The 72,089-nt window shown below is 44.7% G+C and overlaps 1 protein-coding gene across 4 annotated transcripts; it reads left to right on the top strand.

The window, feature by feature from the left end:
- The first annotated feature begins 34,325 nt into the window (after window positions 1–34,325).
- On the top strand, window positions 34,326–71,223 carry znf710a (zinc finger protein 710a). Of its 4 annotated transcripts, XM_070858280.1 has the most exons (7): window positions 34,326–34,862; window positions 42,448–42,605; window positions 43,228–43,309; window positions 47,870–49,334; window positions 55,513–55,704; window positions 67,401–67,575; window positions 70,960–71,223. In XM_070858280.1, the coding sequence occupies exons 4-7, from the start codon at window positions 47,910–47,912 to the stop codon at window positions 71,172–71,174; spliced, it is 2,007 nt and encodes a 668-aa protein (XP_070714381.1). In that variant the 5' UTR covers window positions 34,326–34,862; window positions 42,448–42,605; window positions 43,228–43,309; window positions 47,870–47,909; the 3' UTR covers window positions 71,175–71,223. The 4 variants fall into 4 exon arrangements, with proteins under 4 accessions (XP_070714381.1, XP_070714380.1, XP_070714382.1 ...); XM_070858279.1 differs by lacking the exons at window positions 42,448–42,605; window positions 43,228–43,309; XM_070858281.1 differs by lacking the exons at window positions 42,448–42,605; window positions 43,228–43,309 and having other exon boundaries at window positions 55,513–55,699; window positions 70,960–71,101.
- Window positions 71,224–72,089: the final 866 nt, after the last annotated feature.

Below are 72,089 nucleotides of genomic sequence, written 5' to 3'. Positions count from 1 at the left end.
TCTGCGCTTGCGATCTATTAGTTTTTGGATCTCCTGATCATTCTCATCAAACCAGTCCTGGTGTTTTCTGGTTGAGTGACCAGGTGTCTCTTCACAGGCACTGGTTATAGAGGCCTGGAGGGCAGACCAAGCGCTGTGGGCACTCAGCATCTCAGGGTCATCAAGGCACGCCAGGTTAGCTGTGAAGCGCTGGCTGTATAGGGCTCTCTGAGCTGGGTCTTTAAGTGCCCCGGCATTGACTTTTTTGCGATACTGCTTCTGCTGTCCCCTCCGATGATGGATCGGATTAGGCAGTGGTCCGTCCAGCAGTCATCAGCTCCTGTCATGGTGCGGGTGATGCGCACATCCTTGCGATCCCTGGCTTGGACGATGACATAGTCGAGCAGGTGCCAGTGTTTGGAGCGAGGGTGTTGCCACGATGCCTTGTATTTGTCCCTCTGGTGGAACAGGGTGTTGGTGATGAGAAGTTCATGTTCTAGACGTTTTGTCAGGAGTAGGGTACCGCTGGAGTTGGCTTTCCCTACCCCCTCTCTGCCAATCACGCCTCCCCAGAGGACTGTATCTTTGCTGACCCTGGCATTGAAATCACCTAGGAAGGTCAGTTTATCGCCCGCAGAGATGCAGAACAGGGATCTTTCGAGGTTGGAATAAAAACCCTCTTTGGTCTCATCCGTTGCATCGAGTGTTGGGGCGTACGCACTGATGACTGTGACGCATTGGTTCCGGGATAGGGTGAGTCGAAACGTCATGAGGCGTTCGTTAACCCCGCAGGGTGTCTTTCAGGCAGTCGACCAGGTCATTTTTGATGGCAGGGCCGACTCCATGAAGTCGGCGTTCTTCCTCTGTTTTTCCTTTCCAGAAAAAGATGTAACCTCCACCTTGTTCCTTGAGCTGGCCTTCCCCTGCCCACTGGGTCTCGCTTAGTGCGGAGATGTCGATGTCAAAGCATCTAAGTTGACGGGCAACTATGGCAGTGCGGCGTTCCGGCCTGTTGCTGTTGGAGTTGCCCATGAGGGTCCTGACGTTCCACGTCCTGAACTTCATGTTCACGGAGTGGAAGATGCCTGTGCGTGAGTTCTTTTAGTGTGGGGTGGTCGTTGCACACCGGCTAAGCTGAGCAAGGTCTTGGTCCAGTGGCAAAGGAGTCCAAGACGACTGGAGACCAGGCACTGCTGTATGAGCCTAATTGCCTACGGCGAGATGTTAGCCGCCGTCTCAGCCACTGGACATCTCAAAGTGCTTTGCAGGCAATGAAATACTTTTGAAGTGTAGTCACTGTTGTAATTGGGAAACGCAGCAGCCAATTTGTGCACAGCAAACTCCCACAAACAGCATTGTGATAATGACCAGATAATCTGTTTTTGTTTTGTCGATTGAGGGATAAATATTGGCCATAACACTGGGGATAACTCCGCTGCTCTTCTTCGAAATAGTGCCATGGGATCTTTTACGTCCACCTGAGAGGGCAGATAAGGTCCTCAGTTTAACGTCTCATCCGAAAGGCGGCACCTCCAACAATGCAGCGTTCCCTCAGCACTGCACTGGAGTGTCAGCCTAGATTTTGTGCTCAAGGCCCCGGAATGGGATTTGAACCCACAACCTTCTGACTCAGAGGTGAGTGTACTACCCACAGCAGACAGATGGGACACAATGGGTTTCCCATTGGGAATTCCCCCGTGTCTTTATTTGATGAAAGGAGGGGAGGAGCAATTGATGGATGCCTTACAACGAGGTCTCATCATGGAGGCCCCAAAAGGAGGAAGACCCTGTCAGATAGTCAAGCAATCAACAAGAGCAACAGCAGCGGCCTGAAGAGATTGCAAAGAGCAATCCATTTCCAGCTGAAGGAGAGATTCGGCCAATTTCATCCAGGAGATTGTCTCTCGTCTTCCAAATCTGTTCATTACATTCCAGTGAAAAAGAAGGGAAGAAGGGCAGTAAGAGAAGGGATAACCAGCCGTGGATAACCAAGGAAATAAAGGAGAGTATCAAATTAAAAACCAATGCGTATCAGGTGGCCAAGGTTAGTGCGAAACTAGAAGATTGAGAACATTTTAAACGACAGAAAAGAATGACTAAGAAAGCAATAAAGAAAGGAAGATTGATTATGAAAGTAAACTTGCGCAAAACATAAAAACAGATAGTAAAAGCTTTTACCGATATATAAAACGGAAAAGAGTGACTAAAGTAAATGTTGGTCCCTTAGAAGATGAGAAGGGGGATTTAATAATGGGAAATGTGGAAATGGCTGAGACCTTAAACAATTATTTTGCTTCGGTCTTCACAGTGGAAGACACAAAAACCATGTCAAAAATTGCTGGTCTCGGGAATGTGGGAAGGGAGGACCTTGAGACAATCACTATCACTAGGGGTGTAGTGCTGGACAGGCTAATGGGACTCAAGGTAGACAAGTCCCCTGGTCCTGATGAAATGCATCCCAGGGTATTAAAAGAGATGGCAGAAGTTATAGCAGATGCATTCGTTATAATCTACCAAAATTCTCTGGACTCTGGGGAGGTACCAGCGGATTGGAAACTAGCTAATGTAACGCCTCTGTTTAAAAAAGGGGGCAGACAAAAGACAGGAAACTATAGGCCGGTTAGTTTAACATCTGTAGTGGGGAAAATGCTTGAAGCTATCATTAAGGAAGAAATAGCGGGACATCTGGATAGGAATAGTGCAATCAAGCAGACGCAACATGGATTCATGAAGGGGAAATCATGTTTAACTAGTTTACTGGAATTCTTTGAGGATATAACGAGCATGGTGGATAGAGGTGTAGCGATGGATGTGGTGTATTTAGATTTCCAAAAGGCATTCGATAAGGTGCCACACAAAAGGTTACTGCAGAAGATAAAGGTATGCGGAGTCAGAGGAAATGTATTAGCATGGATAGAGAATTGGCTGGCTAACAGAAAGCAGAGAGTCGGGATAAATGGGTCCTTTTCGGGTTGGAAATCGGTGGTTAGTGGTGTGCCACAGGGATCGGTGCTGGGACCACAACTATTTACAATATACATAGATGATCTGGAAGAGGGGACAGAGTGCAGTGTAACAAAATTTGCAGATGACACAAAGATTAGTGGGAAAGTGGGTTGTGTAGAGGACACAGAAAGGCTGCAAAGAGATTTAGATAGGTTAAGCGAATGGGCTAAGGTTTGGCAGATGGAATACAATGTCGGAAAATGTGAGGTCATCCACCTTGGGAAAAAAAACAGTAAAGGGAATATTATTTGAATGGGGAGAAATTACAACATGCTGCGGTGCAGAGGGACCTGGGGGTCCTTGTGCATGAATCCCAAAAAGTTAGTTTGCAGGTGCAGCAAGTAATCAGGAAGGCGAATGGAATGTTGGCCTTCATTGCGAGAGAGATGGAGTACAAAAGCAGGGAGGTCCTGCTGCAACTGGACAGGGTATTGGTGAGGCCGCACCTGGAGTACTGCGTGCAGTTTTGGTCACCTTACTTAAGGAAGGATATACTAGCTTTGGAGGGGGTACAGAGACGATTCACTTGGCTGATTCCGGAGATGAGGTGGTTACCTTATGATGATAGATTGAGTAGACTGGGTCTTTACTCGTTGGAGTTCAGAAGGATGAGGGGTGATCTTATAGAAACATTTAAAATAATGAAAGGGATAGACAAGATAGAGGCAGAGAGGTTGTTTCCACTGGTCGGGGAGACTAGAACTAGGGGGCACAGCCTCAAAATACGGGGGAGCCAATTTAAAACCGAGTTGAGAAGGAATTTCTTCTCCCAGAGGGTTGTGAATCTGTGGAATTCTCTGCCCAAGGAAGCAGTTGAGGCTAGCTCATTGAATGTATTCAAATCACAGATAGATAGATTTTTAACCAATAAGGGAATTAAGGGTTATGGGGAGCGGGCGGGTAAGTGGAGCTGAGTCCACGGACAGATCAGCCATGATCTTGTTGAATGGCGGAGCAGGCTCGAGGGACTGGATGGCCTACTCCTGTTCCTAATTCTTATGTTCTTATGTTCAATCTTGTCCTCATCTTCCCCTCCCTCCATAAATATCCCATCATCTACAGACCTGTAACAGCTCATCAAGATCCCATTCATGCCTCCTGATGAAAGTTTGCAAGAACACTGGTCCCACATTTACATGGGCTATAATCCCAGCCGTTATGTTGCTGATTATGTCCCCCAGCATATGTGGGATCAATGGGAGGGCACTTCCTATGCACAGGGCAGGCGGGCACATCATGGGCACCAGGGATATCACAGAGGAGGAGACATCCTTACCCTTTCACGAAGGTGCATAGACCCTGAGTTACTCTGAGGAGTAGGGCATAAGGAGGCTGCGCTTCACCGGGGGGGGGGGGTTTCCAAGACCTGTAGCCCACTGCCCCAGTTGGTATTGCATTGCCTGTTGCAACCAAGGTTACTACAGCATTCACCTTCTTTGCCTCTGGCTCCTTTCAGGCTGCAAAAGGGAATATCATCACGTCAATTAGTCTGCAGTTCATTCTTGCATCAAGCAGGTGTCTGATGACACATTTGGTAAAGGAAAGGTTTTCATCATGTTCCCAATCACAATCGGAAAAGCAGGATACTGTTTTGGTGTTTGTGCAGATTGCAGGATTCCCCAAGTCCATGATCTCATTGAATGCGCACACAATGTTTTGCAAGCTTCTGCAGAGGAGACCGCTGCCTTCATGAATCGCAGGGGTTTCAATTGCATTAACATGTAACTATGTGTGATCACCAGCTGTACATCATGCAGGTCATGCAGTTCCTCATTCCCATCAGCTGCCATGATGCTTTTATCTTGCAAAATTCATTAATTGCCCCCATTTCCAAACTCTTTGCCCTTGTACAGCGGCCTGGAGGCAAGAGTTATCCCCTGCACACTTGGCTTAAGACTGCCCCCCCACACCCACCGTCCCACAACTAGATTAATTCATCAAGGAAATAACACTTCCACTGCCTGACAGTGCTCTTGGCTTGCACCAATAAAGCTCACCGAGAGACTATCCTGTATCATTGTGGGTTGCTGTATGATGCATAACTTTTCCCTGCAAAGGACTTAACATATTGAGCCGCCACTGGATGATGAAGGCAACACTGATGACATCAAGGATGGTGAAGAGCTGGGACGGCACCAACATCAGCCTGCAGCCAGAGGTCTTTGGCAGGCAGCTCATTGAAGAGCGCTTCAGCTGAACAACCCCTGACCCTGCCTCCTGCATTAACAGTCATGCCTAACAACTGTCCCAGTCCTTCCGCCCCCAATAAACGACATGGGCTGGATTTATGGGCTTCTGCCGTCCCTGTTAGCGCCCCGGAGAGGTGGCAATGGTGGCGGTAAGCACTTCCGGGCAGGCAGCCAGCTTCCAGTGCTCCGCTGGGACTTTCGCTAGTAGTTTTGGCGGGGCACGGAGCATTACCGCCTGGAAGTGGCGAGCCGGTGTGCAACGCCCCTGGCTTGATTTTTGGCTGCCGCCCGATCCGTCGCGCTCTATAGAGCGCCGTGCTGGGACCGCCTGTGAAAGTGGGGGGTCCGACCTATAACGGCTGCAGTGAGGCAAGTGATTTCGACCTCAGGTAAGTGTGATTATTTTATTTTTTTGGTGATTTATGTTGTGGTGACGTGAGTTATTTATTGGTAATGTTTTTGGTGGGTTTTTTTCAGGTTTTTTTCGCCCCAGGCCTCTCTGGGAGCGCGCCGAGGCCGGCTGTTTAGCTCGAGATTTTCGCATGCTCAGCCGGCCTAGCGCCCTAAGAGAGAGGTGTAACGCCTCCCTTAGCGCTCCGCCCCACACTCAGGGCCCAGCTGATGAATTTTGCTGACTGAGGCGCAGACTTTACCGCCCCGCCGCCATTACCACCCCAAAATGAGCAGAACCGAAAATCCAGTCCAAAGACCAACTTTGATAGACTTGTCACCTGACATTGCAGCGTCACCAGCTATTTCAACAACGTTCAATCTATAAAGATTTCAACACAGTTTATAATTTTGCTGACTGTAATGTCTGTAGCTCTGTAATGTCTGTAGCTCCACACTGTGTTACTGCTGTTTATAATAAAGAGACAGGTCACCTGACAAGGAGACTTCTGGAAACTTCTGCCATCTTAAAACCTCTCTGTGTGCTCTCTGGAAATATCACAATGGTGATGACGATGGGATTAAGTGGATAAAACAAAGCTGAAATTTTTGTTGCCGGAGGATTCAGTCAGCCGACAGAGAGATTTTGAGAGCATCTCTGTTTTGATTAACAGCTATAAATCCGAGGTAAATTACAAGCACACTTGTTTGAACTGCCAGAGTCCAGATGGCCGTGCCTATGGGGGTAATAGGACATTTGGGGGAGTTTCAATGCGACTGTGAATGTTTCAGAGCGTATGTGGATCGGCTAGAAATGTTTTTCACCACAAATAATATCATCGAAGTCCCGGATAATGAAAACAATAACCCGGTGGTGTTGGAACGAAAAAGGTCTATTTTCTTAACTGAAGCAGGGCCCGAGGTGTATGAAGCCCTGGTAAATTTACTTGTGCCTGAAAAGCCAAAGGACACAACTCTGAAGAAGATTAGTTAGAACAGCACTACAGCCCTGTGCCCTTGGAAATTGCTGAAAATTATCGTACGGAATATGAAATCAGAAGACTGAAGCAAATATCAATGAGTACATTGTAGCATTAAAAAAGCTATCTATTCACTGTAATTTCGGAGACTTTCAGGACCGAGCATTGCGTGACCGCTTTGTTTGTGGGATGAAAAATGATGCGATCAGAAGAAAGTTATTGACAATGCCTAACTTGATTTTTGATTTAGTTTGTCAGACAGCTACATCAGTGAACATGGCCGACCAATATTCCCAAGAATTTCATGCTATTTTCAGTCGTCAGACAACAGCGGTGAATTGCCTGCAGGTTCAAAGTAAAAGGTGGTAAGGCCCCAAAGTCTCAGAAACTGCAAGGGTAACAGAGCATTGAAGTCCTGCTATCGGTGCCTGGGACAACATATTGCTCAAAGTTATCCATATGTGAAGGTAGAGTGTTTCTTCTGCAGGAAAACTGGACATCTTGCGAAGGCAGGCCGACTGAAGGTTAAACCAGTTTTCAAAGTTATGAGTAGAAATCCCCAGAGACTACATAGCATGGAAGAAAAACAACAGGACGAGGAGATGTTAGAGCTAAACATCACCAGGAGCATGCGGTAAACGGACAGCGATTGGTAAAGTATCATAACTCACATAGAAGTTGCAGGAATCAAGTTGCACATGGAAATCAACACTGGTGCATCCGTGAGTATAGTACCGGAGTCGTTATACTTCGACAAATTGCGTGATTTCCCATTGGAGAAATCCAAGATAGAGTTGTGAGGCTACTCGGGAGAGAACATTCCTGTGGAAGGTCGTATCACCGTACCGGTGAAATACAAGGATCAATTTCAGAGCTTGCCTCTAATAGTAGTGGCAGGAGACAAGCCTGCCTTACTAGGAAGAAATTGGTTGGGATCACTGAAGCTGGATTGGAATGAGATTTTTCGCGTTGAAACGAGATTTGCATCAAAGGATGAAGTCATCAAGAATTATCCGAAAGTGTTCTGCAAAACGGGCAGTCTGATCCAAGGCTTCAAGGCGAGTGTCAGGGTACAGAAGGATGCTAGATCGGTTTACTGCAAGTCACGTTCCGTACCATATGCACTCAAGGAGAAAGTTGAGCAAGAACTCAAAAGACCAGAGATTGAGAACATTATCTCTAAGATAGATGTATGTAATTGGGCTACACCCATTGTTGTTGTACCTAAGTCCGATGGTAAGGTAAGATTGTGTGGTGATTATAAAGTAACCGTAAACCAGGTTCTAGCGGGTAATGTCCCCAATACACTGCCAAATATAGAAGATTTGTTTACAACACTGACAGGTGGTCAGATCTTCTCAAAGTTGTATCTTACAAATACCTACTTACAACTGGAATTAGATGAGGAGTCCAAGTCATGCTTGACTATAAATACTCATCTAGGCCTATATCAATTTAATAAGCTACCATTTAGAGTGTCTTCCACCCCTGCCATATTCCAAGGGGTGATGAACCAGATTTTGCAAGGTATTGAAGGGGTAGTATGTGACATACTAATTTCAGCACCAAATAGGCAAATTCATAATAACATATTGAATAAAGTCCTCAAATGGCTAGAGAAGCACAGAGTACGAGTGTCTGCTCACAATTGTGAGTTATTTCAAAACTCAGTGGGGTACTTAGGGTACAGAGTAGACAAAGATGGTTTACATCCAACCATGGGAAAGCTGGATGCAATCAGAAATGCACCCACTCCCAAGAATATCACTGAACTTCGATCATTTTTGGGTCTTTTGAACTATTATGGGAAGTTCCTACCAAATTTTGCTACAATATTACATCCACTGGATGAACTATTGAAAAAACAGGTCCATTGGAAGTGGTCAGAAGAATACGATACAGCATTCAAGGAGTGTAAAAGCAAATTGGTAGAGAGCACCATGTTAGTTCACTATGACCTATCTAAGGAGATCAAGCTAGCATGTGATGCCTCTCCGTATGGAGTTGGGGCAGTGATCTCTCATGTATTATGGGGAGGAGAGACCAATTGCTTTTGCTTCATGCACTCTCAGTGCCAGTGAGTGTAATTATGCGTAAATCGAAAGGGAAGCTTTGGCATTAATTTTTGGGGTCAAGACGTTCCACAAATATTTGTATGGTTGTAAGTTTACCATCGTTACGGACCATAAGCCCCTGACAGCAATCCTCCATCCAAAGTCCCCAGTTCCAACGTTAGCTGCAGCCCGAATGCAGAGATGGGCTTTGATTTTGTCAGCATATCCATATCATATTGAATACAGACGATCAGCTGATCACAGTAATGCTGATGCTTTGTCTAGATTGCCTTCCCCATCACAAGTTACACTCGATAGGGAAGAAGTTTTCTATTTTTCATACATTGATGAACTGCCAGTCACAGCTAAAGAGATTGTTAGAGCAATCAAACGTGACCCAATAATGTCAAAGGTGTATGAGTATATTGCAAATAACTGGCCAAACCAGGTAATAGACAAAGATATTCATCCAATCTTCACTTGTAGGAATGAATTATCAGTCGATAAAGATTGTATCATGTGGGGTGCAAAAGTGGTTATATCAAATAAACTCAGGTCCAAATTATTAGGAGACCTCCATGACCAGCACCTGGGAATGTGCTTGACCAAGAGTTTTGCATGCAATTACTTATGGTGGCCATGTCTTGATAAAGATATAGAGTACATTGTGAGTCAGTGTGCGACGTGTCAATCGGTAAGCAAACAACCACCACCAGTACTATTACAGGCATGGAAATGGCCTCCCAGGGTGTGGCAAAGGCTACATGTTGATTTTGCTGAGCTAGAAAGACAACAATTGTTCATTGTGATTGATAACCATTCGAAGTGGGTCGAGGTGTTTCCAATGTGGAAAATAACAACAAGCAAATATTAGACATTTTGCAAAGTTTATTTTCTTCATTTGACCTCCTAGAAGAAATTGTTTCTGATAATGGACTACAATTTCATTCAGAAGAATTTGCACAGTTCACGAGCAAAAATGGTGTGAAACATCAAGGTTCCACCATACCATCCTGCTTCGAATGATGCAGCAGAGCGCACTGTACAAATTGTAAAACGTGCCCTCATCAAACAGATGTTGGATCCAAATCCAAAGAAACGACAGTTGTCATTGGACCACAAATTGGCTAATTTCCGAATTACGTATCGTAATACTCCTCACACAACTACTGGTAGAACACCAGCCGAGTTGTTTCCCAAACGACAGCCACGAACCAGATTCTCGTTGTTAAAACCAAACTTGGCACAGTCCGTAGAAGAGACACAATTAAGACAGAAAGAGAATCATGATAGAGGTAGAGTAAAAGAGAGAAGTGTGAAATTAAACCAGAAGGTGAGAGTGAAGTACCATCACCTATAAATGGTTAAAGTGGTTACTAGGAAGAATGGTGAAGATATGTGGTCCTCGCACATATTTGGTCAAGGTGTTTGATCATGGACAGGTTAGGTTTGTTCACATTGATCATATTTTACCTACAGATGGGGAAGTAGTTGAAGATGGGAATGATTCAATTATGTCTGGCTCATCAGATAGTGTTGATACACCAGTAGCATATCCTACATCAAATGTACTGGAAACAAATCCAAGAGAAAGTCAGAATTCAAGTCTGAGTCCAAGTTAGGCAGACAAACAGTTTGAAGTTAGAGAGAGTTCAAATGGAAATCAAGGGCATCCCTTGGAGGCAAACTTTCCTCAGGATCAGCCTCGAATGAGTTTAAATTCGACACCATGGTTGGAAGGTTCTGTTCAAGAGCGAAGGTATCCTCTTTGAAACAGAAAACAAGTGGTTAAGCTTGATTTGTAAATATGGCAAAATAAGTCCATATCTTTTGTTATGTATAACCATGCAAGTTATGTATGATGATTGTTTGTTATAATTACTTCTTCTTTAAGGAGGGAGAAGTGTAATGTCTGTAGCTCTACACTGTGGACTCCTGTGTTACTGCAGCCAGTGCTGTTTATAATAGAGACAGGTCACCTGACAAGGAGACTTCTGGAAGCTTCTGCCATCTTAAAAGCTGTGTGTGCTGTGTGCTCTCTGGAAATATCACACTGACTTACAAAATTCCGACAGACTAATTATCACCCAGGTGTAAGTCCATAGTGCCTCTTACATAGTAATCTCTTGCATACTCCACTATGCTTATGAGGTGTTCCCATGGTGGCATCAGCATGGGAGGTGGGAGGCTGCTGTGGCTCAGATGAGGCCTCTTGAGATGCTCATTTTCTATGACTTCTAAGAGCTTGGACCTAAGAAGACCTGGCTGCCGACTGCAATATCTTGGTGACTACCTGGGCATCCTGGCTCAGCTGGCTTTCTGGCATGAGGGTAGGCACTGGTTCAGGGGGTGGCGAGGGTGCAGGCATGCCTTCAACCTGAGAGACAGCGACTTGTTGTACTCCCAGTGCATAACTGCCCTTGCTATGGGACTGCGACTCAGCACTCCCACTGATCTTCAGGAGAGCAGACTGTAGGAGATGCAACTGAAGCCCCTATCCATTCGATCCCCAGCCTGTCCGAGGGGGAGGAGATGGTTGAGCCCAGAGCATGCATGGCCCCAGCATCCTGGACTGGTACCACATATTTCTGCAAAGAGGGCTCAGATACGGCATCCATTGAGGTGACCACATCTTCTGAGCTAGTCCCCTGGAGTCGAGGATGACTTGCTTCCACACTAATAAGAGTTCTAAGGTGACTAATGAGCCCAATGTGGGATCCACAGACTCTGTTACCGGTGGGGCAGGTGGTGGTTGGAGGGACGGGTGGGTGGGGGGCTTGGGTTGCCGTACGCTCCTTCCGCTGTTTGTACTTGGCTTCCGCGTGCTCCCGACGGAGAGATTCGACGTGTTCGGCGCCTTCTTGAATGCTTCTCCTCCACCTTGAGCGGTCTTGGGTCAGGGATTCCCAAAAGTCGGTGGGAAACTTACATTTTTTCAAGAAGGTTTTGAGGGCGTCCTTGAAGCGTTTTCTCTGCCCTCCTGGGACTCGCTTGCTGTGACGGAGCTCGGAGTAGAGTGCTTGTTTCAGGACTCTAATGTCGGGCATGCGGACAATGCGGCCCGTCCATTGGAGCTGATTGAATGTGATCAACGCCTTGATGCTGGGGATGTTGACCTGAGAGAGAACACTGACGTTGGTACGCCTATCCTGCCAATGGAGGCAGGGTTTTGCGGGGGGAGGGGTGGGGGGGGGCGTTGGTGGTACTTCTGCAGTGCTTTGGGGTGCCTACTGTACATAGTCTATATGTCTGAAGCATATAGGAGGGCAGGTATCACTACTGCTCTGTAGACCATGAGCTTGATGCCGGGTTTGAGATCTTGATCTTCAAACACTCTTTTCCTCAGACTGCAGAGTTTTAATCACATGTACCAGAACTTCCCACAGGTTGGTAGAGGACTCCTCCACACTGTCACATAGAACCACGTCGAATTTACAGCACAGAAACAGGCCCTTCGATCCAACTGGTCTATGCCGGTGTTTATGCTGCACACAAGCCAATGTTCCACCATCATATTAGATCATGTCAGATCTGTATCTCAATACCTGTTACTCGCCGTTTCTCCACAGAGCAGCCTTTGTAGTAGCCCGTGAGAAGGTTATTTACCCAGACTCTTGGTCATAGACTGACACAGGGATATTCAGTTCAGTCTTCTAATCCTGTGCCCATTCTTCCTCCTTCCCTCGTTCCAAAAATGCAGAAACCAATCCTGCTCACAGTCCACACTTGCACAAGCGTGTGGTGGATTTTGAAGTCAGTCACCCGTCCTTTTAATATTTAAATATGAGTAGCTATCGGCAGTGGCAGCTCGCCCCTCATCTTTAAATGAGGACCCGAGAATGAAAATCAATTAGATCTGCCAAAGTCATCGGGTGAGCAAAGCGGATGCCCCTCCCACCATCTGCCCAATCTGGACGCAAAACAAAACATGATCTCACCATTCAGCTTTTCTCCTTGCTAGATTAGGTGCCAGCTGTGGTTCAATGGTAGCACTCGTACCTATGTGTTAGAAGGTCGTGTGTTTAAGTCCCACTGCAGGGTCTTGATCATATAATCCAGGCTGACACTCCAGTGCATTACTGAGGGAGCCACCGCTACACTGTCTATCCTCTTGGGTGGATGTAAAAGATCCCATGGCACCAGAGTTCTCCCCGGTGTCCTGGCCAATATTTATCCCTCAACCAACATCACTAAAAGACAGATTATCTGGCCACATCACATTGTTGTTTGAGAGCTAGCTGTGCACAGTTTGGGTGTTTAGTTTCCTACATTACAACATTTCAAAAATAATTCATCGTCTGTAAAGTGCTTTGGGATGTCCTGAGGTTGTGAAAGGCGCTAAATAAATGCACATCTTTCATTCTTTTAGATTGTCTGTTCCACTTATTATTTGATGAATGATATGTTAAAATGTTGAGATTAATGGTGAGCTGCAGATCAGAAACCGATGATGCTGTTCCACCCTTTCAGCATTCCTGAACGTTATTCTAGAGATTTGTTGTTTTTTTGAACACACTTCAGGCATGTTTTATTATGTTTACTTCATTGTCCCTCGGTAGTATTTTGATCCGACTCGTGGAATCCATTAAAGCGCAGGGACGTTGGGGAAAAAAAGATGAAAGAAGCAATGAGGGAATTTAATTTAAATAAGAATGGAAGATGAGGGGGAACAGAAAAGAAAGAGATGAGAGATGATGCAAAGATAAAAGAGTTGAGACGAGACCTGACTGAAAAAGAGAGAGACGGGAAAGACTGAGAGAATAAAGCGCCATATGGGAGCAAACCAGCATTGCACTAAAGACAGAACCAATCCTTTCAGTCTCAATTATTTATCCTACAGTTTCAACAAAAATAAACTCACATTCTATTGGCATCATATTTACTAAGTAGGAAAAGGAAAATAAAAATATTAAAGATTTTTTACAACAACATTCACAAGAACATAAGGAATGTACAGGGTGTTAGTGAGACCACACGGAGTACTGCGTACAGTTTCGATCTCCTTATTTAAGGAAGGAAATACTTGCATTGGAGGCAGTTCAGAGAAGGTTCATAAGGTTGATTCCTGAGATGAAGGGGTCGTCTTATGAAGAAAGGTTGAACAGGTTGGGCCTGCACTTATTGGAGTTTAGAAGAATGAGAGGTGATCTTATTGAAACGTCTAAGATTCTGAGGGGGCTTGACAGGGTAGATGCAGAGAGAATGTTTCCCCTCGTGGGGGAATCTAGAACTAGAGGGCATAGTTTCAGAATAAATGGTCACCCATTTAAAACAGAAATGAGGAGGAATTTCTTCTCTCAGAGGGTAGTGAATCTTTGGAATTCTCTACCCCAAGAGCTGTGAAGGTTGGATCATTGAGTATATTTAAAACGGAGATAGACAGATTTTTGAACGATAAGGGAGTCAAGGGTTATGAGGAGCGGGCAGGAAAGTAGAGTTGAGGCCAGGATCAGATCAGCCATGATCTTATTGAATGCCGGAGCAGGCTCAAGGGGCCAAATGGCCTACTCCTGCTCCTATTTCTTATGTTCATATGTTCTTCTGTTCTTAAATAGGAGCAGGAGTAGGCCATATTGCTCCTCAAGCCTGCTCTGCCATTCAGTAAGATCATAGCTGATCTTCTACATCAACTCCACCTCCCTGTTCTATCCCCATATTCCTTGGTTCCCTTAATGTCCAAAAATCTAACAGCCCATCGCTGTATGCGAGCTGATGCGTTGGCATTGACAGCCTTGCTGTCTGACAACAGTGGCTTGTGGTCCATCTCTAATTCAAACTTCCTACCGAAGAGGTACTGATGCATTTTTTTACAATATAGACACATGCAAGCGCTCCCTTCTCGACCATCCCATATCGCCGTTCTGCATGAGAGAGCAACCTGGAGGCATAAGCCACAGGTTGTAGCTGACCCTCAGCATTACCCTGCTGCAAAACGCACCCAACCCCATAGGATGATGCATCACATGTCAGAACTAAACATTTACAGGGGTCGTACAGGGTCAACAACTTGTTTGAACAAAGTAGGTTTTGCGCCCGATCAAAAGCCCGTTCCTGACAGTCCCCCCAAAACCAATCGCAACCCTTACGAAGGAGCACATGTAGCGGCTCCAATAACATGCTCAAGTTCGGCAGAAAGTTCCCGAAATAGTTCAACAGTCCCAGGAATGAACGCAGCTCCGATGTGTTGCAGGGCCTGTGCTCGTCGAATCGCCTCTGTTTTGGATTCGATGGGCCGAATCCCATCTGCAGCAACCCTCCTGCCCAGAAACTCAACCTCAGAAGCTAAGAACATGCATTTAGACTTCTTGAGTCGCAGGCCTACCCGGTCCAGTCAGCGTAGCACCTCCTCCAGGTTGTGGAGGTGTTCCTCGGTGTCTCGACCCGTGATGAGGATGTCGTCCTGGAATACGATCGTTCCCTGAATGGATTTAAGTAGGCTTACCATGTTACGTTGAAAAATCACGGCCGCTAATCGAATGCCAAACGGGTACCTGTTATACGCAAACAGTCCTTTGTGCGTGGTGATGGTGGTCAGTAGTTTGGATTCATCGGCCAGTTCCTGGGTCATATAGGCTGAAGTGAGGTCCAACTTGGTGAACAGCTTGCCGCCTGCCAGCGTGGCGAAGAAGTCCTCCACTCTCGGGAGCGGGTATTGGTCTTGTAGGGACACCCGATTGATGGTGGCCTTGTCGTCGTCACAGATCCTGACAGAGCCATGCGCTTTTAGAATGGGAATGATGTGGCTCGCCCAGTCGCAGAATTCAACAGGCGAGATAATGCCCTCTCGCAACAGCCGGTCTAATTCGCTCTCGATTTTTTCCCGCATCACATACGGTACCACTCTGACTTTGTGGTGCACTGGCCTGGCGTCCGGAGTGATGTGTATCACTACTTTAGTGCCTTTGAAAGTCCCAATTCCTGGTTGGAATAGTGACTCGAATTGTTGTAGGACTTATGAGCACGAACTTCACTCCACCGAGGACATTGCGTGAACATCCCCCCATTTCCAGTTCATCTCGGCTAACCAGCTCCTCCCCAATAGTGCGGGACCATTGCCCATGACAATCCAGAGTGGCAGCCGGTTCACTAACCCATTGTGTGTGACAGCCATCATTGCACTGCCTAGCACCGGAATGATTTCTTTGGTGTAAGTCCGTAATTGTGTCTCAATACGTTTTAATTTGGGTCTACTGGCTTTGAGTGGCCATAGCTTCTCAAATTGCTGAACACCCATGAGTGACTGGCTGGCCCCGGTGTCTAGCTCCATGCGTACTGGAATACCGTTCCTCCTTACCTGATCACACAGGTATATAAAGGGAGGTCCCATGCAGGGTTATCCCATCTTTGTCGCCAATGTAAAGTCCTGACACTACAGCATGAAACCACACGAGGCACATTCCAGGGACAAGGCCACTCTGTGACCTTAACTCTTTATTACAGGACTCCAGAAGTGATGACCCTGTGTGGGACCTCCCTTTATATACCTGTGTGATCAGGTAAGGAGTGTCTCCCACAAGTTCACCCCCTGTGGTCAAGGTGTGCATCTGAGTTGAGTGTATACAGTAATGCAGTGGTGTTACATTGTAGTTCCAAACATGACATCTCTCAGTGACATCTCCTCATCTCAGTCCTAAATGGTTGACCCCTTTTCCTGGGACTATAGCCACTAGTTCTAGACTCCCCAGCCAGGGGAAACAACCTCTCAGCATCTACCCTGTCAAGTCCTCTGAGAATTTTATACGTTTCAATGAAATCACCTCTCCTTCTTCTAAACTCCAGCGAATGTAGGCCCATTCTACTCAATCTCTCCTCAGAACAGCCCTCTCAACCCAGGAATCAAATAGTGAGCTTTCGCTGCACCCCCTCTAAGTCAAATATATCCTTCCTTAGGTAAGGAGATCAAAACTGTACACAGTACCCCAGGTGGCATCACCAATGCCTTATATTATTGCAGCAAGACTTCCTTACTCATATTCTCCAACCCCCTTGCAATAAAGGGTAACATATCATTTGTCTTACTAATTGCTTGCTGTACCTGTATGTTAAGGACGCATTTATTTGTACTGCCAAAATGGCCAACATGCTCCACCCTTTGTTTCTGATTGGTCCCCTTGGAGGATAAGCCACACCCTGAAGTTTCACTGGAATGTGTAACTGGAACCGCCCATCCCAAGGTCTCACTGAAGTTGCAAATTGTAACTCGATCCAGTTTGACTTCCTGAAGCAACAGAGGACAGAGGTCCCTAGAAGATAGCAAGGGCCAGCCAAAGTGCTTCATCCCAGTCCAAGTACATCCCTCCCCCAGTCAAAGTGCCTTACCCCGGCGCAAGTGCATCCTCACCCCGCCGCCCCGCCCGCTCCACCATAAATGGGGCAGGCATTGTGTAAGGATTGTTAACAGGTTTATTGGTATGAAGTGATGAGTGACAGTGTTGTGACTGCTGGCTATCATCCACTCCAACAATGTCCCTTGTAGGGGGTTGGAAGAAACGTCTTCCCTGAGTTCCCTCTCTCCGCTCCGATCACCCACCCATGTCTCTCTCTCTCTCCCCCCCGCCTCTCTCCCTCACAACCAGCCTTTCTCTCTCCGCAGCCTCCCAGCCTCTCTCTCTCTCCCCCCTCAGCCTCTCTCTCGCCATCGGACCCCCCCCACCGCCTGCCGCCATCGGGCCCAGGACCGCTGCCATGAGGCCCACACCAGCTGGGGGGCAGAGAATCAGAGCCTCAGGCCCTGCTTCTTGGCACCACGTGCATGGAATGATTCGGCCAGGAGGGGGGGGCGGAGCTTGATAGGTGCGGGGCTTGTCGCCTGTCCATCAAAAAAGTGCAGCACGTGTTGTGTTCCTAACACAGACAAGGCTGCACACAGGGAGGTTAAAGTAACAGTGACCTCAGTCTTTATTAAGACACTCCAGGGTGAGGAACAGGCCTTAGGGGCCGGCTTATATACAGTGCTCCCAAGGGAGGCTGGGATCCCTTGGGACTTCAGGGGATTCACTCCCTGGTGGCAGAACATGGGAGTGCATGCTTTACAGATACACAACATCGCTCCCCCCGCAAAGTCAAAGTGAAAACTATTTACAAGGTGAGGCGGTCGGGAGCCTTTCTTTCCCTGGTGGAACGCCTCGGTACAAATGTCTGTTCTGGTGTGTTGGCTGTGCCCTCGCTGGGCTGGCATGTTGTTGGCCCTGCAGGGCTGCTGGGTGAACCTGGCCTTGCTGGGCTGTTGGGCGTGATGGGTTCGATTTCCTGATCCAGGGTGGTGTTGTTGATCCTTTGGGTGTGTGTTGTGGGCTCGAAAAAGGTGGTGTCTGCTGTGGGTTGTTCAGGGCAGTCTGTGAACCGCAGCCTCGTTTGGTCCAGGTGCTTTCTGCAAATTTGTCCATTGTCTAGTTTGACTACAAACACCCTATTCCCTTCTTTAGCTATCACCGTGCCCGCGATGCACTTGGGACCATGTCCATAGTTTAGCACATACACAAGGTCATTCAGATCAATTTCCCGTGACACAGTGGCGCGACCATCGTTTACATTTTGTTGCTGCCGCCTGCTCTCTACCTGATCATGCAGGTTGGGGTGAACCAGCGAGAGTCTGGTTTTAAGTGTCCTTTTCATGAGTAGCTCAGCCGGGGGCACCCCTATGAGCGAGTGGGGTCTCGTGCGGTAGCTGAACAGTACTCGGGACAGGCAGGTTTGGAGTGAGCCTTCTGTTTAAGGCTCTGTTTGATGGTTTGCACTGCCCGCTCTGCCTGCCCATTGGAGGCTGGTTTAAACGGGGCCGAGGTGACATGTTTGATCCCATTGCGGATCATGAATTCTTTAAATTCGGCACTGGTGAAACATGGCCCGTTGTCACTGGCCAGTATGTCAGGCAGGCCGTGGGTGGCAAACATGGCCCTCAGGCTTTCAATGGTGGCGGTGGCAGTGCTTCCCGACATTATTTCACATTCAATCCATTTTGAAAAAGCATCCACCACCACCAGGAACATTTTACCAAGAAACGGGCCCGCATAGTCTACATGGATCCTCGACCATGGTCTGGAGGGCCAGGACCACAAACTTAGTGGTGCCTCTCTGGGCGCGTTGCTCAACTGAGCACATACGCTGCATTGCTGTACACAGGACTCTAAGTCAGAGTCAATACCGGGCCACCACACGTGGGATCTGGCTATCGCTTTCATCATTACTATACCCAGGTGTGCGCTGTGGAGATCCGAGATGAACGTCTCCCTGCCCCTTTTTGGTAGCACTACGCAGTTACCTCACAACAGGCAGTCTGCCTGAATGGAGAGCTCGTCCTTTCGCCGCTGGAACGGCTTGATTGGCTCTTGCATTTCAACGGGGATGTTGGCCCAGCTCCCATGCAGTACACAGTTTTTTACTAGGGACAGCAGAGGATCTTGGCTGGTCCAAGTCCTAATCTGGCGGACCGTGACAGGTGAATTATCATTTTCAAACGCTTCCATGACCATCAACAAGTCTGCGGGCTGCGTCACTATCAACAAGTTTGCATGCTGCGCCATTTCCACCCCCGTGGTGGGCAATGGTAGCCGACTGAGAGCATCCGCACAGTTCTCGGTGCCTGGCCTGTGGCGGATGGTATAGTTATACGCTGATAGCGCAAGTGCCCACCTTTGTGTGCGGGTTGAGGCATTAGTATTTATCCCCTTGTTTTCAGCGAACAGGGATGTGAGGGGCTTGTGATCGGTTTCCAGCTCAAATTTGAGGTCAAACAGGTACTAATGCATTTTCTTTACCCCGAACACACACGCTAATGCCTTTTTCTCAATCATGCTGTAGGCCCTCTCGGCCTTAGACAAGCTCCTGGAAGCATAGGCGACAGGTTGCAACTTCCCCACAATGTTAGCTTGTTGTAATACACACCCGACTCCATACGACAACGCGTCACATGCTAGCACAAGTCTTTTACACGGATTATACAATACAAGCAGATTGTTGGAGCATAAAATGTTTCTGGCTTTCTCAAAAGCAATTACGTGGTTTTTTTTCCCCATACCCAGTTCTCACCTTTGCGCAATGACACATGTTGGGGCTCTAAAAGGGTGCTTAACCCCGGTAAAAAGTTACCAAAATAGTTGAGGAGTCCCAGGAACGACCACAGCTCCGTGACGTTCTGTGGCCTGGGCGCGTTCCTGATAGCCTCTGTCTTGGCGTCTGTGGGCCGAATGCCGTCCGCTGCGATCTTTCCCCCCAAAAACTCCACTTCTGTTGCCATGAAGATGCATTTCGACCTCTTCAGCCGCATCCCTACACGATCCAGTCGCTGGAGGACCTCCTCCAGATTTTGTAGGTGCTCGGCGGTGTCCCGACCCGTGACCAATATTTCATCCTGAAAAACCACCATGCGTGGTACCGACTTGAGTAGGCTCTCCATGTTTCTCTGGAAGATCGCTGCAGCCGACCAAATTCCAAACGGGCATCTGTTGTAGACGAACAGTCCCTTGTGCGTGTTGATGCAGGTGAGGCCCTTCAAAGACTTCTCCAGCTCCTGCGTCATGTAGGCCGAAGTCAGGTCGAGCTTGGTGAACATCTTGCCTCCTGCCAGCATCGCAAATAAATCGTCTGCCTTAGGTAGCGGGTATTGGTCCTGTAGCGAGAAACAATTAATAGTTACTTTATAATTGTCGCAAATCCTGACCGTGCCATCACTTTTGAGTACTGGAACAATCAAGTTGGCCCACTCGCTGAATTCCACTGGGGAGATGATGCCCTCGCATTGCAGCCTGTCCAGCTCGATTTCCACTCTCTCCCTCATCATGTGAGGTACCGCTCGCGCCTTGTGGTGAATGGGTCATGCCCCTGGGACCAAGTGAATCCGCACCTTCGCCCCGGAAATGTTTCCAATGTCTGGCTCAAAAAAGGAAGGAAATTTATTAAGAACCTGGGTACATGAGGCCTCATCGACATATGATAGCGCTCGGACCTTCAGATCGCTGGCACATGTAGAACCGATACCTCGCCATCAGCATGCTCTCCCTCGGATTAAGATGCTCCCGAACCAGTGTACACAGCTCCTCATACGACTTATCTGTGGGTTTCACCGGAGCCAGAAGATTCTTCATGAGGCTGGAGGTCGGTGCTCCGCAGACTGTGAGGAGGACCGCTCTCCTTTTTGCAGCGCTTACTTCTCCGTCCAACTCGTTGGCTACAATGTACTGGTCTAGCTGTTTGACATAGGCTTCCCAGTCCTCACCCTCCGAGAACTTCTCCAGGATGCCCACAGTTTGCTGCATCTTTGTGTTGGATTCATCTTCTCGTCGCCAGTTATTGTGTTCCTAACACAGATGAGGCTGCACACAGGGAGGTTAAAGTAGCAGTGACCTCAGTCTTTAATAAGACACTCCAGAGTGAGGAACAGGCCTTATATACAGTGCTCCCAAGGGATGCTGGGATCCCTTGGGACTTCAGGGGATGAGCTCCCTGGTGGCGGAACATGGGAGTGCATGCTTTACAGATACACAACAGTACGGGCAGCGGGGTGGGGAGGCGTGGGGCTGTCAAAAAAAGTGCAGTACAAAAAGTTACTTTCAGTGAGTTGTGTACAGGGATAACCAAATCCGTCTGAACAACAACATTTACTATTCTCTCACATTTAAAAAAAATATTCTGCATTTCCACTCTTCTTACCAAAGTGGATAATTTCACACTTCCCCACATTATACTCCAGCTGCCACCTTCTTGCCTAATCACTTAACCGGTCTATATCCCTTTGCAGCCTCTTTCCATCCTCCTCACAGCTTACTTTCCTATCTAGCTTTGTATCGTCAGAACTAGCATTCGGGTGCTACAGGCTCACAAACATTGTATTTTTTAAATAATTCAATAAAGAAAGCTACTTTAGCATAACCAAAAGCATTCTGGAGACTGTAATGTATACATCTATCTATACAAAAGTTTCTGATGTCACACTTTGAAGTACCAAAAGTGTAAAAAAAAGCAACCATTTTATCCAACTTAATGTAAAGAATGAAGGAGGAGGTCAACTAGTTTGTTTTATTTCACAGAGTATTTAGTTGAAACTTGATATCTGACTGCCTTTGTAGCTAGTGGCCACATGTGTAAGACATTCTTAGATCTCCTCCTCATCATCATCATAGGCGGTCCCTCAAAACGAGGATGACTTGCTTCCACGCCAAAAAGGGATGAGTTCACAGGTATTTCAATGAAGGACCTACTATTCCAGGTCCTGAACTACAGCCTGAAGGGTGGAAGATGCCTGTGCTTGGATTTTTTTAACGTGGGGTGGCCGTTGCACACCAGCCACCACACTGACCTTGGTCCAGTGGCAAGGATTACCCAAAACGACTGGAGACCTGCTCTGCTGCACGGACCTAGTGCACACACAGACGCAGTGTGGGCTGGACCCATGCTGCCCCTGGGCCCCTGGCCCCGAACTCACGCCTCTCCAGGGCCCCGATCACACCCCTCCACAGTCTCTCGCCGCTCCTGCTGTATCTGCCCACGCTCCAATCACCGACCTGGACCTTGATGACGTCACTCTTCGCTGCCATCGCCCTCCTGAACCGGCTCGTGCTGTTCCCTGGAGTGGCCTCCACTCTGCTCCCGAGCCGCCGCCCCTCCGCTCCTTTTATGGCCCTGACCTGCCGCTGGTGTTCTCTCGCAGGTCGGGGCCTCCACTCTGCTCCCGAGCCGCCGCCCCTCCGCTCCTTTTATGGCCCTGACCTGCCGCTGGTGTTCTCTCGCAGGTCGGGGCCTCCACTCTGCTCCCAAGCCGCCGCCCCTCCACTCCTTTCTTTTTGCAGCGTGTGAGATCTCCTATGGCGCTGCTCACAGTACATTAGATGATACACTGCTTTATAATACATAACATACGATTGCTGCATGTATTATATTGCTGCTCAGGTGGCTCTGTATTTAAGTGGTCTGTCCCTTTAAGGCTAAAAGCCTAATGGCTCTAAGTAAACCCAGCCTGAAGTCAATCAGAGTTTAACTGCTGCTTTATAAGGGATTTGGCCAATTGGAATGTGTTTGTACTATATGTTTATTCAGAGTGCATCCAGCATGTGTGTGGTATGTGACATACAACAACAACATGCATTTATATAGCACCTTTAACATAGAAAAACTCTGCATTTGACTCATGGGGCCGAATTTTCGAGAGGTTTGCGACCGGGTTATCGCGGTGATTTGACCCTCTGCGGCGAAAACCCGGTCGCAAAGCCCAGGCGGGATCCTCGGGTACCTGTTTGCGGCGGCGCTTCCAAGTATCGCTGGGGAGAGGTGCGCTAATGTGCAATGACTCCGATTGCGTTTGCGATCAACATTCGGAACTCCCTCGACCCGTACGCCACACCCAGAATAGGGAGACGTCAACGGTGTTGGTGCAGCCCTGCCAGTAGCGATAAGTATGAAAACCTGCAAAAAAGATAAGTTAAAGATTTATTTTTTTATTTTTTTGCAGCGATTCGATAGTTAAGGGTCTTGTAAGTGTTTTTGGAATGTTTTGTGGAATTTTGTTTTCCCCTCCCAAGGCCTCTCTCACAGTGCAAACGACCCTGGTCTAAAGTTGCCAAAACTCGCGTTTTTTGCCTTGAATGCTTGTGCAACCCCTCCCTTACCGATGACATGAACCGAAAAAGGTAGCGCAGTGAAAACGGTAAGTTTCCCATATCAGTACCGTTTTCACCGAAAAACCCCGAAGGCCGAAAATCCGGCCCATGTTGTTTCCCACATTATAACAGTGACTGCACTTCAAAAGTTCTTCATTGGCTACAAAGCGCTTTGGGACATCCTAAGGTCGTGAAATACGCTTTAGAAATGCAAGTTATTTATTTCTTTACCTGGAAATGCTTTTGCTGGGTGCCTGAAATGAAAAGGACAGAAAGGGCCAACAAACAGTAGATGAAGGAGTGACAAGATAATCTGTTTAGCCCAAACACTGTTATGGAACAGACCATAAAAGGTGTCCATTTGCCTTTATATTTTAAACAACAGCGTCCACATGTAGTTATGTATAGAGAGCTCGAATGATCTGACCTCGATCATCTATCAGCTGTTGCCACAAAATGTAAACAGAACACCAGAATTCTTGGATTGAACCATTCTTGTCTTATGACTTTATCCAGCACACAAATCTTAACTACCTCCAAAGAATGATTTGAATGTTTTAAAGGACTCAATCCCATTCTATATTTTCACTAGTCACAATTTGATAAGAGAAAGAAAATAATAATGGAATAAATAACATCAAAAATTGAAATGAAGCAGAGAAACCATCTAGGTCTTTCTTTGCACTGTCTGGTATAAATGTCGTGTTGTAAATATATTGGCCGTGTTTATTGTGAAGCTGTATACAGGGCCAGAAACTTTGGGCCCAAGTTTCCACAAGAAAAAAAATGGGCACCCCTCCGAGCTGGGCGCCCGTTTTTCGCGCCTAAAACAGCGCCTAAAAAAATCCTAGGTATTCTCCACCTACTTACAGGTCCTCTGGCCCTCGGCGCAGCCAGTACGAGCTGTGGGGGGGCGGAGCCAGGTCCCTGCGCTGAAAACAGTGCCGGGACCTCTGCACATGCGCGCTACAGTCGGCACGCAAGTGCAGTAGCTCCAGGCGCCCAAAACTGTGTGGGAGGGGCCCGAAGCACGCAGCCCCTAGCCCTGGCCCAATGGCCTCACTGGGGCTGCGTGAATGAGGCTCCCCCCCCCCGACCAGACCCGACACTCGCTCCCCCCACCCCCCCCGCCGACCAGACCCGACCCGACACCCGCTCCCCCCACCCCCCCCGCCGACCAGACCCGACCCGACACCCGCTCCCCCCCCGCCGACCAGACCCGACCCGACACCCGCTCCCCCCCCGCCGACCAGACCCGACCCGACACCCGCTCCCCCCCCGCCGACCAGACCCGACCCGACACCCGCACTCCCACACCCCCCCCGCACCGACCAGACACCTGCTCCCCCCCGAGACCCGACACCCGCTCCCCCCCCCACCCCGCCCCGACCCGAGACCCGCTCCCCACCCCCCGGCCCCGACCCGACACCGCCCCCCCCCCCCCCCGCTCTCTCTCCCCATCCCCGCTCTCTCTCTCCCCCCCACTCTCTCTCTTCCCCCCCGCTCTCTCTCTCCCCCCCCCCGCTCTCTCTCCCCCCCTGCTCTCTCTCTCCCTCCCTCTCCCTCTCCCTCTCTCCCTCCCCCTCCCTCCCCTCTCTCTCTCTCCCCCCCTCCCCCCCATCTCTCTCTCCCTCCCCCCCTCTCTCTCGCCCTCCGCCCTCCCCCCTCTCTCTCTCCCTCCCTCCCTCTCTCTCTCTCCCTCCCTCTCTCTCTCTCTCTCCCCCTTCTGCTCAGCGGCACGAACGGCTGCAGAATTCTCCCTGCCTGATTCTTTGATACCAACTCTGTTCTGCCCTCACAGCTCCCTTTTTAGTGTTTTTTTTCCTGTCCAGTACTTTCCACATTCAAAATGATAGTGTGATGGCACCCTTCTATATGTCTCAGACATTTCGCCTGAATCTAGAGTACACATAGGTTCCTGTATCCAAAAGAATGTTGAGTATATCAAAGACTTTTGGTTACACAGAGATCTTTAGAAAATAATTAGAATAGATCACAGGGGTGCCGGAGGAGGCAGTGTGATAGCAAATGACAGTAGCACAATTCATATTGGGACCATTTTTGTATAAAAAGTGTTTCTAAAATACATGATCACATTTGCTGTACATATTTATTTCTTCATGATATAATCCGTGGCATGAAAAAAGCTGGTTTCTGTATGTGTATAGCAGTATCCAAGAGGTAGATAAAGGACACGTAGAAAGCTATTCTACTTCTGAATGTTGAATTCACAAGTAAAGGAGATTCTATAACTGCCGAATGGCCCTGATATTAGTTTTATTATTTTCTCATTACGAATCTGCAAACACATCAGTCTTGAAATTAGGCCGTAGGATACTAGCGTACAAATGTTCAAGGTCATTTATGAAATTCCCTCCTCCACTGTTTTGACAGAAACATTAAACCTCCTCTGTTAAAATAGTGCAGGAAGGAATTTCGTACGAGGCCATCGAGTGCTCCTATTCGAGTATCTTACTGCATCATTTCAAGGCTGCTATTTGTAAATGCAGTTCCGGATTTGTTACAGCTAGTGAAAAGTGGGAATTATAAAGCTATGATATCGATGCCACTATGATTTGTCACATTGTTATGGCTTAATCTGAAGACCAATAGTGCAGAGCGAATAGCAGTTCTTTGAATGTTCTTTTCAATTGAAGAAAGCTTGCAGAAATTAATTCTAGTGAGGTTTTTAATCACTGTATGTGATATAGGTTCTGCGTTCCATGAGTCATATGGTCATATGGTAATACTGACCATGGATTTTCTTTCAACTTTTTCCACTATAAATTCTTATGTCCTTATTTTTAATGGAAACTGCCAATGTAAGCTATAATTACAGTTCCCCCTACCCCCCACTAATGGAGGCTCGGGGAGAGGGTATAATTGCAAGTTAGGCAGTTCCCATTATAAAAAAGAACATAGGAATTTATAATTGAAATATAAAAATGAAGACAAAATGATGGGTTATAAATAGGAGTTGAATTGTGTCTGCACGTATTGGTCCAAATGACCTCTAACCCCACTTCACTTGAAGACCACACTTGGCTTCAACTCTCCCTCTGCAACACCAGATGAGACTGACTGGTATATTACACAAATATTTCTGGAGAGACAGTAAAAAAATAATCTATCACCATGCTCTGAAGGAATTTCTTCGATTGTGAGAAAAAATCTGTACAATGTTACAGAATTTCCTTGCACAGAAATTCCCCTATGCTCTAGAGAATGGTGATAGAATATGTTTTATTGTCTTTCTGTCTGTCTCCCTTTGTCTCTGATACAGAATTTTCTCACAAAGAAATTCCTTTATGCTCTAGAGAATGATTATTTTTTATTCTCTCTTTGTCTGTCCCTCTCTGTGTCTGTCTCTCTCTGATACAGCATTTACTCACAAAGAAGTTCCCGTATACTCTAGAGAATGATTTTTTTTATTATCTCTGTTTGTCTCTCTGTCGGTCTGTCTCTATCTGATGGAGTATTTTGTCACAAAGAAATTCCCTCATGCTTTAGAGATTGGTAATTGAATCTTTTTAATTCTCTCTGTATTTCTCTCTGAGTGACTCAGTCTCTCTGTCTCTTCCCCACTCTCTCTGTATCTCTTCTCTGTCTCTCCTCTTCTATGTCTCTGTCTCTCAGTCTCTCCCTTTCTCTGCCTGTGTCGTTTCTCTGTCTCAGTCTCTCCCTCTCTCTTTGACTCTTTGTCTCTAGTCTCTCTCATCTCTCTGTGTCTCTTTGTCCCACAGTCTCTCAGTATCTCCCCTTCCCTGTCTGTGTCTCTCCTCTGTCTCTCAGTCTCTCCCTCCCTCTGTCTGTGTCTCTTTGTTTCTCAGTCACTCTTCCTCTCTCTGTGTCTCTCAGTCTCTCCCTCTCTCTGTGTCTGTTTCTCAGTCACTTTCCCTCTCTGTGTCTCTCAGTCTCTCCCTCTCTCTGTCTGTGTCTGTTTCACAGTCACTCTCCCTCTCTGTTTCTCTCAGTCTCTCTCCCTCCCTCTCTGTGTGTCTCTTCCCTGTCTCACAATCTCTCCCTCCCTCTGTCTGTGTCTCTTTGTTTCTCAGTCACTCTCCCTCTCTCTATGTCTCTTAGTCACTCTCCCTCTCTCTGTGTCTCTCAGTCTCTCAATCTCTGTCTCTGTCTCTCAGTCTCTCCTTCTCTCTGTGTCTCTTCACTGTTACTCAGTCTTCCCCTCTCTCTGTCTCTTAGTCTCTCCCTCCCTCCATACATTGTGTACGAATTTAACCTTTGGACCAGCACCTGAGTGCTAAGCACCGGAATGGAGACCTTACGAATGCCAGCCAGGTAAATGGAGCAGCTTGTGTGCATGGCTGAGACACGACATGACCCAGGACTGTGTGTGCTGGCTTTGATAATGCACTGCCGGCACAATGAAACGAGCCGAGGCTCCCAGCCGCCAGTCGGACCCATGAGTTTAAGAGATAAGGTATATTTTGAAACGCTTCACAGTAGAATTAGAGATCAAAGTGAAGACAGTTTACTCAAATAGAAAGAAATTGCCAAGCACAGAACAGCAAAAAAAACCTTGATAGCTATGTAAAAAGTCAGCGGAGTAGTTTAAAAGAAAAACATGGGGAGAGGATCAACAAGAACAGTTCAAGGTCAGTGCAGACAGCTGGCAGTGAGAGAAGTAAAATAAGTCAAAAGTTAAGACCGGAAATAATGGGAATGGGAAAATAGTTGTCGGGGAAGTTTTGATATCTCGGTATTTGGAGCAGGGGGCAGAGAACTGAAGCGGAGGTTGGCAGTGACGAGCAAAAAAGAGGGGGTGTGGATGAATGGGGAACATGTGAGAGAAAAGGGGAAGGGGATGGAGAGGAGGGGGAGGGCAGAGAGAGCCAGAGCCTCGGGCAGGGCTCCAAGGCAAATAGGGAAGGAAGCTACATAGACAATCCTTGGGGCAATTTAGTGCTTTGGGATAGAAGTTGTATTTATATTAAACACTGTAAAACAATTTAAATCAAGCTCATTGTTTTATTCCAAAGTACCAAGCAATGTGATAGGAAAATATATTGCAGCATTATTGTGGTTTGATCTTTTATTTAGTTGCAGTAGTATCACACATGAACGGTGCCAGAATTATTTTATGTTTAAATGTGAAATATGGACATTGATCAATGATTATTGCAGAATTCGCGTCATTTGGGTCCATTTGTAGTGTACTTCAGAAGAGAACGGCGAATAGGAGGGTAACAAATTGCACTCATTGTAGCATAGCCCAAAGTTAGTTGCTACCAATACCTTAAATATGTTGGCAACCTCAGCGGGGCAGGCAGCATCTGTGGAGAGAAACAAAGTTAACGTTTCAAGCCGACGACCTTCGGTCACAGACCTGAAACATTAACTCTCTTTAGACTAAAGTACCAGCTCTCCACAATTCACACTAAAGAGGTGAAAAGTTTGCGTTTCATTGGATGCAATTTCCTCAGGGGGTCACTGAATCCGCGTGTGCTGAAGTTACATAATGAAGGGAACCACATTCAAGGGTGCCAATATATATGTGTATATTTAATAATGTTTATGTTATTTGTTCAATATATATATATTATGGTGTCCCTCAGCGGTCGGTGTTGGCACCACGGCTTTTTTTGATATATATTAATGACCTGGACTTGGATATACAGGGCATAATTTCAAAGTTTGCAGCTGACACAAAGCTTGGAAATGTAGTAAACCATGAGGAGGCTAGTACCAGACTTCAGGAGGACGTAGACAGACTGGGGAAATGGGCAGACACTTCGCAGATGACATTCAATCCAGAGACGTGTGAAGTGATTAATTTTGGAAGGATAAATGAAGAAAAGCAGTTTCAATGTGATGGTACAATTTTAAAGTGGGCACAGGAACAGAGACACCAGGGGGTACACAGACACAAATCTTCGGAGGTGGCAGAACAAGTTAATGAAGCTGTTAAAATAGAAAATGGTGCAGTTGTACAGGGCCTTGGTGAGGCCACACCTGGAATATTGTGTACAGTTTTGGTCTCCTAATCTGAGGAACGACATTCTTGCTATTGAGGGAGTGCAGCGAAGGTTCACCAGACTGATTCCCGGGATGGCAGGACGGACATATGAAGAAAGACTGGATCGACTAGGCTTATATTCATTGGAATTTAGAAGAATGAGAGGGGATCTCATAGAAACATATACAATTCTGATGGGATTGGACAAGTTAGATGCAGGAAGAATGTTCCCGATGTTGGGGAAGTCCAGAACCAGGGTTCACAGTCTAAGGATAAGGGATAAGCCATTTAAGACCGAGATGAGGAGAAACTTCTTCACTCAGAGAATTGTGAACCTGTGGAATTCTCTACCTCTATCTATTGAGGCCAGTTTGTTAGATATATTCAAAAGGGAGTTAGATGTGGCCCTTACGGCTAAAGGGATCAAGGGGTATGGAGAGAAAGCAGGAATGGGGTACTGAAGTTGCATGATCAGCCATGATCATATTGAATGGTGGTGCAGGCTCGAAGGGCTGAATGGCCTACTCCTGCACCTATTTTCTATGTTTCTATGTTTGTCTTTATAGAGGCATAGAGTACAAAAGCAAAGAAGTGATGGTAAACCTTCATAAATCACTGGTTAGATCTCTGTATTGTAAGTGTCTTTATGTGGAGAGGGCATTGTACGGAATAACACAAACTGTCAGCTGAATTAAGGTGTATGTGGTCCCTTGTTGTTTTCAGGCTTTTGAGCTATTCCGGGCACCGCACTTTAGAAAGGATGTCAAGGCCTTGGAGAGGGTGCAGAGGAGATTTACCGGAATGGTACTGGGGATGAGCGAATTCAGTTATGGCGAGAGATTAGAGAAACTGAGATTGTTCTCCTCAGAGCAAAGAAGGTTATGAGGAGATTTAATAGCGATGTTCAAAATTATGAGGAGTTTGAAAGGATAGATAGGGATAAACTCCATAAGAACTTGAGGAATAGGAGCAGCAGTAGGCCATTTGGCCCCTCGAGCCTGCTCCGCCATTTAATAAGATCATCGCTGATCTGATCATGGACTCAGCTCCACTTCTCTGCCCATTCCCCACTCCACTGGCACAAGGGTCAGTAACTAGAGGACACAGATTTAAGATAATTGACAAAGAAGCCAGATCGGGGTGGTGGTTGGGGGGTGGGGTGGGGGGGTGGGGGGCGATGAGGAGAAATGTTTTTACGCAGCGAGTTGTTGTGATTTGGAACACGCTGCCTGAAAGAGTGGCAGAAGCAAATTCAGTAATAACTTTCAAAGGGGAATTGGATGAATACTGAAAAAGGGGAAAAATGCAGGGCTATGGGGAAAGAGCAGGAGGAGTGGGATTAATGGGATAGCTCTTTCAAAGACCCAGCACAGGCACAATGGGACGAATGGCCTCCACTTGTGTTGTACGAATAGAACAATTTGCATTTCACGACCACCAGATATCTCAAAGCGTTTTACAGCCAATGAAGTACTTTTGGAATGTAGTCATTGTTGTAATGTGGGAAATGTCCGCATGCCCGACATGAGACTCCCTAAGCAAGTGCTCTACTCGGAACTCCTACACGGCAAGTGATCCCCAGGTGGACAGAGGAAACGTTTCAAGGACACCCTCAAAGCCTCCTTGATAAAGTGCAACATCCCCACCGGCACCTGGGAATCCCTGGCCAAAGATTGCCCTAAGTGAAGGAAGAGCATCCGGGAAGGCGCTGAGCACCTCGAGTCTCATCACCGGATGCATGCTGAGACCAAGCGCAGACAGCGGAAGGAGCGTGCAGCAAACCAGGCTCCCCATCCACCCTTTCCTTCAACCACTGTCTGTCCCACCTGTGACAGAGATTGTAATTCCCGCATTGAACTGTTCAGTCACCTGAGAACTCACTTTTAGAGTGGAAGCAAGTCTTCCTCCTTGTCGAGGGACTGCCTATGATGATGATGATGACTGCATTTGTCGCTGTCTGGTCTGGAAAGACTTGCATTTATATAGCGACTTTCACAACCACTAGATGTCTCAAAGTGCTTTTACAGCCAATTAAGTACTTTTGAAATGTAGTCACTGTTGTAATGTGGGAAATGTGTATGATTCTCTCTCTCTATATATATATAGAAACATAGAAACATAGAAAATAGGTGCAGGAGTAGCCATTCGGCCCTTCGAGACTGCACCACCATTCAATATGATCATGGCTGATCATTCCCTCAGTATCCCTTTCCTGCTTTCTCTCCATACCCCTTGATCCCCTTAGCCGTAAGGGCCATATCTAACTCCCTCTTGAATATATCCAATGAACTGGCATCAACAACTCTCTGCGGCAGGGAATTCCATAGGTTAACATCTCTGAGTGAAGAAGTTTCTCCTCACCTCAGTCGTAACTGGCTTACCCCTTATCCTTCGACTGTGTCCCCTGGTTCTGGACTTCCCCAACATCGGGAACATTCTTCCTGCATCTAACCTGTCCAGTCCCGTCGGAATCTTATACGTTTCTATGAAATCACCTCTCATCCTTCTAAACTCCAGTGAATAAAGGCCCAGTTGATCCAGTCTCTCCTCATATGACAGCCCAGCCATCCCTGGAATTAATCTGGTAAACCTTCGCTGCACTCCCTCAATAGCAAGAACGTCCTTCCTCAGATTAGGAGACCAAAACTGAACACAATATTCCAGGTGAGGCCTCACTAAGGCCCTGTACAACTGCAGTAAGACCTCCCTGCTCCTATACTCAAATCCCCTAGCTATGAAAGCCAACATACCATTTGCCTTCTTCACCGCCTGCTGTACCTGCATGCCCACTTTCAGTGACTGATGAACCATGACACCCAGATCTCATTGCACCTCCCCTTTTCCTAATCTGCCACCATCCAGATAATATTCTGCCTTCGTGTTTGCCCCCAAAATGGATAACCTCACATTTATCCACATTATACTGCATCTGCCATGCATTTTCCCACTCACCTAACCTGTCCAAGTCACCCTGCAGCCTCTTAGCATCCTCCTCACAGCTCACACTGCCACCTAGTTTAGTGTCATCCGCAAACTTCGAGATATTACACTCAATTCCTTCATCTAAATCGTTAATGTATATTGTAAAGAGCTGAGGTCCCAGCACTGAGCTCTGCGGCACTCCACCAGTCACTGCCTGCCATTCTGAAAAGGACCCATTTATCCCGACTCTCTGCTTCCTGTCTGCCAATCAGTTCTCTATCCACTTCAGTACATTACCCCCAGTACCATGTGGTTTGATTTTGCACACCAATCTCTTATGTGGGACCTTGTCAAAAGCCTTTTGAAAGTCCAAATACACCACATCCACTGGTTCTTCCTTGTCCACTCTGCTGGTTACATCCTCAAAAAATTCCAGAAGATTCGTCAAGCATGATTTCCCTTTCATAAATCCATGCTGACTTGGACCGATCCTGTCACTGCTGTCCAAATGCGCTGCTATTTCATCCTTAATGATTGATTCCAACATTTTCCCCACTACTGATGTCAGGCTAACCGGTCTATAATTACCCGTTTTCTCTCTCCCTCCTTTTTTAAAAAGTGGTGTTACATTAGCTACCCTCCAGTCCATAGGAACTGATCCTGAGTCAATAGACTGTTGGAAAATGATCACCAATGCATCCACTATTTCTAGGGCCACTTTCTTAAGTACTCTGGAATGCAGACTATCAGGCCCCGGGGATTTATCGGCCTTCAATCCCATCAATTTCCCTAACACAATTTCATGCCTGATAAGGATATCCTTCAGTTCCTCCTTCTCACTAGACCTACTGTCCCCTAGTACATTCGGTAGGTTATCTGTGTCTTCCTTCGTAAAGACAGAACCAAAGTATTTGTTCAATTGGTCTGCCATTTCTTTGTTGCCCATTATAAATTCACCTGAATCCGACAGCAAGGGACCTACATTTGCCTTCACTAATCTTTTTCTCTTCACATATTTATAGAAGTTTTTGCAGTCAGTTTTTATGTTCCCTGCAAGTTTTCTTTCGTACTCTATTTTCCCCCTCTTAATTAAACCCTTAGTCTTCCTCTGTTGAATTCTAAATTTCTCCCAGTCCTCAGGTTTGTTGCTTTTTCTAGCCAAATTATATGCCTCTTCCTTGGCTTTAATACTATCCTTGATTTCCCTTGTTAGCCATGGTTGAGCCACCTTCCCCGTTTTATTTTTACTCCAAACAGGGATGTACAATTGCTGAAGTTCATCCATGTGATCTTTAAATGTTTGCCATTGCCTATCCACCGTCAACCCTTTAAGTATCCTTTGCCAGTCTATTCTAGCCAATTCACGCCTCATACCGTCAAAGTTACCTTTCCTTAAGTTCAGGATCCTAGTTACCGAATTAACTGTGTCACTCTCCATCTTAATAAAGAATTCTACCATATTATGGTCACTCTTCCCCAAGGGACCTCACACAACAAGATTGCTAATTAGTCCCTTCTCATTACACATCACCCAGTCTAGGATGGCCAGCTCTCTAGTTGGTTCCTCGACATATTGGTCTAGAAAACCATCTCTAATACACTCCAGGAAATCCTCCTCCACCGCATTGTTACCAGTTTGGTTCGCCCAATCAATATGTAGATTAAAGTCGCCCATGATAACTGCTGTACCTTTATTGCATGCATCCCTAATTTCTTGTTTGATGCTGTCCCCAACCTCACTACTACTGTTTGGTGGTCTGTACGCAACTCCCACTAGCGTTTTCTGCCCTTTGGTATTCCGTAGTTCCACCCATACCGATTCCACATCATCCAAGCTAATGTCCCTCCTACTATATATAATATATATAAACTTTTATGCTATTTGTCAAATAAATAAATAAATATAAATATATATATAATATATAAACTTTTATCAAATAAATAAATATATATATATATAATATAGAAATTTTTATCAAATAAATAAATATAAATAACTAACTATATAGATGACTATGTCCATGCACTGGGCACTGGGCACTGTGCTGTTTGTGGGCACTGTCTGGAGCTGGATCACTGAGCAGACAGAGACATCCGCAGTGCCAGCCTGCCGTGCAATCGAACTTGGGCTCTCCTCGAGCTCCCGCCCTCGGCGCTGGATGATTGGTCGGTGACGTCAGCGCCGGCGAGCTGGCGCCCAGCCGATTGGCCGAGGTGGCTATCAGTCAGCGCCCAGCGGGCCGCCGCCAGGTTAGGTTGCGGGTGGCTGTGACTGAGGGAACGGACGGGAGCGGAGCGAGCGAGAGAGAGAGAGAGAGAGCCGGCCGCCATGTCAGCGCCTCAGGGCAATCCGGCCGCCGCCCCCTTCCTTCGGGCCGCCTCGACGCCCGGGAGGAGCTGAGTTAGCCGAGGGCGAGGGTTGGGGGAGAGAGCGAGAGCGAGAGCGGGCCGCAGGCCTCCAGGGCGAGGGGTGGGCCTATCGGGGGTGGGTGGGTGAAGAGTTTAAATGGGATCCACGGCCTGTGAGGGGAACCGTGAGGATCAAAGAGACCGCCGCCGCCGCCGCTGCCGCTGAGGGCAGCACAAAGCGGGCCCGGGCTGGGCCCCCGTCACAGGCCCCGGTCCACAGGGAAAGGGGAAGGGGGGCCTGCCGGTGTCTTCATCCCTTCAGCCCCACCCCCCCCCCCCCACACCCCATCTTCCTCCGGCAGGCGGTGCGGATCCTCCTCACTGGCTTCACATTGAAGAGGACAAGAGGGTGTTCCTGCATTGACCAGGTTAGTGCCTTGTGTGGCCCCCTCTGTACAGTGTGTGGGGGCAGTTTTCCTCCCTCCTGTCTTTCACTTCCACATTCCCTCATGCCATATAGCAAGAATAAATGGCGTCTCCACAGAGACAGAGAGAACTCATCCCAGGAGAGACAGGGCTTCTGGTTTCCTCGGATTGCAGAGGGAGGAGGAGGGAGAAGAAGCCAACTTTTTGAAAACTCAGTAATTGCTAAAAAAAAAACCTACAAGCGAATGAGAGAAACCTTTCATCCATTCATAAAGATGTTTGCATTTTTATTGTCACAATTAATTTCTCTTTGTTAGTTGCCTTCAGATGTGGTTACTTTTGAAGGGAGCCTGAGAAATATTTTTCTTTTTAATTTCTGCTAGAATTTTAAAAATCTTCTACATCTCTCTCTCTCTCTCTCTCTCTCTCTCTCCTTTCAGCTTTCTTTTGTGCACACAGTCTGCAAGCTGTCTGCATTCTCTTTTCAAAGCTTCTCTTCTTTCATTCACTCCCTTTCTGTAGTTCTTTCTCTTTTGTTCCCATTCTCTTTTCTTTCCCTCTCTCTATTCAGGCTTTTTTATTTTCCTGAATAATGTTGAGATTTTGGGATGGGGGGAAGGGTTTGAGCTTAAATTGCTGCAGAAGCTCAAATAAGCTTTCCTGCTTTCATACAAAGCAGATGGAGACCAGAAAAGAAATCTTAAGTGAATTATTTGCATGTACATTGGCTGTAATTTGAATGCTAAAGTACAGTACTTGTTGACAATGATTTTGTCTTGATTTGATAACTGTCTCTAAATCCAGTCACAATACATAAAGAATAAAAATAAAACATATGTACTCTGAAATCTTGCCCCCCGATTTGAATCAATACAAATGTTGAGGTATGGTCAGTTGTCTTCAAGACTTGAGAAAGGAACCAAGCCATGTCATTCAAATGTTGGCACTCCTGTGTGATTGGATCAATTGTGGGAATGACTGGCACCCCCTTTTCAAATTTAGTTCAGTTATTTAAATTCAGGAAATCCTGAAAATTATTTAGAGCTGAAACAATTTTTTTTTAAAAACCGTGGTGAGGAGAATTGAGAGGATTGGTTGGAATCTTGAGAGAACGATTCTACTGAGTCAGAAGGGTGTGGGTTCAAGTTCCACTTCAGAGACTTGAGCACAAAAATCTAGACTGGTACTCCAGTGCAGTGCTGCACTGTCGGAGATACCATCTTTTGGGTGAGTTAAACCGAGGTCCTGCCTGCCTCCTCAGGTGGATGTAAAAGATCCTATGGCACTATTTTGAAGAAGAGCAGGGGTGTTACCCCCTGTACCCTGGCCAATATTTATCCCATAGTCAACATCACTAAAACAGTTTATCTCGTCATTGTCACTTGCTGTTTGTGGGAGCTTGCTATGCACAAATCGTCTGCCGCAATTCCTATATTATAACAGTGACTGCACTTCAAAAAAGTACTTCATAAAAGTACTTCATTGGCTGTAAAGCGGCTCTTTGGTCGTGAATTGGTGCTATGTAAATGCAAGTCTTTTACTGCAGTTTTAAGAAACGCATAAATCATTCATTTGTATACAAAACATTAATTCAAAAGAATTAATTATTTAGTATAAAGATTGCAAATTTTATTTTCCTTTTTGAGGAGCCAAATAATCTACTTGCTGTAAATGTTTATTTCATTGTTAAATAAATTAATTTAATAGTTCAAGTCTGAAACAAAGTCTGACGTGATGCTACCATTTTTCATAGAAGGTGGAAAAAATTCCACGAAGGTACAGCATAATTCCAGTAGCCAAAGTAACCGGTTTTTCTATTCATTAACATGCCCACAATACTGAAATTTTACCGAGGTTATTAAAGCTTGTGAAGATATTCAGAGGTCACAGGGAGTTGGGCCACATCTGGTAGGAAAAAGCTATTGCATGATGGGAAAGAAAGACCCCAAATCACAACCCATGCACAGCATCTAATGGCTAGAGATTGAAAAGAACTTGCCTGCTAGGGCTAAGATCTGTCAAATGAATTGGATAAAGACATTTGGAGATAAATGCCTCTAGAAAATTGAATACCATTATAATTGATTTTTCATGCTTACAATTACCTTGAATGTACACTTTTTTTAAATATTCAAAAGTTGAATACTTGGCTCCCAGTGCCTTGAATTTAAAATCTTGAACTTTGTTTTCCAATCCCTCCATTGCCTCGTCCCATCCTATCTCTGTAACCTCCTCTAACCCTACAACCCTCCAAGATCTCTGCACTCCTCCAATTCTGGCCTCTTGTGCATCCCTGAATTTCAGCTTTGATGGTCATACCTTCTGCTGCCAAGACCCTAAGCTCTGGAATTTCCTCCCTAAACCCCTGCAACTCTACCTCCTCCTTTAAGGCATTCCTTAAAACCTACCTCTTTCACCAAGCTTTTAGTCACCTGTCCCAATATCTTCTTATGTGGCTCAGTATTAAATTTTGTTTGATAACATTCCTGTGAAGTGCCTTGGCATGTTTTACTAGTTAAAGGTGCTATATAAAGGCAAGTTGTTGCCAGTGATGGCTTTATTTTACTTTTGATAAGTACCTGTACATCAAATAATCAAAAATTGATTCTCATGAATTGAGTGTTTAATTCTCTCTTACACTATAGATATTTTGGTTTCATACTTTTCTAGTGATAGAATTTTCCCAAAATGTTATTTCTCTTCAAACTAAAAGTGGTCTTTGCTATGATTTAGAACAGTGCAGTGTGATCCATTGGTGTCACAGGGCGCCGGGGATACGATGAATCCTGTCAAAGGCATCCTCAATCAAATGGCTCCACACTATCCCTTTGCAATCAGAATGCGATATTGCCCAGAGCATGATCAAATAAATAATGGGTGATAGCCTGTACATGTCAGAGACTTCCACATAGGCGAGTTGAGCTAAAGGATGAGACTGTAGATCCTTTCATCAATTGGGTCACTGTCCTCAAATCCAAGTCGACAGTACGGATGGAGTCTCGCTCGTCTCTCAGTTGTTGCTACTACTTGAACCATTTTTTTTTGTCTTTGTAGCTTTCCTAACTTGCTAGCACGTGAACAGCAGTGGGTGCTCAGTTTTGCCATTTACACATTCAGTTTCCTCATCAGAGTAGCATCTAGTATTCAGTTGTGCTCAACCTTTATTTTAAGGTAAAACTCACTTGCCCTTGTCTCTTAGAATATTTTCATATTTTCTCCCATCTGCTACAAAACAATGGGCAATCTTCACACAGACCTGCATCGATGTATGGGCTACAGGGCGGTTGTATTTAACTTGTAAAAGTCAGCGTTCCGCGAGATAACATTTTCCTTTTGGAAATGACCTGTGGATTATCACTGTAAACAAGTTGGTTGCAATCGAACCATTAATTTACTTGTGTAGATGTAGTGGGGGTTCAGAAATATGATTATACTGCCTCCTTTCCAAAAAATATTTTTAATATTTATTCTTGGGCGTAGGTGTTGGGGGTACTGCAGAGGATTAGCTAACTAACCGAAAACAAAGAGTCGGGATAAATGGGTCTTTTTCCGGTTGGCAAACAGTAACTAGTGAGGATCGGTGCTGGGGCCTCAACTATTTACAATCTATATTAATGACTTGGATGAAGGGACCGAGTGTAATGTAGCCAAGTTTGCTGCTGATACAAAGATGGGTGGGAAAGCAAGTTGTGAGGAGGACACACAAAATCTACAAGGGGATATAGCCAGGCTAAGTGAGTGGGCAAAAATTTGGCAGATGGAGTATAATGTGGGAAAATGTGAGGTATCCACTTTGGCAGAAAAAATAGAAAAGCAAATTTTTAATTTAAACTGGGAAAAATTGCAAAGTGCTGCAGTACAGAGGGACCTGGGGGTCCTTGTGCATGAAACACAAAGTTAGTATGCTAGTTAAGCAAGTAATCAGGAAGGCATATGGAATGTTGGCCTTTTTGTAAGGGGGATAGAAGACCTGCTACAACTGTACAGGGTATTGGTAAGGCCACACCTAGAGTACTGCGGCAATTTTGGTCTCCGTATTTAAGGAAGGATATACTTGTATTGGAGGCTGTTCAGAGAAGGTTCACGAGGTTGATTCCAGGGATGAGGGGGTTGACTTATGAAGATAGGTTGGGCCTATATTCATTAGAGTTCAAAAGAATGAGAGGTGATCTTATCGAAACAAAAAAGATAATGAGGGGATTGGACAAGGTGGATGCAGAGAGGATATTTCCGCTCATAGAGGAAACTAAAACTAGGGGACATAGCCTCAGAATATGGGTCTGTCCATTTAAAACTGAGATGAGAAGGTATTTCTTCTCTGAGGGTTGTAAATCTATGGAATTCTCTGCCCCAGAGAGCTGTGGAGGCTAGTTCATTGAATATATTTAAGACGGAGATAGATAGATTTTTTGAGATAAAGGAGTAAAGGGTTATGGGGAGCAGACAGGGAAGTGGAGTTGAGTCCATGATCAGATTAGCCATGATATTAAATGGCGGAGCAGGCTCGAGGGGCCAGATAGCCTACTCCTGCTCCTGTTATGTTCTTATGTAGGTGTGAATGGCAAGGCCACGTTTCTTGCTCATCCCTACTTGTCCTGAGAAGGTGGTGATGGGCCACATTCTTCAATCACTACAGTTCTCACGCTGATGTTGCTCACAGTAGTGTTGGGCAGGGATTTTGACCCAACAATGAGGCAACTCTGGGTGGTGCGATTTAGTGCATGTTGGTGCTCCCATTATATTTTTGATGGTCGAGGTTGCAGTGCTGAGCGCTGCTGTTGAACTATTATGTGGGGCACGATTACAAGGTAGTAATGTTATCTCCGAGATTGTGATGGTCATTATAAGTTCCTTGGTTTATCTTAGCTTGTTTGACATCTGAGCACCCTGCTTCCCAAACAAAATGACTTCCTGTTTAATACAATTCTTTTTTTTTTTAAAGACAACAGTTGGATTTTCTTAAGTCCTTTCTGTTATGTTATTTTAGTCAGACAGGAATAAGCACAGTTTTGATGTTTACATTTGCAAAGTAAACACTCATTTTCTGATTAAGTTGGCTCATGTCCTTAAATCCAAATGAGTGGAAATAATAGATTCAATAGTGAAGTAAATACTTTTGATTTATATTGCAGAAAATGTTCTGGTGTGGGCTGTTCTGTATACTATTGCTAGAAATATAAACTAGTATTTTGAAATTTGTCTTGGCTGGATTCATAGTTATTTCTTGTTGATCCTTGTGTTCACTTCTCTATTCTTTACTTTCTCTTACAACTGGACACAATGCCTCATCCCAAAGACTCTGTCCAGCTGTAGTATTTAATAGGAATTGCTGTCAGGATGCCAAAGGTCTGTTTACAGACTTCAACTATTGAATTTATTTCAGATTGAGATTTTTTTTTTATTGTGGATACTTGTCCAGGATAACAAACCCTTCAAATCCTTGATTTAGGCAGATTCCAGAGTTTGGTGTTGTGTAAACATGGATCAAAGTCTCCCAGTAGATTGCTGCTAAGCAACCGATGTGGCAAAGTCTTCAATGGCCAGCACTTTGGGCTGAATGTTTTCTGCTTTTTTAGAACTAGCTTCTTCTCCCCCCACCCCATTTATAAAGACATTAGTAGAGTGCTACCAAGGAGGGAGAGAGAAAACAGGGAATTATAGACCGGTCAGCCTGACATTGGTAGTGGGTAAAATGATGGAATCAATTATTAAGGATGTCATAGCAGTGCATTTGGAAAGAGGTGACATGATAGGTCCAAGTCAGCATGGATTTGTGAAAGGGAAATCATGCTTGACAAATCTTCTGGAATTTTTTGAGGATGTTTCCAGTAGAGTGGATAAGGGAGAACCAGTTGATGTATATTTGGACTTTCAGAAGGCGTTCGACAAGGTCCCACACAAGAGATTGATGTGCAAAGTTAGAGCACATGGGATTGGGGGTAGTGTACTGACATGGATTGAGAACTGGTTGTCAGACAGGAAGCAAAGAGTAGGAGTAAATGGGTACTTTTCAGAATGGCAGGCAGTGACTAGTGGGGTACCGCAAGGTTCTGTGCTGGGGCCCCAGCTGTTTACACTGTACATTAATGATTTAGATGAGGGGATTAAATGTAGTATCTCCAAATTTGCGGATGACACTAAGTTGGGTGGCAGTGTGAGCTGCGAGGAGGATGCTGTGAGGCTGCAGAGCGACTTGGATAGGTTAGGTGAGTGGGCAAATGCATGGCAGATGAAGTATAATGTGGATAAATGTGAGGTTATCCACTTTGGTGGTAAAAACAGAGAGACAGACTATTATCTGAATGGTGACAGATTAGGAAAAGGGGAGGTGCAAAGAGACCTGGGTGTCATGGTACATCAGTCATTGAAGGTTGGCATGCAGGTGCAGCAGGCGGTTAAGAAAGCAAATGGCATGTTGGCCTTCATAGCAAGGGGATTTGAGTACAGGGGCAGGGAGGTGTTGCTACAGTTGTACAGGGCATTGGTGAGGCCACACCTGGAGTATTGTGTACAGTTTTGGTCTCCTAACCTGAGGAAGGACATTCTTGCTATTGAGGGAGTGCAGCGAAGGTTCACCAGACTGATTCCCGGGATGGCGGGACTGACCTATCAAGAAAGACTGGATCAACTGGGCTTGTATTCACTGGAGTTCAGAAGAATGAGAGGGGACCTCATAGAAACATATAAAATTCTGACGGGGTTAGACAGGTTAGATGCAGGAAGAATGTTCCCAATGTTGGGGAAGTCCAGAACCAGGGGTCACAGTCTAAGGATAAGGGGTAAGCCATTTAGGACCGAGATGTGGAGGAACTTCTTCACCCAGAGAGTGGTGAACCTGTGGAATTCTCTACCACAGAAAGTTGTTGAGGCCAATTCACTAAATATATTCAAAAAGGAGTTAGATGAGGTCCTTACTGCTAGGGGGATCAAGGGGTATGGCGAGAAAGCAGGAATGGGGTACTGAAGTTGAATGTTCAGCCATGAACTCATTGAATGGCGGTGCAGGCTAGAAGGGCCGAATGGCCTACTCCTGCACCTATTTTCTATGTTTCTATGTTTCTATGTAACAACTGTTTCACTCTGTGAGTGCGACTAGAAGATGGGGTTAAGCCAGATTGTGCTGAATTCCAACGTTCTAACCAGAGAGGTTTGATAGCCGGTTACTCTCTGGCCTGCTGTATACAAAATCATTTGATCCGCGGTTGGGAAACACAAAAGAGCAGGAATTCTGATATATATATTTATATGTCTGGTGTCAAAAGGGAGAGGAAGGCTGCAATGGGAATAAGTATAATAGAAAAGAATGTCAAACTTTCCCCCTTCCTATTTTTTTAACAAAGAAAGACATGTAAGAAAGGCATGCAAGAATATCCCGTGTCCCATCTTAGACCAATATAGTATGTTAACTCAAATGCATTTCGAGCTTCATAATTCTATATGTTCAAAATATACCAACGCTAGTGTGGTCTTGTTGCATTCCTGCCAGTGAAAGCTGCGCATCAGGTGGTTCCTATAACTTGATGGATGTAGATCTTTGAGAAATAGCATATTTAGCACATCCATACCTTTTTTTTATATTCTCTGTAGATGTTGCTGTGAATTTCTTAGCCTGACTATAGTCCTAACAAAATCCTACTAGGAAGTGTGAGATGTTGAAAAGCAAAATATTTCAGATGCTCAAAATCTGAAACGGGAAAATGCTGGAAACTGCCAACAAGTCAGACAGCAACTGTGGAGAGAGGAAGGTAGGTTTAATATTTTAGATCGACGAGAGGTCATTGACCTGCGACGTCAACCCTCTCCATAGATGCTTCTTGATTGCTTTGGGCGTTAGATGTTGGGGCGTTATGAGAAATGTAAAGAGGCAAATTCACAAAATGTACAATGTCAGACAGAATCAGGGGGAGGAATCTCCACTTTTTTTAAACAGGAAGCTGAGTGGAAATTTATTTTGGCTTTGAAATTACATATTTGTGTGAAATTCCTTCTTGTTGTTTCAAGAGGCGCTAACCCATCTAAAGTAAACAGGTTGATGCTTCTGTTAAAATAATGAAGAGAATGCCATACCCCACGCATTGATTAATGTAAAGGCCTTCATCTCCTCAATTTTGAAAAGAAAACTCGGCAAGTTTTTGAAAAGTTAAATATGTTTGATGTGATTGGAATAGTTTTCCACTTATAGGACGATTTAACTCCATCAGCCACACATTTTATATAATCATGAGATTGCTGTACTTTCTCATGTATTGGAAATTTCACAACTTTTCTGATGTGTGTTTGACCTTTTTTATAAAGCATATAATTACTGACAAGTTTTAATGCAATAGTTTAATTGGCAATTAAACTTCACTCTTTTAAAAACCCTAGATTAAAGTTGGTGTTCAAAATGTCGTCTCTAAAGTGCCATTGTGTGTAGATTTCTACCTGAATGGGAATTACTTGGCCCAAGGTCAGTGCCAGACGCTATTTTGAGAAAATTATTTCTTACGAGTAAGAGTTTTAAAGCCAGAAGTGGAATAGGTTTGCTCAAGTGATTTGAATTCAAGTTTGTATCTCCTTAGAGAATGATTGAAGTTAAAAAAAAAAATTCTGCATATATCTATTTGAGCAAATGTACATCAATAGTGCATGATTATTAATTTATGACTGATCCCACTGAGAGTGACAGAGTGGAGGTGCTCCCATTAGTTATGCTATAATCACTACTTTTGATCTAGGGTTGGTATCCTTTTTACTTAAAGGCTGAAGTTTTGTTACTTCAGTCTGTTCCCTTAGGCACTTTAAGTTACTATCACTTTCTGTTTGTGTTGAATTTACATAAGTGGTTCCATTTCAGTAAGTAGACTGATCACTGGTCGTTAAGCAAGTGGATATTCGGCAATAATGAACACTGCATTCTGAGTGCATAACTATTCTACTTGAATGTGAATTGACAATACTAACAGTTCATACTAGCTGTCTTTTAAAACGAATGTAAACTTTTTTTTTAAACCTTTTTTATATGGTGTCTCCAGCACCTTCCTTTTTAACCAGTGAGATTACCTGTTGAAAGCATTTGGAAGAAGAGGAAGATACAAGGCTATGGGGAGAGCAGGGCAGAACAATTGGTTTTGGATTGCTTTAGCAAAACACCAACAGAGGCACAATATCTTAAACGGATTCCTTCTGTATTGTAAACTGCCTATGGTTCTCCCGTTCCCTTTTTGGGGGCGGGGGGGTGGTGATCTTTCTGACGTGAAGCATATATTTGGTTTCTTAACGTCTTCATACACCCAACTGTAAACTGATTGCCTTACCTTGAATTCTTTGGTTGCAAGGTACAGGCACAGTAAGGTTGCTGTCATGTCTTGTCACTGTCCCCTATCTTGAAAAATTAGAGACTGTCTTAGTTGCTTCCTTTTTATTGTATGGACTGAAAATCCATACTCATGCAGCATATCTGTTGCCTGTACTTTTTTTAGAAATGCTGTTCTATTAATCAGCTCCACTGTAGTCACATTCTAGCTAGTGTAAATACTCTTTTGTAACCTATTATAAATATTAACGGACTTCTCCAAATTTGTATTGGTATTCCTGATGTATCTGTTAAGCATGTGTTGTGAATATACGTGTAGTCTGCTACAAACAAGCATGTGTTGTGAATATACATGCAGTCATATGTGTAGTCTGCAGCAAACCAAATTGTGTTGTACCTACCATTTCTAATAAACTGAAAGCTCACCCCTGTCATCAATGATGTATAAACTTTCTGGGGGTTTGTAAAAGGAAGTGAAAGTTCAGAAGCGCTTCCTGTTATATTTCCATTTATATGTCAGTGTGGAACTAAGTGTTGAGACTTTTTTGGAACAATGCTGACGTGTACCTTTTGGTTTTTATAAAAAAGAGAACTCCAAATGTTTACATGAAGGTGCAGTGCCTTGAAATTCTTTACCTATTTTTGGCAAGAAGGCCTCGGGTTTTATCACCAATCTGTGTTGAGCTGGCTATAGCTGATGTCAGCTAGGTCAGGAATAGGGGTACTACATTTGCCCTTTTAATCCTCCGACAATCAGCTGGAGTTCCTGCTCCTGATTGCTGTCCAAAGGCCTACAGGGGAAAGGCAAGGACATAATTGGATTCGGCCATGATGCTTCCCACAGTGGTATATCCAGCCAGCATTTACTGTTGTAGCTCATAGATGAAGAATGGCCACTTAGCCACCACCTAGAGATTCTCGGCTGCAAAGAATCGAGGCTTTCGAGAGAAGGGCGGGTGGAAAAACTGCAAAAAGGATGGGAGGAAAAAGAATTTCTCCTACAATGTTCCTTTCTACACATTCCCTCAAAAAAAAGCTTTCCTTTGTCATTGGGGATATTCCGACTTTTGTATTGTAAAGGTACAATCAGTCCTTCAGGGTTGGTTTGTCTACTCTGTATGGTGATCTCTACTCTTGAATTCTTGTCCATTGGTTACAAATAAGAAAGCAAATATACAAATTGTGTCTGATTGACATTAACCCCCGATTGGAGGTGGTGACATTTTTCTCTTTATGTACTTATTGGGGGAGTACTGGAATCTTGTAGCCAATATGAAATATGGAGTGCTGCATTCAGTCTAAATTCTTATTCCTGGTTTTATAAAACCACACTTACCTTTAACTTCTCCCCCAACCCCTTTTCCTCATCTCTTCACCCCCCCCCCCGCCCCCCAACTCTGCACCCATTTTTATTTAGCCTATAGATTGGGGTTCCAAATCTTTCTAGTATTGGGTCCATTAAGTAACTGTTGTAAATGATCTGTCTTTCATCAACTGGTGGGTAGTTTGCTGCAGATATGTCAGCTTGTGTTGATTTCTGAAGTGAGATGCTTCACTTTGCACTGCATACTGTGTGGTGCATGGGCTATCGCGGTGTATTAGTAGAACGTGCAGTATTGGACAGTTCTGTGGTACAGTTGTGTGACCACATGATTCTAGAGCTGCTTCAAGGGGAGTCGAGGGTTATGGGGAACAGGCAGGAAAGTGGAGTTGAGACTAAGATCAGATCACGATCTTATTGAATGGCGGAGCAGGTTCAAAGGGGTGTATTGCCTATTCCTGCTCCTCCTTGTGTTATGTTCTTCATTTTGAATATATTTTTTATACCCAAGTATTTCTTGATTCTCTCCTGAATTGTGCTCTTTCACATTGATATGCGCAATGGTCATTTCACATTAAACGAATTCACGCACAGGCATCTTCCACCCTTCAAGATGTAGTTCAGGACCTGGAATGTCTGGTCCCTTATTGAAACACCTGTGAACTCATCCTTCTTTGGTGTGGAAGTAGATCATCCTCAACACGAGGAACTGCCTAATATTATGCTAAACTATATGCACGTAAACTTGTGGGTGAAGCATTGGTAATGAATAGTAAGCAAAATGTTCCTGTTGTAATTTTAAAATTACATGCCACATGCTACAGTGAAGAAAAATTGAAGTGTTAAACAAAAGTTTATTTAAAAAAAAAAAAATGGAATTATTTAACTTGACGACTGAAGTGGGAATGAGCGAGCTGATTGGAGTCAGGATGAGAGTAAAGTGTTATCTGTTTTTTCGCCCTTCCTAATGGAGCTTGTTTGTGTTCATGTCCACCTCCCCATCTCAAATTAAGTGGCCCAGTTTTCTCCATGTTAATGCTTTCTAATTTTAGTGCCTGCCGTGGCTCAGTGGGTAGCACACTCTCCTTTTGAGGCAGAAGGCTGTGGGTGCAAGTCCCACTCCAGAGACTTGAGCACAAAATCTAGGCTGACACTCCAGTGCAGCGCTGAGGGAGTGCTGCACTGTCAGAGGCGCCGCCTTGCGGATGAAACGTTAAACCAAGGCCGCATCTGCGCTCTCAGTTGGATGTAAAAGATCCCTTTTGAAGAAGAGCAGGGGAGGGTATCCCTGGTGTCCTGGCCAATATTTATCCCTCAATCAGCATCACTAAAAACAGATTATCTGGTTATTATCACATTGCTGTTTCTGGGAGCTTGCTTGTGTGCAAATTGGCTGCCATATTTTCTACATTACAACAGTGACTGCACTTCTAAAAGTACTTCATTGGCTGTATAGCGCTTTGGGATGTCCTAAGGTCGTGAAAGGTACTATATAAATGCATGTCTTCCTTTACAATCATGCATTATGTTCTTTGCTTTAGAAAATTCAAACTCCAGAAAGCAAGCTACTGCAGATCTGGAAGGAGCAAAATGTGAATCACCAGATTTAAAATTAATATTTGACCTGGGGTCCCCAAATTGGTTTTATATATTCACTCTAGAATCCTATGGGAAAGCAGGGTCCTGAGTGGCTGTTCCTGGGAACAGTAGGCAAAACAGTAAGTTAATTCCTCCAATTTACAGATGAGTGCACAGGATATTCTAATGTCCAGCAGAAAAAGCAGATAAGACCATCATTGTATGTAATGGAAAGTGCCTCTTTGACATTACATATATCTGTACTCCGTATGGGTACAAATGGGACTTCAGCGTAAAACCTTCTGGTGCAGAGGCAAATACACAACTGATTAAAAGATAATGGAAAATTATACCTTAGATCCAGTCTAAATTGCATCTCCAATCCTGATTTGGGAGCTGGAACATTTAGTGGCGTTCTTTATAGGGAGCCTTCTGTATAACTTGAATATAATTGGCCTTGATGATAATTGTAACAATTTCATAAATTTGCATTATAAAATTCGTAACTAGCACTTAAATGGAAAACTGAGACACTTGTACACTTAATTCTGTTGTCTCAATTGTTTCCTGCACACTTTGTGCCCTATGAGATTGATGCTCTAGTCTGCATAAATTACTTTTTTATTGGGAAATGTAGAGACTTTTAAAAAAATTGTGCAATTATATTTTAGAATAAAACACAAAATCTATTTACTATTCCTGAACATAAAACAGCAAATTATCACATTAGACTTTAAAAAAAATTTAAAAATAAAGAAAATTTAAAAAATTGACTCTTGGCTATATTTCTCTCTAATATCTAACCTTTCTTTCAGATATCTCTTTGGGGAACGGTTGGTAATGCATTGAAAAGTCATGGATCACCTTGTAAATACTGGAACTCAAACAGATCCTGTTGTGATACTATCCTTTGCACAAGCAGCTACTTTGGGTCTTGTTAGTCAGAATGGTCCTTTTAACTTTCCATTCCGAGAGAATGGGATTTATCATATGCCAGATGCATCAATTAATAAGAATACTGTACTTGAACACATGACAACAGAGCAAAGCCCCGGGCTGGATGAGATCCATACATCCGAATGTTTTGAACAACAAGAGGACGAAAGTTTAGAGGTGGAGAATGGCTTTATACCTTTTGAAAGACAGGCGAGGAGGAGGAAAAGGCAGCCTGTGAAGCTAGTACACACTGAAAAAAATGATGAGAATTGTAAGGAAGAAACGGTCGAAGTGGAGTACGATGCAGAGAATCAGTCCAACAGCGTGTTGTCCAGCAGCGTTCTGTACAGAAATGGAATAAAAATGATTGACATAAGTAACTTCAAAAGGAAGCAAATGCATCGCCCTCTTCGTGAAAGGACGCTAGGTGTTCAGACTGTTTCCTTTCCTCCAAACTATAAGGAAAACCTCCACTGTAATTCTGCCGATCAGCAGGAGAAGGTTGGCACTGAAGGGGAAAAACTATTGAGCAGCTATTTTGAAACACATACGTCGCCGACTTTAGGCCAAATGGAAGAACAATTTCAAGAAGAGTCGGTGGCTGAGGCAAACCGTAACTTTGTATGGCAAGGCCAAGTGGCATATGAAGCAGAGATGACTATTCCTCAGCAGGAGGATCGCAACCGAAGAGCTCAAATAGATCGGTTGGATATTAATGTACAGATTGATGACTCCTATTGTATCGATGTTGGGGAAGGGCAGAAACGATGGCAGTGTCGGTTATGTGAAAAATCGTACACTTCCAAATATAACCTGGTCACTCACATATTGGGCCACAGTGGCATTAAGCCTCATGAATGTCAGCATTGTCACAAGCTTTTTAAGCAGCCAAGTCATTTACAGATGCACCTTCTTACTCACGAAGGCATTCGACCACACAAGTGCGAGGTGTGTGACAAAGCATTCACACAGACCAGCCACCTTAAACGGCACATGTTGCTACACACTGACATCAAACCGTACAGCTGCAGAGTCTGTGGCCGTGGCTTTGCCTATCCCAGTGAGCTGAAGGCCCACGAAGCAAAGCATGAAAACGGCAGATGCCATGTTTGTATTGAATGTGGCATGGATTTTGTAACCCTCATTCAGCTAAAAAGACACCTTGTTGCACATCAAGGTCCCACCCCATATGAATGCACAGAGTGCAACAAAACTTTCAGTTACCGAAGTCAGCTCCAGAACCACATGATGAAACATCAGAATATCCGCCCGTATGTCTGCACTGAATGTGGAATGGAATTTACCCAGCCGCATCACCTGAAGCAGCATTCGCTTACTCACAAGGTAAGACTACTCAACTATTCTCTTTGTAAATCAAACTTGTTATCGAAGTAATTCCTGTCGGTAGAGATTTGCAGAAACCTTGGGAACAAGAATGAAGATGCATGAGCCTTAAAAGCCATTCTTGATGTTCATTGTAGTATGGCTGTCTTTTTTTTTTCCGAATCTAGGTGACTACCTTTTAGAGATGGTGCAAACTGGCTCCTCGTTGATTCAAGCTTGAATTGTTTCCACAATGTAGTCCTGGTCCAGGTTGGCTATTTAAATAGCACCAAAGTAGCTTTAAAGCAGATTTGCCAATTTGATGACTCCATATTTGTTCAGCATGAGAACAAATAGGCCAACCACAATACCAGAGCACAATGACACTGCAGAAATGGGACTGTGTAGATTTAGGTTCTGCTAGTTAATGCCATATTTAGTAATCACACTGACCCAGCAGAAGCTTGAAATACTATCAACTTAATTTGGTTATAACTTTTGTTTTTTTTTCCAATTGGTTCTATGTGGCAGAATTAAAGCTAGCATTTCCGTATCAAGGACTATAATGCTGAATATAATTGTGACCCGGAGATGAGAAGATACAGTATCATTTTATATTAAGCTTCTTTTACTTAGTACTGTTTTACTGTGTGCAGTAACCTAGGGGGGAAAAAAGACCCCCAATATGTGCGGATATTTAAATTCCTCCTCTTCCTCAATGTTCCTTTTTTTTTGGTACATGGTCCCTTTAAGTGGCTGCGCGACCCATTCAAATTTTCGCGCATGTGCAGTTTCACTCATTTAAAAGCCGGTGAGCGGCCTGCACGGGACCTCAAGACCGCTGCGTGGCCATGCAGCTTAGCAGGAACGTTGCTCTTCCATCCCACCCCACTGCTATAATAAGCAAAGTTATGTTTTGGTTCCCTTGCCTGTGGAACTATGTTCCAGCATGAGTCCAGTCACCTCAAGGGGTTGGAAGCAGAAACAATGGGGAGGGGGCGGAGAAGGGGGGAATATAACCTGGCCATCAAATCCAGCTGCCACCACCATCCTTCTCTTGGTTGTGACGTCATTAAAGTAGCTTTAAACAGGATCTCCCAGCTCTCTCTTTCTGCTCTCATTGTTGAAAAGGTTCAGCAGAAGAGTAGAACTCTTTTTGAAGGTAGGCCTTGTTTAAAATGAATTGAAGGCGACGGGGTTAGAAATAAGCAATCTGAATACGGCTTAATTTGTGAAGCCCAGCAGCAGCTACTGATGGGAGCTCTGCACTTGGAACGTTCAGAATAAATGGAAACAGGGACAGTCTTTGTTGCAGTTCATACCTCCTGTTTCGGAAAAGGGGGAGAAAAAATTATAAATGCTGAAAGTCCGAAATAGAAAAAGTTGAAATGATGCATTACCAGCTGAAAGAATATCTAGGTCAATATTTTGGGTGCAGGCCTTTTATCAGAGGATAAGCACTCTGTTTAAAGGGCTGACCAAAACTAGAAGGTTAGGGTAAAGATCGGTGGTCATTGATTCTGAAATATTTGCATTTGGCAATCAGCACAAGAGCAGCAGCTCATAGATGTAGTAGCCTAGGAACAGATTTAAAATAAGCTAGAGTTGAAAAATCTTGAATGATATACACACTCGTCTTAATCAGGCATGTGAAAGACAAAAGATAAGTTTAAACAAAACACAAATGGAAGGGAGCAAAATAGAAAATGATTGGGAGAAATGGACAGGAAAATGAGAGGCAGCTTAAGGTCTGAAGTTGATAACAATCAAGGTTCAGATCTGAGTACTGTGGCGTGCCCACAAGAAAGGCAAACTTCTGCCTTAAAAATAATTGTGCTGGGCATTGTAGGAGTCTGAAGATGAAAAGGTTAGAGTTAGATGCTGGAAGGGTGAACGAAGATATCATGGAGGGAGTGGTCCACTTGGGTTTTTGGAACTGGTGGGACTCGTGATGTAGGTGGTACATCACGAGTCACACCACCTTCACGGAGTTGAAGAGATGACCCATGGGGTGGCCAGGATCATCATCGCAGCAGGAACTCAACATGCAGAGGCTAGTGGAAAGGAAGGTCAAGTCAAAATGGAGTATGAGAAGAAGCTTGCAGGGAACATTAAGACGGATTGCAAAACTTTCTATAGATATGTAAAGAGAAAAAGGTTAGTAAAAACAAACGTAGGTCCCCTGCAGTCAGAATCAGGGGAAGTCATAACGGGGAACAAAGAAATGGCGGACCAATTGAACAAGTACTTTGGTTCGGTATTCACGAAGGAGGACACAAACAACCTTCCGGTTATAAAAGGGGTCGGGGGGTCTAGTAAGGAGGAGGAACTGAGGGAAATCCTTATTAGCCGGGAAATTGTGTTGGGGAAATTGATGGGATTGAAGGCCGATAAATCCCCAGGGCCTGATGGACTGCATCCCAGAGTACTTAAGGAGGTGGCCTTGGAAATAGTGGATGCATTGACAGTCATTTTCCAACATTCCATTGACTCTGGATCAGTTCCTATAGAGTGGAGGGTAGCCAATGTAACCCCACTTTTTAAAAAAGGAGGGAGAGAAAACAGGGAATTATAGACCGGTCAGCCTGACATCGGTAGTGGGTAAAATGATGGAATCAATTATTAAGGATGTCATAGCAGTGCATTTGGAAAGAGGTGACATGATAGGTCCAAGTCAGCATGGATTTGTGAAAGGGAAATCATGCTTGACAAATCTTCTGGAATTTTTTGAGGATGTTTCCAGTAGAGTGGATAAGGGAGAACCAGTTGATGTGGTATATTTGGACTTTCAGAAGGCGTTCGACAAGGTCCCACACAAAAGATTGATGTGCAAAGTTAGAGCACATGGGATTGGGGGTAGTGTGCTGACATGGATTGAGAACTGGTTGTCAGACAGGAAGCAAAGAGTAGGAGTAAATGGGTACTTTTCAGAATGGCAGGCAGTGACTAGTGGGGTACCGCAAGGTTCTGTGCTGGGGCCCCAGCTGTTTACACTGTACATTAATGATTTAGATGAGGGGATTAAATGTAGTATCTCCAAATTTGCGGATGACACTAAGTTAGGTGGCAGTGTGAGCTGCGAGGAAGATGCTGTGAGGCTGCAGAGCGACTTGGATAGGTTAGGTGAGTGGGCAAATGCATGGCAGATGAAGTATAATGTAGATAAATGTGAGGTTATCCACTTTGGTGGTAAAAACAGAGAGACAGACTATTATCTGAATGGTGACAGATTAGGAAAAGGGGAGGTGCAAAGAGACCTGGGTGTCATGGTACATCAGTCATTGAAGGTTGGCATGCAGGTGCAGCAGGCGGTTAAGAAAGCAAATGGCATGTTGGCCTTCATAGCAAGGGGATTTGAGTACAGGGGCAGGGAGGTGTTGCTACAGTTGTACAGGGCATTGGTGAGGCCACACCTGGAGTATTGTGTACAGTTTTGGTCGTCTAACCTGAGGAAGGACATTCTTGCTATTGAGGGAGTGCAGCGAAGGTTCACCAGACTGATTCCCGGGATGGCGGGACTGACCTATCAAGAAAGACTGGATTAACTGGGCTTGTATTCACTGGAGTTCAGAAGAATGAGAGGGGACCTCATAGAAACATTTAAAATTCTGACGGGGTTAGACAGGTTAGATGCAGGAAGAATGTTCCCAATGTTGGGGAAGTCCAGAACCAGAGGTCACAGTCTAAGGATAAGGGGTAAGCCATTTAGGACCGAGATGCGGAGGAACTTCTTCACCCAGAGAGTGGTGAACCTGTGGAATTCTCTACCACAGAAAGTTGTTGAGGCCAATTCACTAAATATATTCAAAAAGGAGTTAGATGAGGTCCTTACTACTAGGGGGATCAAGGGGTATGGCGAGAAAGCAGGAATGGGGTACTGAAGTTGAATGTTCAGCCATGAACTCATTGAATGGCGGTGCAGGCTAGAAGGGCCGAATGGCCTACTCCTGCACCTATTTTCTATGTTTCTAAAAGAGGCTGTGTGGTTGAGAGGAGGTGAAAGTGGGAGGAGTGCAGATATGTAGGGAATGGGATGGCTGTGAATGAGGCAAAATCCTAGCAGAAGACATGGGATATTTCAAAAGCCTTACTGTGGGACAGAAATTATGGAGAATGAGCAACTAAAAGAAAGGATAGAATCAGGATTAAAAAGTGCACTTTTTAGTGGGAGAACTAACTACTAACATGGCCGTCGGTTACTGCTTCACCTTACAGTCTAATGACCTCTTTCATATTGCAACACCTTGTACCTTTTGAGTGAAAAATTCATTGTGCTTGGTTTTAAACATGCAGTCTGCTCTGAGGGTAGAATTCCACACTATCATATGAACATGATGGAGAGGAACAGATGAGCTGGTCCACCGAGCCCGTCCCATACAATCGTGCTGTAATTAAACATCCTGACCCCCCTTGCATCCACCCACTAGCAGTGGTGCCATCTCCTGAGCGGGGCAAATAAAAAAAATAAAAAAATTAATAAAAAACTTAGGCCAATTCAGGGGAATAAATGATTCCCCAGAAAACTCTTTCCCATCCATGAAGGTTGGTCAAAACAAGCTCCAGAAGACCACGGTGTCCATGTGTATCACCCACTGTCCCACCTACCATTTGTATCGGTCTGGGTCAGGAACTCTTCCAGCTCCCTGTTGAACAGTTGCAGTGAATCTGAACTCACTGCATGAGCCGGCAACTTATTCCAGAGGTCAGCGACCCTCTCTGAAAAGAAGAACCTCTTGACATCTAACCTAGTTCTCTGTTTCCCTAAGTTGTATGCATGCCCTCTGGTTCTTCCTAACTTAATTCAAAATAGTCTATCTACACAGAGACAGTCTACTGCCTTCATTGTTTTAAATAACTCAAACAAATATCCACAAAGGTCTACCCTTTTCTAGAGTAGAAAGACCCAGCCCTTTAAACTTATCATGATAACTAAAGGCTTTGAAACTAGTTGGCAATCTAGTGGCCCCCCTCCTAATCTTTTCCAGGCCTTCTATTTCACCCATTATGTGAGGGGATCAAAACTGGACACAGTATTTTACTTGAGGCCGAACCAAGCACTTGTAATGTACAGTGATGTAATGATGCTTTTCTGTTTTCATCCTAGCAATACATCCCAATACTCTTAGATTTTACTATAGCCTTGTGTCATTGATCATGACCTTTGAGACTTGTGTACTATAATAAGTAGGTCTCTTGCATGCTCAACAGACTTATTTCAGAGTCTTGCATAGTATATACATGTTTGGTGTCAGTCCCAGCCACATGCAATTGTGGGTCCATTCCCCCACTGCATCCAGATCTGATTGTACTCTCTCTCTTCTCATCTAGGGTTCTAACAGCAGCACAGTGCAGTCAATAATTTGCTTAAATTTCCATAAATAACTCCTGGGAAAGCCAAAAGGATTCCAAAATAAACCTAGGCTAATTCCCATAGCAGTGTTTCCTGTGAGCCACTGAATGCTTTAGCAGCCTATGTAGTGTTGCATTCATACTGTGCATGTCGGTCAGTTTTAATTTTCGGATCTCCAGCATCAGTGTTTCTGAAATCACCTCGACTCCTGGCATAATTTCAAACCCTTCTCTTGCAGGCAGCTGGCTGGACTCGAGTTACCATTCAGTTCAGACCCCAAATTCTATTTGTGCCTACACGGGGTGGTTCAGTAGCAAAGTTATTCTGGTTTATATTGTTTCCCTCTACTCCAGCATTCTACAGCAAAGAAGAATATTTTATTCAGCTAGCTACCGAGGTACATGGTCAGCCAAGGGGACTGGCTTTCCACTTTCTCATTGCTGTGTCGAAGAACATGATCACAGTTTGGTGGGATGGTTGGGATTAGCACTGTATAGGCACTGTGGACACAAGAATATGCCTCTCAGCTCCATGAGAAAATGCATTTAACCCCCCTCCCTCTATACTGCTACACCATGGTAGCATCTTTGCAGCTGTTTTTTTAGAATGTCATCCCATCCACAAATATCTCAATCTGCTTTTCTTTGTCTTATTCCTCCTCCTCTGTGCACTTTTCATTTTGTAACTCTAATTTCACTATCTTTTTCTTTTTACCTTCATTTTCAGGAGTATGTCGATTTGTATTTCATCTGCTAAATTTGAGGATTGTGATCCTCTTTATTGAAATAGCGAATGATTCTAAGTCATAAAGGCCCAGTCTTACTTGCTGCATCTTATCCCCTCCATCAGGGAGTAAAAGAGTTCAAGTGTGAGGTATGTGGACGTGAATTCACCCTACAAGCAAACCTGAAGAGGCATATGCTGATTCACACCAGTGTGCGAGCCTATCAGTGCCACATCTGCTTCAAAACTTTTGTTCAAAAACAGACTTTGAAGACCCACATGATTGTTCATTCACCAGTCAAACCATTTAAATGTAAGGTAAGAGAAAAGGATACCATACTGGTACTTTTTGCAATTTCTATCCTCTAATAATGTCGAGGGGCAGATGTATAGTTGAGGCACAGGTTGCAAGTAGTTATACAGTATTAGAACAAATTAATAGCGAGGAGTTAGTTTGTGTCTAAAGGAGCTAAACCAACTGGAAAATGGCAAGTATTTGCAGACATACTGACGAGAAACAGGCAGAGCTACCATTTCAGGGGAGCCTCGGGGAATGGAGGACATCGAGAGTTAGCCAAGCACTTCAAATGACCTTTGTAAAGGAGCCACTTGATGGTTTTGAAAGTTGGTGGTTGAGTTGGAATCGGGTATTTGGAATGGGGCAAGAGACGGACCCCCTGAAATGTTCAGCCAGCTTCCCTACGGAGAATCCCAAAGGTGCCTTGGAAATATATTCAGCCAGAGAGCTTCTCTCCCACAATAATGCAAGCAACAAATGAAGCATGTAGCAATATAGCCTCTTTCCCTTGTTATCTCTCTCTTTGCTGTCTGTCACTGCCGCATGCACATGTTCTTTCTCCCCCCTTGCATTTTACAAAATTTCCCCATGCCCCCCGCCCCATTCCATTCACTTCATTTTGCTTGAGTTTCTCCAAGTGATCTCCTGGACTAGTTTCGATCGCCTGGATGGGTCTGAGAGGAATTTTCCCAGATTTTTTTCTCCCTAAATTGGCCTGGATTTTTATCTGGTTTTTGCCTCTCCCAGGAGATCACATGGCTCTGGTTGGGGTGGAGTGTAGAATGTTTTCAGTATAAGGGTGTTGCAGTGGTGTGGGCAGACTGGTTGGGTTGGGTGCTCTTTGCCTTTCCGTTATTGTTCATGGGTTTGTATGTAACCTTTAGGGCTGCTGACCGAGGGCCGTGCGGCTCTTTGTCGGCCGGCGTGGACACGATGGGCCGAAATGGCCTCCTTCTGCACTGTAAATTTTTGTGTTTCTATTTGAAAACCAGCAGCAGAATGAATCTTAGTTTCACAGATTCTCAACTATTTAGTTTAGGGACATAGTCTAAGTGAGAGAGACCGGTCATGGTCTTGCCCCAGAATGTGAAAATCAAAGTTATAGGAAAAAAACGTCGGAAAAGTTTTTGGGTAAACACGTGGGGCGACGTTTATCGGGCAGCTTGACGCCCTGCCGATGGAATCAGCCGATTTTATGGTTGGGCCCCATTTCTGCAAAGTCAGCCAGATGTTTACAGGCAGCTCGCCAGCAGGGCATCCAGCAGTAAAGCATTATATCGGGGATAAGGCTTGTATGCACATACAAGCCGGCAGTTGCCAGAAGTTGTTTTTTTGCCCTACAGACGCATGACACAGTTGAGGTGTGATGCTCGATGTCCAATTTTAGATGTTGATTAGCCAGAGGTTTTGGTTCTCGATCTTTTCTCTGTTCTGTAGAGGAATATGTCAGCTGGTGCTGGGTAAATATGGCCATCTATGTTTGAAAAAAATAAGGGTTATTTCCAAGTTTTATTGGTTTCTTCTGATTAACTGTAGCTGTTCCCTTCCCATCTTTGGCCATTTTCTGTCCCTAAGGTTCTGTCAGAAGGTTGTGGGTTTGAGTCCCATTCTAGGGACTTGAGCACAACAATCTTAAGCTCTCACTGCAGTGCACTACTGAGGGAGTGCTGCACTATCTTTCAGATGAGAAGTTAAACCAAGGTCCAGTTTGCCCCCTCAGTTGGATGTAAAAGATCCCATTGCACTATTTTGAAGAAGAGCATGGGGACTTCTCCCTGGTGTCCTGGCCAATATTTATCACTTAAACAACACCACAAAAACTGTTCATCTGGTCATTCTCACATTGCTGTTTGTGGGAGCTTTCAGTGCGCAAATTGGCTGCCATGTTTCCTACATTACAACTGTGACAATACTCCAAAAAGTACTTAATTGCCTGTAAAGTGCTTTGGGACGGCTAGTGGTTGTGAAAGGCGCTATATAAATGCAAGTCTTTTCTTTCTAAAGCAACATTCCTACTAACGATTTCTTAGCTGAGTGTTTTGGGTTGTGACATATGGGGGGATGGGAAAGGTCTGGTGGTAGAGAGGAATTGTGTTGGGTGGGGGGGGGGAGGTATTTAGGACATTGGGTTGGGGGTGACGGGTGTGGGGCGGGTGATCCAACATCTATTATATTTTGCTACCTTGTCTTTTGGTGGCTCATACGAATGTGCCTGTGCGAATTGAGTTTGGGTAGTCTGGACTTTGCTTGTTAGTATTGGGTCACAGTACACGACTCACAATTTGCCACTGTGCTAATTTGACACATTTAAAGGCATTAGGGGTGGCAAGTCTGAGATTAGAAATGCACCATTGGTAATATGGGAGGTGCTGAGTGCATCATAGAAGTGTTCTCGATTGGGTAACTGAGCTGGGAACACCAAGAGCTCTGGGTACCAAACGTGGACAAGTATTGTATTCCTCGCCTTCGAAAACAGCAAAGCAGCAAATGTAATCGAAATATAAACATTTTCTAGTACTTTGTATTGATACAGTTCGAAATTGGAATCAACTACGGAACACATTTTGATGAACTTGAGTTATCCAACAGTTAGTAATCTGACATTGTGGACAGTGGCACCTCAGAGCTGCTGCTAGCACTCATACTGAGCAGAAATCAACATGAATTGTTGAACTGGAAACTTTTAAAATTACATAAGAACATAACATAGGCCATCTAGCCCCTCGAGCCTGCTCCGCCATTCAATAAGATCATGGCTGATCTGGCCGTCGACTCGGCTCCACTTACCTGCCCGCTCCCCGTAACCCTTAATTCCCTTATTGGTTAAAATCTATCTTATCTGTGATTTTGAATACATTCAATGAGCTAGCCTCAACTGCTTCCTTGGACAGAGAATTCCACAGATTCACAACCCTCTGGGAGAAGAAATTCCTTCTCAACTCGGTTTTAAATTGGCTCCCCCGTATTTTGAGGCTGTGCCCCCTAGTTCTAGACTCCCCGACCAGTGGAAACAACCTCTCTGCCTCTATCTTGTCTATCCCTTTCATTATTTTAAATGTTTCTATAAGATCACCCCTCATCCTTCTGAACTCCAACGAGTAAAGACCCTGTCTACTCAATCTATCATCATAAGGTAACCCTCTCATCTCTGGAATCAGCCTAGTGAATCGTCTCTGTACCCCCTCCAAAGCTAGTATATCCTTCCTTAAGTAAGGTGATCAAAACTGCACGCAGTACTCCAGGTGTGGCCTCACTAATACCCTATACAGTTGCTGCAGGACCTCCCTGCTTTAGTACTCCATCCCTCTCGCAATGAAGGCCAACATTCCATACGCCTTCCTGATTACCTGCTGCACCTGCAAACTAACTTTTTGGGATTCATGCACAAGGACCCCCAGGTCCGTCTGCACTGCAGCATGTTGTAATTTCTCCCCATTCAAATAATATTCCCTTTTACTGTTTTTTTTTTTCCAAGGTGGATGACCTCACATTTTCCGATATTGTATTCCATCTTCCAGGTCATCTATGTATATTGTAAACAGTTGTGGTCCCAGCACCGATCCCTGTGGCACACCACTAACCACTGATTTCCAACCCGAAAAGGACCCAATTATCCCGACTCTCTGCTTTCTGTTAGCCAGCCAATTCTCTATCCATGCTAATACATTTCCTCTGACTCTGCGTACCTCTATCTTCTGCAATAACCTTTTGTGTGGCACCTTATCGAATGCCTTTTGGAAATCTAAATACACCACATCCATCGGTACACCTCTATCCACCATGCTCGTTATATCCTCAAAGAATTCCAGTAAATTGGTTAAACATGATTTCCCCTTCATGAATCCATGTTGCGTCTGCTTGATTGCACTATTCCTATCTAGATGTCCTGCTATTTCTTCCTTAATGATAGCTTCAAGCATTTTCCCCACTACAGATGTTAAACTAAGCGGCCTATAGTTACCTGCCTTTTGTCTGCCCCCTTTTTTAAACAGAGGCGATACATTAGCTGCTTTCCAATCCAGAGTCCAGAGAATTTTGGTAGATTATAACGAATGCATCTGCTATAACTTCCGCCATCTCTTTTAATACCCTGGGATGCATTTCATCAGGACCTGGGGACTTGTCTACCTTGAGTCCCATTAGCCTGTCCAGTACTACCCCCCTAGTGATAGTGATTGTCTCAAGGTCCTCCCTTCCCACATTCCTGTGACCAGCAATTTTTGGCATGGTTTTTGTGTCTTCCACTGTGAAGACTGAAGCAAAATAGTTATTTAAGGTCTCAGCCATTTCCACATTTCCCATTATTAAATCCCCCTTCTCATCTTCTAAGGGACCAACATTTACTTTAGTTACAAAGTACTGTACAACAGAAGCCTCATCTCAGTTTTGTTTGGGCCTTGTTTTTGTGACTCAATCATCAGAACAGTTTTCAGTCCTTCTGAAGTGCAGGTAGTTCCCCAGGATAGTGTTGTCCGATAGGAATTACTGACTAGTCACAAACGTAGCCTCGGCCACACTGTTTTAGGCAGTAATATAATAGAAACTGCCTCACATATTCACACAATACTAGTAAATGTACTTCATGGGCATATTTACATAAATATTCCTCGCGCAAAGGATGGTAGGAGTTTGGAACTCTCTTCCGCAAATGGCAATTGATACTAGGTCAATTGATTTTAAATCTGAGGTTGATAGATTTTTGTTAACTGAAGGTACTAAGGCATAGGGGACAAAGGCAGGTAAATGGAGTTAGGTCACAGATTAGCCATAATCTCATTGAATGGCGGAACAGGCTCGAGGGGCTAAATGGCCTATTCCTGTTCCTATGTACCACCATTCAATAACCAAGGAAGTAAAGCAGTCACAACGATCAGAAAACTCACGCACTCTGCTTTCTGTCTTGCCATTTTACCAACAAAAGCACAAAAAGGTTAAAGTTCACAGGCAATGACCAACGACGATGCCCATTACTGATTTTTAAAAATTTACTAATCAGAAATGCAATTGGCCAGTGGCTAAAGTATTGGACAACACTGCCTGAGAAATACCTGTAAACTTTATTTTCTTGCATATGCTATAATCCGTTAGTGCAAAATGTCCTGTCAGCCATGGTTCTCTGACCTGTTATGAATTTAATTTCATCCACAGTTGGAAAGAATTGCAGTTCAAGTGTATGGGAGTGTGGTCAATATGGTGCTGGATTAGCAACCAAGAGGCCAACTCGCACTGTGACCGTTTGTGAAACTGCATTCAGTAAATCTGATCATTTGTGAGTTATGACGGTTACCTCTGGGGTCCCCCTAGGATCTATCCTTGGCCCCCTCCTATTTATCATCAACTTGCTGCCCCTCGGTGGCATCAGTATTCTTGATGAATACTTTGCGTCTGTTTTCATGAAAAAGAGGGGCGATGCAGACTCTGCAATCAGAGGAGGAGTGTGAAAGATTAGATGAAATGACTATAGTGAGAGAGGAAGTGTTAAGGGGTTTAGCAGCTTTAAAAGTGGATAATACTGGATGAAATGTATCCCAGGCTGTTGAGCGAAGCAAAAGAGGAAATAGCAGAGGCTCTGCTCTGACTATCATTTTCCAATCCTCTCTGGCGACAGGTGTGGTGCTGGAGGATTGCTAATATTGTACCCGTATTTAAAAAGGGAGAGAGAGAGTAATTACAGGCCAATCAGCCTAACCTCAGTGGCGGGAAAATAATTGGAGAAAATTGGGAAAGGATAAATCTTCATTTAGAAAGACATGGATTAATCAAGGACAGCTAGCATGGATTTGCTACGGGAAGGTCATGTCTGACTAACTTGATTGAATTTTTTGAGGAGGTAACAAGGAGGGTCGATGAGGGTAGTGCGTTTGATGTAGTGTGTATGGATTTTAGCAAGGCTTTTGATGATGAGGTCCCATATGGCAGACTGGTCACGCCCATGGGATCCAAGGCAAAGTGGCAAGTTAGATCCAAAATTGGCTGGAAGCAAAGGGTAATGGTTGATGGCTATTTCCAGTGTGATTCCGCAGGGCTCGGTACTAGGTCCCTTGCTTTTCGTGGTACATGTCAATGGTTTAGACTTTAATCTGCCCACGCTCCAGTCACCGACCTGGATTATGGTGACGTCCAATCTAGTCGCCCTCTTCACTGCTGTCGCCGCTCCTGCTGTAGGAGCGGCGAGAGATTGCAGAGCGATGTGATCGGGGCCCAGGAGAGGCATGGGCCCAGAGGGCAGCACGGGCCAGCCCACACTGCGATATGTGTGCGCACTAGGTCCATGCAGCAGAGCTGGTCTCCAGTCGTCTTGGTTAACCCTTGCCACTGGACCAAGATCAAGCTCTGTCAAACCCATGTGATGGCTGGTGTGCAACGGCCACCCCATGTAAAAAAAAATCCACGCAGCGGCATCTTGCACCCTTCAATATGCAGTTCGGGACCTGGAATATTAGGTCCTTCATTGAAACACCTGTGAATTCATTGAACTCATCCCTTTTTGGTGTGGAAGCAAGATATTCTCAATTTGAGGAACTGCCTAAGAAGAAGAGACTTGAATGTAAGGGGTATGGTGACCATAATATGGTAGAATTCTTTATTAAGATGGAGAGTGACGCAGGAAAATAGAGTATGAGAGGAAGCTTGCCGGGAACATAAAAACTGACTGCAAAAGCTTCTATAGATATGTGAAGAGAAAAAGATTAGTGAAGACAAACGTAGGTCCCTTGCAGACAGAATTAGGTGAATATAATGGGGAACAAAGAAATGGCAGACCAATTGAACAAATACTTAAATAACGTTCTGGAAATACTTAGGGGACCGAGAGTCTAGTGAGAAGGAGGAACTGAAGGAAATCCTTATTAGTCAGGAAATTGTGTTAGGGAAATTGATGGGATTGAAGGTAGATAAATCCCCAGGGCCTGATAGTCTGTATCCCAGAGTATGTAAGGAAGTGGCCCTAGAAATAGTGGATGCATTGGTGATCATTTTCCAACAGTCTGTCGACTCTGAATCAGTTCCTATGAACTGGTGGGTAGCTAATGTAACACCACTTTTTAAAAAAGGAAGGAGAGAAAACAGGTAATTATAGACCGGTTAGCCTGACATCCAGTAGTGGGGAAAATGTTGGAATCAATTATTAAAGATGAAATAGCAGCGCATTTGGAAAGCAGTGACAGGGTCGGTCCAAGTCAGCACGGATTTATGAAAGGGAAATCATGCTCGTCAAATCTTCTAGAATTCTTTGAGGATGTAACTAGTAGAGTGGACAAGGGAGAACCAGTGGATGTGGTGTATTTGGACTTTCAAAAGGTTTTTGACAATGTCCCACACAAGAGATTGGTGTGCAAAATTAAAGCACATGGAATTGGGGTAATGTATTGATGTGGATAGAGAACTGGTTGGCAGACAGGAAGCAGAGAGTCGGGATAAACGGGTCTTTTTCAGAATGGCAGGCAGTGACTAGTGGGGTGCCGCAAGGCTCAGTGCTGGGACCCCAGCTACTTACAACAAACATTAATGATTTAGATGAAGGAATTGAGAGTAATATCTCCAAGTTTGCAAATGACACTAAGCTGGGTGGCAGTGTGAGCTGTGAGGAGGCTGGTTAGAAGCTGCAGGGTGACTTGGACAGGTTAGGTGAGTGGGCAACTGCATGGCAGATGCAGTATAATGTGGATAAATGTGAGGTTATCCACTTTGGTAGCAAAAACACGAAGGCAAAATATTATCTGAATGGCGGCAGATTAGGAAAAGGGGAGGTGCAACGAGACCTGGGTGTCATGGTACATCAGTCATTGAAAGTTGGCATGCAGGTACAGCAGGTGGTGAAGAAGGCAAATGGCATGTTGGCCTTCATAGCTAGGGGATTTGAGTATAGGAGCAGGGAGATCTTGCTGCAGCTGTACAGGGCCTTGGTGAGGCCTCACCTGGAATATTGTGTTCAGTTTTGGTCTCCTAATCTGAGGAAGGACATTCTTGCTATTGAGGGAGTGCAGCGAAGGTTCATCAGATTGATTCCTGGGATGGCAGGACGGACATATGAGGAGAGACTGGATCAACTGGGTCTGTATTCATTGGAGTTCAGAAGAATGATAGGGGATCTCATAGAAACATATAAAATTCTGACGGGACGCGACAGGTTAGATACAGGAAGAATGTTCCCGATGTTGGGGAAGTCCAGAACCAAAGGACACAGTCTAAGGATAAGGGGCAAGCCATTTAGGACCGAGATGAGGAGAAACTTCTTCACTGAGAGTTGTTAACCTGTGGAATTCTCTACTGCAGAGAGTTGTTGATGTCAGTTCATTGGATATATTCAAGAGGGAGTTGGATATGGTGCTTACTGCTTAAAAAAAAAAAGGGATCAAGGGGTATGGAGAGAAAGCAGGAAAGGGGTACTGAGGAGAATGATCAGCCATGATCTTATTAAATGGTGGTGCGGGCTTGAAGGGCCGAATGGCCTATTCCTGCACCGATTTTCTATGTTTCTAAGAAGTTTGCAGCTTATACAAAAATTGGCTGTGTGGTTGATAATGAAGAAAGCTGTAGACTGCAGGAAGATAATGAATTAACTGGTCAGGTGGGCAGAACAGTGGCAAATGGAATACAATCTGGAGAGGTGAAGGGTAATGTATTTGGGGAGGGCTAACAAGGCAAGGGAATACACATTAAATGTTAGGATACTGAGAAGTGTAGAGGAACAAAGGGACCTTGGAGTGCATGTCCACAGATCCCTGAAGGTAGCAGGCCAGGTAGATAAGGTGGTTAAAAAGGCATACGGGCTACTTGCTTTTATTAGTTGAGGCATAGAATACAAGAGCAGAGAGCTTATGTTTGAACTGTATAAAATGCGTGCAATTCTGGTCACCCCATTACAGGAAAGATGCGATTGTACTAGAGAGAGTACAGAGGAGATTTACGAGGATGTTGCTTGGACTGGTGAATTTTAGCTATGAGGAAAGATTGGATAGGCTGGGTTTTTTTCTTTGGGAACAGAGGAAGCTGAGGGGGGAGACCTTACTGAGGTGTATAAAATTATGAGGGGCCTCGATAGAGTGGAGAGGAAGGACCTATTTCTTTTAGCAGAGGGATCAACAACTAGGGGGCATAGATTTAAAGTAATTGGTAGGAGGTTTAGAGGGGATTTGAGGGGAAATGTTTTTACCCAGAGGGTGGTGGGGATCTGGAACTCACTGCCCGAAAGGGTGGCAGAGGCAGAAACCCTCACCACATTTAAAAGGTACTTGGATGTGCACTTGAGGTGCCGTAACCTACAAGGCTTGTGGGATTAGGCTGGGTAGATTTGTTGGCCGGCGCGGACACGATGGGCTGAAATGGCCTCATTCTGTGCTATAAATTTCTATGATTCCATCATCTGAAAACACAATGTCAGTTTCCACATGTAAGCTGACACCCAGCTCTACCTCACCACCACTTCTCGCGACCCCTCCACTGTCTCTAAATTGTCGTCACCGTTTTTCCGACATCCAGTACTGGATGAGCAGAAATTTCCTCCAGCTAAGTATTGGGAAGACCTAAGCCATTGTCTTCAGTCCCTGCCACAAACTCTCTTCCCTAGCCACCAACTCCATCCCTGTCCCTGACAACTGTCTGAGGTTGAACCAGATTGTTCGCAGCCATGATGTCGTATTTGACCCCGAGTTGCGCATCCGACCACATATCTGTGCCATCACTAAGACCGCCTACTTCCACCTCGAACATTGCCTGACTCCGCCCCTGCCTCACCTCATGCATGCCTTTGTTACCTCTAGACTTAACAATATTAACGCACTCCTGGCAGGCTTCCCATGTCCTACCCTCTGTAAACTTGAGGTCATCCAAAACTTGCTGCCTGTGTCCTAACTCGCACCAAGTCTTATTCACCCATAACCCCTGTGCTTGCTGATATACATTGGCTCCCGGTTAAGCAACGCCTCGATTTAAAAAATTCTCATCCTTGTTTTCAAATCCCTCCATGGCCTCGCCCCTCTCTATCTCTCTCATCTCTTCCAGCCCCACAGTCCTCCGAGATATTTGCGCTCCTCTAATTCTGACATTGAGCATCCACGATGTGATTCTCCGCCTCTCTACCTCTCTTCCCTCCTTTTTAAGACGCTCCTGAAACCCGAACACTCTGACCAACCATTTGATCATCTGCCCTAATATCTCTATGTGACTTGGTGTCAAATATTGTTCCTATGAAACGCTTTGGCATGTTTTACTATGTTAAAAGTGCTATATAAATACAAGTGTTGCAACATTTTTCAGTTTGTGGCTTTCGAAATTAGGAATATTCTGAGCAAATCACTTGATTTAAAAAAAAAAATCACTGCAGTAGGCCCAGCTACTGGGCTGAGCAATCAGTGGACTTACTGTCTCGCCCACATCCCAGGAATGGATTTAAAGAAAGCACATTTTAAAAAATGTTTAAAAATCACTTCTTTTCTTGAAGCACATACTCCTGCAAGGTTACAGTTATAAACCCGTGACCTCTACCACCTAGAAGGTCAAGGACAGCACGCTCATGGGCACATTACCACCTCCAAGTTCCCCTCCAAGTCACACACCATCCTGACTTGGAAATATATCACCGTTCCTTCATCGTCGCTGGATCACAATTTGGAACTCCTTCCCCAACAGCACTGTGGGAGTACTTCACCACACAGATTGCAGCGGTTCAAGAAGGCGGCTCACCATCACCTTCTCGAGGGCAATTTGGGATGGGCAATAAATGCTGGCCTTGCCAGCGACTCCCAAATCCCATGATTGAAATTTTTTAAAGTTTGATGGGTAAAGACAGCCAGGTAGCTTGCTGTAGTCGCTATTCATCACGAGTTTGTGCAATCGGTGGCAGTGGACTGTTCCATTGGGGACATGGGGAAAGAAAAGTGGGAGGAGAGCATAGAGATTAGTCAGATAGATCACAAAGGTCCTTTCTCTGATCCTGTGCTTTTCTACGTTCTTGTGTAGCCATGTCAAGACCTGTCGCCACCTCACGTGCTGACATTCCCGCAAGCTCAGTGCGTAGTAATCGGGAGCAAGGCTCACAAGCTGTTCTCGTCTGTCAATACTGAGACTAATCCTAGTGCCCACTGCTGCCTTGGCAGAGATCAGATTGGATATTGAAACTGGAACCGTGCTCTATGTTGCATTGTAGGTCGTGAGAAACATCAAATTGTAACCTGCGCCCTCCCTGACGCCCTTTGAGTTCCTTCGTTCCCTTTACTGCAGAAAACTGCATAATTTGATGCAATTAAATATCAAAGCTACCCAAATACTGAAATAAATACTCTTGGGAGCCTTTGATCTGGTTCAGTGGTGTTACAGTAGCAGTTCTTATCATTTAGCACTAATAATACAATAAAAATGCCCGTGTCCCTCATTTTAGATGTCTTTCTGTAACATGTTCATAGTTGAATGATTAATAGTACAAAGTGACAAAGTTTAACTATGAAAGTCACTGCGGTAACATATTGAACAGGGCTGTGGCTTTCTGCTGTTCACAACAAGCCAATAAATTAGAAAATGAGTAGAGGTGTGGGTAAAGAAAAATTACTTTTTCATGTATTACTTTTTCAAGCAAAGGCTAAGATTGGCTGTGTACATGGATTGCCCTCTCTGGCAGTGTAAATGGATTGGCTGTGTACATGGATTGCCCTCTCTGGCAGTGCTCTAATTTGGGGAATTCTGCTTCAAATGAGTGTTTTCATCTTCCCCTTTTTTTCAGGTATGTGGAAAAGAATTCAATCGGATGTACAATCTACTAGGTCACATGCATCTTCATTCAGACAGCAAGCCCTTCAAATGTCCATACTGTTCAAGCAAGTTTACCCTCAAAGGGAATTTAAGTCGGCACATGAAGGTCAAACATGGCGTCATGGACATCGTTCTCGATGGACAAGGTGGAGTATTCATGCTTTTTCGTAATCATTGCATATGTTGGTTATTGGTGAGGCACTAAATGACTTCAGGTTTCATTCTGCCACTTTTTAATCAAATCCACAAAATCATGCAGTGTACATGATTTGAGGTATGCGGCTCCTCACTGTTTTAACCTCTGGTGTTTTTTTTATACGAGTTTTTGCACATTTGCCTCTAAATCAGGAGCCCCACTGCCGAGAGTTGAGCTCCAATGCAGTTCCCAGCAAGTGCCGCAATGTCGTCCTTCAGAGAAGGAATCCAATCTCATGGTACTTAGCCGAGCAATGAGATCTCCCATTATACTGATGAACACGGCTCCCTAACTCCACACGGTCACAAAGCAGATCAACTGGTCATAGATTGATGGGATGTTGCTGTGCTGAAAATGGTTGCCCTGTTTACCTGTCTAAGTCAGTCCACTTCAATGGTTACAAGGTGCCATACAAGTCTCACTCTCTTCCCTCTTCTTCTTCTGCTGCCCCTCCCCCACCCCCTCTCCCCCCACCCTCTTTGCACGCTCTACTGTTTTAATGAATTGTTAACACTAACTAACTAACTTTCATATTCTAAGATCTAAGACCGCTCTGTGCCATATAAAATAGGAAATTCTGGTTGATGTGGTTTGTGCTGAACTGGCTAAATCACAACTGGGCAGCTGAATTGTGGGGGTTGGCACTACAATATTGCAATGCAAAGGTGGGGAAAATAGGCCAGGATTTTTGCTCCTGCTTGGTGTCCAGTGATTGTCCGTGGATTGTGTATGCACTTGCTTGCTGCGAAGACAGGATCAGTCTCTGCTGTGATGCTTTCCGTGACAAAAAGGCCCTATAGCTTCTGTCTAGGCTCGTGCATAGGGAAGTAACTAGGCTGAGGGAACAACCACAACCCATTATGAGCCCGTCTTCAGAAGAGAAGGTAGAAACATTGGGAGGTCTTACAACTGGGAAATGCTCTTGGAGTTAAGATGTTCAGACTATGAGTCATATCTGTGGGAGCTGACTTGTTTGGGTGTGCTCTTCTGAATCATTGAGTGGATTGTTTGGTCGACAGCTGCTTCCTTTGGGAAACCTCTAAAATTGAATCGTCATTTGCGATGATCATCTCCACCGACTCGGGTGAGGCAAGATTCCAAATCGCTGGAAAAAGATCGAGCAGGGAGATGAGAATTTTTTTCACGGAGTTGTTGTGATCGGGAACGTTTGGTCTGAAAAGGTGGTGGAAACTGATTCTATAATTAATTTTAAAAGGCAGTTGGACAGGTACTTGAGGATGAGGAACTTGCAGGGTTACGGACAAAAAGAGGATGTGTGGGACTAAGCAGACTGCCCTTTCAAAAATCCAGCGCAGGCATGGTGGGCTGAATGGCCCCCTTCAGTGCTGTGAGTGTGTTGTACCGAGAGCTGGAAAGTGGAACGTGTATTACTGCAGTGCCGCATCCTGTCCTCCGTATGCCCAAAGTGCTTCACGGGCATGGAATCACATTTGAAATGCAGTCCCTTATGAGGACAAACATAGCAACCAATTTACACACAGTAAGGTCCCACAACCAGAAAATGTTGCTCGGTTTAAGTAGAATTGGAAGAGATTTTAATGATCCCAAAACTGACTAAAATAGGGGAGATATTTAGGGTGGAAAGGTGAGGTTTTTATGTCTACAATATTTTTAGGACTGTTTTCTCGGTCAGTGTGTTGCTACTCCAGCAAAGAGGAAAGCACAGCTTTACCTGGCTCTAAGTAATAAGGTTGAGCAGTTGGGTGAGTGGAAGGTAAGGGAACACTGGGGAAGCAGTGACCACAATATAACTGGATTCAGTGTAAGAATAGAAAAGTCAACGATGTGGATACTTGATTGGGGGAAGAAACACATTACAAGATAAAATAGACCTTACCCAGATTAAATAGGAGATATAAAGGCTACAGATCATTTTCACTTGTGCAAATTAATGACTTGGTGTCAGAGAGGCCTCTTGTGAACCATGCCATGGGATCTTTTACACTCACCTTTTCAGTCACAGGGAATCAAAGTAATGACTCCAAAAGATCCAGCAGCTTTGACTCTTTCAATACTGCACTGAAGAGTCATCTTGGATTGAGCTCAGGTTTATGGTGGGTCTTGTACCCACAACCCTCTGAGTTGAGCGAGAGTTACGCCAATTGAGTGAAGTTGACACTGTTCAACGCCAATGCAAGTTTTCCCATCTTGCAAAAATGTGAAGTAATAAGGATAGCAGTAGATCCTCTCGGATGGGTGTATGTTGGGACAATATGATTGTTGGACTGCTTATACACAACTAATGCAGTGGGGTCAATACAAGTCACCCACAGCTGGCACTTGCCTTTTGCCTCACTTCCTGCCTCAAGATCTTTGTTCTGATATTCTTCCAGGGGACATGGTTTCCTCAAGTCCCAGTCATTCTGCTGGGGGATGAATGTGGTTCAGTTCGGGGCCTGGTATGGCTGTGTGGCTAGGATACCACTGGCAGGAGATTTCTTTTCACATAAAATTTAGTTGCACAATATTGAAGTTGCTCTTTCTCCCTTCCCTATTGATCAGTGGTAGAGTTGGTCAGAAGGGTGTGGGTGCAAGCTTCGCAACAGGACTTGAGCATGTGATCTGAAGACGCTCCAATGCTGCACTGAACGTTTGCTGCACTGAGAGATGCTGGGGTGTGTCAGAAATTAAGCTATCAAGTGGTTTATGAGGCTGTTAAATGTCACATCTTGATGAACAATGCTGGATGAAGCTGTGTGTGTCTCTGGAGCCCCAAGTCTTCCTCTATGCTTGAACTAGGTATTTCAGAACCAGGTTTGACGTGTCTGACTATTACTAGATATTTGGCCTGGGCAAGTAGTTTGTAGGATTCATCTGCAGCATTTGTTGTAGTGACTAATTTGAATAGTATCAAATTCAATACTGATGCTGTAAAATGGTAAGATGGTTTGTGAAAGGTCACAGGTTTCCTCTAGTTGTGGTCCACCAGCAAGGGAAACAGTGTGAGGCGGTGAATCAGCACAGCCCTGACTAGACAAATGGGCTGCATCGATTACTAAGCACACAACCGTTGCTGTCAGCCACCTGTCCCTCTATCCTCCACGGTGATATTAAACAGAAGGCTTTTTCTCTCCTCACTCCGTATCTTTTACTGGAGGCTTTCCACCATTCCCCAACTGATGGGAAAGGTAGCTGCTGTGTTTGCAATTGGCCATAGCAGGCTTGATAGTTTAAACTTCTTCCTTCTGGTTCTTTATACTCCACCTTCTCCTTTGTACTGTACAAGGCTCCCTGTAGTTGTAAGTGTGTGTAATGTGCTGTCACTGTAAACTTGTGATCACACCGTTTGCCATTTCCTCCCCCTCCCACACAGAAAGCTTGCTGGACATTGGCCATTCAGACCACATGGAAGGTCAGCAAGGAGACATCGATGACTACGAGGAAAATTCTTTTGACTTCACAGGTGGGAGAAAAGCTGCTGACGACACTTCAGACTCAACAAAAATGTCTGATGAAGAAAGTATGAAAGACATTTACTTTCATTTTGAGAAAGAAGCTGAAAGATATGGAATGGACTTAAAACCATAACTGAAGAGAAGCCAAAAATAAATTGATCCTGTGCTTTGACTATTGTTAATTGTGCATAGCTTTCTATTAATGCTGCAGTTGCAGATTTTAAAATTACATTCCAACGTTAAGCATATATTTCACAAACATTGTAATGTGAATCCATTTTACACGTTACTAATCTCAGGGTTCTGTGAGAATTTTTTTTTAAAGATGGTCTATTCTGGACCAAAAGCAGATGACTACTACCAAAATTATGTTGGTCTTTACTGTGTAAAATGTAACTTCAAAAAAAGGTTCTGTATATATACACACATCCAATTGCAGTAATTCATTGAATTACATTGTGGAGTGGCTTTTGTGGATTTATTTTCTTACTGGACTATATAATCATCTACAATAGCAATAAAATAACATCTGTTTAAAGGTGCTGTCTGTGAGGACGGCAGTGTTTTCTTTTCGGATAGTGCCTTGAAAGTGAATAAAGAGTAAGGGACCATAAAAGTGAGAGCGAATGCACCTGTGTTGGACAGTAGGAGTGCTGTGGGAGGGGAAGTATGTGGAGGGAGGAGAGTACAAGAGAATGGGGGTGGAGAAGAGTGAGGTGGTTAGTGGATGGGTGTGTGTGGAGAGAGAGATTGTGGAGCTGATAATCTGACAGGTGCTGAAGGTGAGGCCTGCATCTATCTCTACATTAAACATTGTGCACTTGCTGTATACAAAATCTTACTTCCTCTTCCTAACATTTTTAAGCAACTTTTTTTTTTCCCCAACTTATGAATTCCTATGTCTATTTATAACAGAAACCAGCTACTTAAACTTCTGTAATTTCTCAATCTAGCCATGGAGTGGTGGTCTCACTGCAAATTGCTCAAAATGCTTTCTGAATTTTTCATCCACTTTTCTTCTTGATAACAGATTTCAAGTGTTTAAACA

Source organism: Pristiophorus japonicus, chromosome 17, assembly GCF_044704955.1.
Source record: "Pristiophorus japonicus isolate sPriJap1 chromosome 17, sPriJap1.hap1, whole genome shotgun sequence".
Classification (NCBI taxonomy): domain Eukaryota; kingdom Metazoa; phylum Chordata; class Chondrichthyes; family Pristiophoridae; genus Pristiophorus; species Pristiophorus japonicus.
Note: the sequence above shows the minus strand (reverse complement) of the source record. Positions and strands in the feature narration are given on the sequence as shown.

Bases quoted from the DNA above. Each gene is read 5' to 3' on its own strand.
- znf710a (XM_070858279.1), top strand. From the start codon at position 47,910: ATGGATCACCTTGTAAATACTGGAACTCAAACAGATCCTGTTGTGATA. The intron at 49,335-55,512 runs GTAAGACTACTC...CCCCTCCATCAG, and splicing joins AGCATTCGCTTACTCACAAG to GGAGTAAAAGAGTTCAAGTG. The intron at 67,576-70,959 runs GTGGAGTATTCA...CCTCCCACACAG, and splicing joins CATCGTTCTCGATGGACAAG to AAAGCTTGCTGGACATTGGC.